A 60,948-nucleotide genomic window follows, 5' to 3' on the forward strand; every position below is an offset into this window, starting at 1 on the left:
GGTGAGGGAGACGGTGGATTGTTTTGTATTTTATTGCATACCGCCAAAGACTTTCAAAACTACACTGTTATTATGCTGTAATGCATCAGTTTATACATTGACAGTAGTTTGGTTGATTGAGTGGATATCTAGGATGGAAAAAGTAGTAAAAAGTGAGTAACCTTTATTCCCCTTAGCTCCCGATTCAAACCCGAGTCCGCTGGAAGAACAGAATAGCACATCAGAGAGGTCAGTTCTGTTTGCTTGTGTTGTTTTATTTGTCATCAGTTTACACATATTCAAAAATGTGATTCTTCTGTAAATCAGGCCTCAAGTGAAAAGTTCATCCAAAAAGAGGAGAGTTTTGGACGACGACGATGACGAAGACAAGGAAAATGGTGAACTTTTATGTTAATACTGACTGTTGCATGAGCTTAACTTATTGAAACACCAGAAGAAGTTCCTGCTGTATGTGTTTACTTCAGGCCTTTCCAAACCTTTGTAGTTGAGCTCTGTTTAACGTCATTTTTCTTCACAGAGGACGACAGCTCGACACCGATGACAGTGGACGCCGGTGCAGAAGTGGACTCGGACGGAGGGGAGCTGTCTGCTCCGCTCAAACGCAGGAGGAAGATGGTGATAGACGATGACGATGATGAATAGACCCCTCTTGAAGGAAAAAGCAAACAAACATGTGGATCAGGTAACAGCTGCAGGCGACAGAGGCCAAACCCCAAGATAAACTCACTGTCTTTCGTTTTAAGACTAAAACCCTCCCGAAACTCAGACAAAAGACTTTTCAATGTTGTTCCAAGTTTAGATTCATTTAGTCTAGAAAAACGTGGTCCCCGAAATGTTCTCCACTTAAGTCTTCTCTGTTTTTTGTTTTGTTTATGAATGCAGTCTTGTGGTGTTTTGTGTAAAAATGGCCGTTTGGAATAATGTACATGCCCTTTTTGAATTTTACTGTAAAAAAACATTTGTATAAATAAAACTGTCAATTTTACCTTCCCTTTTGAACACTAGAGGGCACCCAAGAGACCTAAAGCTGAACTGTAACTTTCACATGTTTTCCTTCCTCTTCCTTTTAATCCAAGAAGCACTGGGTTGAAATGCCTGTAAAGGTCAGTCCTAAGTGGATATGTTCTGAGTTCTTGTTCCGATGCTCTATTTTATTGATTCTCAGTTTGGTCCAAGGTTTTTTTTTTTCTGAAAGCCTGTTAATTTCTCACACTTAGCCCTTTTCCACCAAGCCGGTGCTGGTGCTGGTTCTGGGCCAGTTCCAGTTTCAGAACCGGTTCTTTCGTTTTCCACTGAAAAAACACTGGCTCTTGGTTCCAAAATCTGGTGCCGGTTGGGAACCAATTAAAAGCTGGACCAAGAAACGAGCACCAGTGATGTCAGCAGCTGGGGGCGTGGCTCTCTCCTCCAACAAACAATCAATATTAGTTAGTTTGTGCTTAGAACTTCCTGGAGAAGCCAAAACAGTCTCTGTGGAGGAAACCAACTGTTGTTTTGTTTTATGCTCTTCAGCTAAAACAAGAGGGAACAGTTAGAAAGAAGAAATCAAAATGTTAACGGCTGCTGTGACAGGAACATAGACTTATTTGTCTGTATTTTATAACCAGAAGTGGCTGTAGTAAGATGTTAATATCCATTTTTGATGTTGACTTCCCAAAGCGTAGGCACAGCTCTCATTTTGGTGGAAAACCAAGTCAGTTTGGAACCAACCCGGCACCAGAACCAGCCCAGAATCAACACCTTGGTGGAAAAGCCCAAACTGAGGCGATGGGGCAGAATATAATCATAATAAATAAAATGGTACTGTGACAGGTCAGTGCTTCTCACCCAAATGTTTTCATTGACTCAAGCATTGAATAAGCCTATCAAGCGGAAATCGTGATCAAACATCTCGACGTCAGACATTTGAACAGACTCGAGTAGTGATTTCTTACTCTCTGTATAAATATAGGAAGAAGAGTGCCCTGGGAAAGGCTTGACCCGCTGAAAATGCTTCCCCTGAACTAAACAAATCCCTTATGTTCCAAATCCCAATGCTAGTATCATCAATACACAGGCTTTATAATTATACACACAAAGGTCTTCTGTCACTTGGTCTGCTTTTGCGATACACTCTACTGAAGGACAAAATGAATGAATGAATTACACTGCTAGAAAAAAAACAACAAATGAGCACTTCCCTCTGACTCCAGTGCCATTCACACAGAAGTTTCCTTTTCAGTCCTTAAAGTCACTCCAAACATCTTGCCATTTGCCAAAAATTGACGCTGATCATAGATTCAATTGACGCCGATATCTTATTTAGAGGAGACATGTGACATAAAAAAATGAAGCTCTACTTTTTTCAACAGAACGAGGCTAATTTGCTCGAGCAAGTCTGTTCCGTTGCCATTTACTGAAACAAAATGAACACAAACACGTCCATCTTTCCACATGTGCCCCGTGTTTATCAGCGGCGTTTTTTTTTGCGGTGGGCCCTTGTGCTGTTGCTGGGAGCTGAGGCGGGGGTTGGGTACAGCTTCACTCACATCTGGACCACGTTAGAAACTTCCTGTGACTGCATCTGCGCTGCCCCCCGTCCTGCCGAAAGCCAAAGGAAAAGACCCCGCTGTCCGAGGACTCTGCCGCTGAAATGTGCGGGACGTGTGCGGGGTACAGACTGAAGGGCGGGTCCCGGCTACAAAAACAAGACCATCGAGGATAAAGCACAGCAGCGATGGTCAATGTTTTCATATCAAGTGCCACTGGGACTGATCCATAATCCGTCTCTTTCTGGACTTAAACAGGGCTACAACGGTGCTCTAAAGCAGGACTAACCTAGTAAGAGCGGGCGCCGTTATAAGGGCTGAGAGTAAGGTCAAGTATAAAGTATTTCTGGTACCAAAAAACAAAAATAGTCATGCAAAGACAAAAGATGTAGTTAGCATATGGCCTCTCCCAGTACATTCCTATAGCTCCAAACAGGGTGAAGCTAGAAACTACTACGCTCTTCCACGGGCACACAAAGACCAGACAGGTACGTATCAACTCGTCTAAGCTCAGGTAAGAACATATCTCAGTATGTACAAACGGTGGCCTGTTCCTTTAAAGGAATAGGCCACCGTTTTTACATACTGAGATATGTTTTTACCTTAGCTTTGACGAGTTCTTTAGGACCTGTCTGATCTTCACCCGTGCCTTCAGTCACGTAAACACAGCGCAGACGGCGTTAGCATTTAGCCTCTCCCCCTCTCCACTCTTGCTCCAAAACTGGTCAAGATAGAAGCTACCAAGCTCTTCCACGTTTTCCCTATTTAAATATGGTTACGTGAAGTGTTACACTACAAAGTATAATTACACAAAATTAAACAATGTGGATTTTCTAAGCGGATTACAGGGGGGACTATATTGTAAGGCGTAATAATACTAAGAGTAATTTGGCATCCGCGCAGTGAAGTGAAGATTACTGCGCGGATTTCGAACTACTCCTGGTATTATTACGCACGTATAATAAGCCAGGATGAATGTGTTCGAGAATACGCGTGTGGGACTACGGATGAAAATTGGCCCATGGCTTCAATCCGATGTGGCGTGTTCATTAACATGCTCTGTCCCTACCAAATAAACCAATTAAATACAGTATTATTGTTGAAAAATTAAGACTAAACCTAAACGAGGTTAAACTTAACTGTCCAAGGAACAAGTCTGGTTTTGCCCAAGAGGGAGAAGCTCCATGAAACCGTTAAATATGGTTACGGTTAAATCACCAATGTGAGTGGATAACCAAGGCCGTGGGAACCCAGGGTGCTGAGGGCGCTTGCAGCACCCCCTGGTGGATAGTTTGTGAACTGCAGGCAATATCAACCCCTTAACTCCCACCTGAACCCCCAGTCCAAAAGCTTCTGGAAAAAAGGTGTGAAAATAGCAACAAAACTGAGACGAAAACAAGGCTGGAAATGTGAAAAAAGTGAGAAAACATTCATGAAAAAGTGGCAAAAATGTTACAAAAATGTCGCAAGAAATGGATGAAAAATTGACAAAAATGTGACAAAAAAATGACTAAAATGTGACAAAAAAAGACAAAAAATTGATATAAACGAAAACAATCTGACGAAAAATGGAGAAAAAATGGACGAAAAAGTGATAAGAATTTGACAAAAAAAAATGCGAATAATTTGACGAAAAAGTGACAAAAAAGTCACGAAAATTTGACAAAAATGAGACGACTGCCCAACAAAAAAAGTGATGAAAAAAAATCTGATGTGAGGAAAAAGATCAATTCAGTTTTGTAGGTCTTTCAAATGAGGCGTTACACTGGCCTACAGGATTTGGGTAAAGCTGAACTGGAGAAAATGCTCTCGGTTCAGGAGGGAGTTAAGAGGTTAATAAATAGGATTTATGCACAGAAAAAGTATTTGGGGGGTAAATTTTGTCCCTCAGCGCCCCCTAACTAAAACATCTTCCCACGGCTCTGTGGATAACACTTTCTTCTCTGCAAGAATGGATGTGTGGATGGGTCTCCCCAGAAAACAAACAAACCGCGCAATCGGTTAATCCTCCAGGCAGGTGTTTCTGGCCATTTGCCCAACTCGAGCTCTAGAGAAGGGGCCCAGGGCGTTGCACAGGGCGCACCCTGAACTGTAGAAAATGATTTGCTTGTCCTATGACATAAAATACCGCACTTGTTCAAACCCCTCGAATATTTTTATTAAATTTACTAATAATATTCTATTTCCGGAGCTCCCAACCATGCATGTGAACGCTCTACCAAGTGCTCTCTCTGTAGTAGAACACAAAAAAAGCCAACACCAAAACAAAGAAGATGAGCACAGGACTAAATAAAGACTGAACAAGGGCATATTGAGACAAGAAGCCCAACTAGCTTTTACACTAGGACTAAAACTAAAGTGAGAACATTGCCCAGGGGTGATTATTATGAATCATGGCCAAGTCTTGCCCAAGAAACCAGGTCTAAAACTCATGTGTGTTCATTTTGTAAACTTGTAGCTAAACGTTTCACTGTCAGTACTCAAATGCGTGCGTTTGTGGCATTCTTCACACCTCATTAAAAGGTTTGCATGTACAGTATGTCTTTAATTTGACTGCATTACGTTACATGTGAGTCATAGCGCTATAATCAAAGCATAGAAAGCACCTAGGGGCAGGACCAGACGACATAGGCCCAACAGATGCTCCCCAGTGTTGTGCAATCACGACCGAAAATTGAAACCATACTTTTGGGAACTTTGTTTAGCAGCTTTGTTTCTCAGGATCAAGTCTTGTTTTGTTCATGTGGAAAGCAACAAGGAGAGGGCTTTTAGATGCAACAAAGAAGCTCGGCCGGAGTCTTGACATGTTCTAGACTTATGGATAAAGCAGTTTCCATGGATGTGAACACTGGAAAAAAAGCTGCTATTCAAATCTACTTACTGTATGTGTGAATTCTTGCAAGATCAAGACCATAACTTGCTCGACTAAAATAATCATTCACATCATCCTCAGCCCAAATGTCGTGCGATTTGCAGTGTACCTCACCTCAAGCCCATAGTAACGAGTGGATATACACAAACACTAATGCATGAGGTCACGTCCTGTTTCCTGTGAGGAAGTGGTTCTGGTTTGACAATCACAGCAAACAGGCAGAAGGGCGCTAAAATGATATCTAAAAATTGCTCCTTTTTGGTTTAGTTTGAGCCAGAGCTTCTTTACTCCTGGTTTTGTTGAGCCCATTATCAAATTGGTTTCATCCTAAATCCCAGTTGAGACCCTGCTCAGTCCTGAATGCGTTTTTTAAAATCACAACCCACGTGTAATGGCCGTATAAGTTCCTCCTGGAAAAAGAAAACGTAATAATGGGCTCTGTGCACTGAACGTCGCATCGCAACATGAGGCTGACTTCCGAGGGTAACGGCTCGTCTGTGTTTCATTCCTTTGGAGGGCTAGCCATGTCTTGATTAAATATATATTTATAGAAACAGGCCACCATTTTTGCATACTGAGATATGTTCTTACCTTAGCTTAGACGAGTTGATGCGTACCTGTCTGGTCTTTACACGTGCGCTCAGTCACGCAAAAACACCCAAGATGTTGTTAGCATTTAGCCTCTCCTCTCCTCATGGACCCAAACGGGGGTGAAGTGAGAAGCGACCAAGCTCTACCAAGTTTCCCCTATTTAAAGGAATAGGCCACCGTTTTTACATACTGAGATATGTTCTTACCTTAGCTTTGACGAGTTCTTTAGGACCTGTCTGGTCTTCACCCGTGCCTTCAATCACGTAAACACAGCGCAGACGGCGTTAGCATTTAGCCTCTCCCCCTCTCCTCTATAGCTCCAAAACTGGTCAAGATATAAACTACCAAGCTCTTCCTAGTAGTAGTAGTTTGAAATCCGCGCTGTAATCTTCACTTTGCTGTGCGGATGCCAAATTACTCCTGGTATTATTACGCCTTACAATATAGTTCCCCCTTTTATCCGCTTAGAAAATCCACATTGTTCAATTTTGTGTAATTATACTTTGTAGTGGAACACTTCACGTAACCATATTTAAATAGGGAAAACGTGGAAGAGCTTGGTAGCTTCTATCTTGACATGTTTTGGAGCTATAGAGGAGAGCAGGAGAGGCTAAATGCTAACGCCGTCTGCGCTGTGTTTACGTGACTGAAGGCACGGGTGAAGATCAGACAGGTCCTAAAGAACTCGTCAAAGCTAAGGTAAGAACATATCTCAGTATGTAAAAACGGTGGCCTATTCCTTTAAATACGTAATAATACCTTAGGAGCACTTTGACTTTGCTGCGCGGATGTCGAAGTGCTCCTAAGGTATTACTACGCCTCACAATATAGTGCCCCTATTTATCCGCTTAGAAAATAGACATGTTTAATTTTATGGAAAAGCTCACGTAACCGTATTTAAATGAGAACTTCCCTCATAGGGTAGAGGAGGGGAGGCTAAATGCTAGCAACGTGTTCGGTGTTTTTGCTTGACTGAGCGCACGCGTAAAGACCAGACAGGTACGCATCAACTCGTCTAGGCTAAGGTAAGAACATATCTCAGTATGGAAAAACGGTGGCCTGTTCCTTTAATGAAGGGGACAATTAGCCGGGACCGACTTTTTTTGTTTTGTTTTTTATGCTATTGTGCCGTAGCTTGGTCCTAATTCATCCACTCGTGTCACGTGATTAAATCTTCACGTTTTTGACTTGACTAGTGCTAGAAAACTTCAGGTTTCATGACACAAATTAGGCTTAGGGCCAGGTCAACCTTACTAGGGTTAGAGTAATTTATCTTTCCCGACAAACCAGCTAGCACTAACCGTAGCGTCTGTTTCCATGTTGTCGGGAATTTAAGCGATTGTTACCACGTGATATGAATTGACCAATTAGGAGCACATAGAATACATAGAAGGGGGCGTGGCCTCACCAAGGGGGAAAATAGAATCTTTTGGAAACACACTTTTTCACTCTTTTTAGTCATTTTCTGGTGGAATATGAACTTATTTATCACATACAAATAAAGTCAAGTGTAACTCGGGTCCATATGGATATTTTCTCACAGCAGTTTGTTCTGTAGAAGTGAAGAAATGGCAGTTGTAGCAAGCGCTAGCTAACGTTAGCATTAGCCCGATGCTAAAATGTAGTATCATGTTAGCATTTTCATTTTTTTTTATGTATTTATGGGCTGTTGAACCACTTTGCTCCTCTCCATGTCTTTGTATCTTTATTTAGTAGAAAACTATGTTCATAATTCAGCATTTGATAAAGTAGTTTTTGAATAATTAGAGAAAGTTTAGATTGTTTCAAAATTGTTTTCCCCCTTAACTGTTTTCAAACATGACCATATATGGGCGATTCCGGAGATGCCGTCTGTATCTATTGCAAAAAACGGGTTCTGCCTGATTATCCACTGCCTATATGTGAAATGTAAATAGTACGTAGCAGAAAACGAGCAGCAGTTGGATAATTACATACATGTTAAAAACCTTACTCTGTATTTATTACTGTAGCTAAGTGTTTGAGCATTTAACATTTAAAAATCCTGTACAATTACTTTTCCACATATGTTTCTGCTTTGACAAGATACTGAAGGACAAAACAAATATCCCTCCAGGCACCTTTAACCTGGTTTGGAGCGACAGTAGCAGGTGGAGGCACAGACAGCTTTGTTTACCCAAATTAGGTGTGTAATCCTGCATACTAGACTTCTTTTGATAGTCGAAGAGCTCTGTGTTTACCAAACAGTGGGTCAGGGCCTACGGGTGAGGGAATCAAGTGTTTAATATGGGTCATCAACATACAGTACATACAGTAGGTCATCATGTCTGATTTGGCTGCAATTCACATTTGACTAACGATAGTTTCACTCAATATGTTTGGGAGCCCCTGCAATAGGTGATGTGAAGGAAATTAGATGATACACTCATCTGTGAATCATACAATACATCTGCTGTGCGATGTGACAAATGCAGTTTCTATTTGGAGCAATCGGATTTGTAATGATGATGTGAAAGAGCAGCTTGTTCTCCCCGAGTTCATGCTTATCTAATCTTAAGAATTTGTTCTTCTGAGATTATAATGCCATAGATTAGTACAGTGGTTCTCAACCTTTTGGAGCTGCGACCCCCATTATAACAATTAAAGGGGTTCGTGACCCCCCGCCCGGGTCACACCGTGAGAAATCGGAACATTTGCCTACATAATTCTTAACCTCTTAACTCCCGCCTGAACCGAGAGGATCTTTTTCCTCACGTCATCAGATTTTTTTTCCATCATTTTTTTATTCCTAATTCAACTAATTTTTGTAACATTTGTGTCATTTTTTTGGTCAAATTTTTATCACATTTTTGTCACATTTTGTCACATTTCTGTTCTTTTTTCGTCAATTTTTTATCAAATTTTTGTCCTTTTTTGTCACATTTTTGTAATTTTTGCGTCAATTTTTTGTCAATTTCTTGTGACATTTTTGTGACATTTTTGCCACTTTTTCATGAATTTTTCGTCACTATTTGTCAATGTTTTCACACCTTTTTTCCAGAAGCTTTTGGACTGGGGTAAAGCCAAAACTGGAGAAAATGTGCTCGGTTCAGGTGGGAGTTAAGGGGTTAAAAAAACAAATGGCTAAAATAAAATTCATCAAATTACGAACATATAATGGCACTCTGGTAAAATAGCACACACATGCAACAATAACATATTATAATATACGCTAAAAGAAAGTAAAAAAAGTATGTATATTTTATCTACATGATCTGGCGACCCCCAAAATTTGTCTCGCGACCCCCTTGGGGGTCCCGACCCCGAGGTTGAGAACCACTGGATTAGTACATGACAAGTGAATTAAAATAAAATCGCTTTTTGTTGTACATTAAATCTACAGGGCCCTCAAGAAATATTTTATTTTATTTATTTATGGTTTATTTGGTAGGGACAGTGCAAGTTAATGAACAAGCCACACCGGATTGTAGCCTTAGGCTAATTTTCATCTGTCGTCCCCCATGCGCACTCTCAAACACACTCTCATACATCCTGGCCTATTGTACATGTTTTTAGTGGTAGGGGAAACCGGAGTACCCGGAGGAAACCTACGCAGACACGGGGAGAACATGCAAACTCCACACAGAAAGGCCCCGTCCTTGGTGGGAATCGAACCTGGACCTTCTAGCTGTGAAGCACAAGCACTAACCGCTGTGCTACCCCTGGTAAATGTGGAAAAAGAAATCTATGAAATAAGAAATATCAGAAAGTCTCCATAAGTACTATCAGTTGACAACTTCATCTCCGACATTTATTTGGAAGAGTCACTAGAAAAAAAAATCCCCTGCTCTCAAGACCCGGAAATGTCCAGGCTTACATGAGAAAATCTGAAATTTCCTTGAAGCATTTTTTGTTTTGCTGTTGATCAGATATTTTTGGCAACAAACACCTGAAGTGGGTTTGACACAAAGACAAATATTTTCTTAACATTCTCGTATTTACAAAGTGCAAAGTGTATTTACTTCAGTTCTTGAGTTGCGCCGTTTTGAAAAAAAAAAGCACATCCTCCACCTCTGACGAGACTTCTGTTAGCTTTTACACTCTCTGGGACTTCATTTTCTTTTGTAACGCCTCTCGTCTCTACCCCGGAGCGGCCTATTGTCATTAAAATAGTAACGTCTCTCACAGCCTGTTGCAGCTTGTGTTGTCACCAGTTGCTGCCCTCTGACCCCTCTGATCAGTTGTGGCCATAAATTTGCAGAAAACGAAAAGTCAGCAATTTTGCAGCTCAATGTTTAGGCATGAGGTTTGAATTGGGTCAAGCAAGTGCTAATTTTACAGCAGCTCCAGTTATTGGTTTAGGAAGCATGGTGGTACAGGTGGTACAGGTGCAGGATTCCTGGGACTGGTGGGACCTTTCTGTATCCATTGTGTTTATACTTCTGCAGGAGATTGTTTTTTTGATGGTCTAATGAAATCAGGGGCGGACTGGGACTTAAAAACGGCCCTGGACTCTGACCAGTGTGGCCCAAATTAGCGTAAATGCACACAGCACAAATACATATTGACATTACCCAAATCTAAAAGCTCCCGAACTGGAGAGCAACAGTGTAACGCCTCATTTGAAAGCTAAGACCTATAAGAGTGATTGCAACTTTTTGTCATGATTTTGTTGTTTTTTTCATTCCTTTTGTGGCTTTGTCACTGTGTTCACTTTTTTGTGGCTTTTTTGTTGCTTTTTTCATTGCTTTGTTGCTGTGTTTTTGTCTCTTTTTTGTTGTTGTTTTCGTCATGTTTTTGTTTGTTTTTGTCACGTTTATGCCACGTTTTTGTCACATTTTTGCTATATTTTTGTCCCGTGTTCATCCTCGTTTTCGTTTTTCTGTTTTGGCGCTTTTCCTTTGAGCTTTTAGATTTGGGCAAAGCTCGGTTAAGGCGTAAAATTAGAGATTAAGGAAAAAAATGAGAGGCCAAACCAGTGGCCCTAGAGCCAGTGGCCCTTCTGTGCTCTTCCAGATTGGACATATGGCCAGTCCGCCCCTGAATGAAATTATGCTCCCATGTAAACAAACCTAACTAGGGTATCAACAAATACCTCAAACAAGCCAAATGATGTCAGGATTCCCATCATACCTCGAAGGCACTCCGAGGGGGGTGTGACCCTCACCTTGAAGACCCCTGCTGTTGGTTATATGGACCTAAATTCAAACTGGAAGACTAATTTCAGCGTCACCTACCTCAAGCCAATTATCACGTCTGCGAGGGTCACACCTCCACCTCAGCCATCGCCCTTGGTCCCGCGTTCAAGCCTCTAGCGTTCATGGTTCGTCCGTTACCCAGCTGTGCTGCGACCCGCCTCCAAACCCTTCACTGCCTCTTCTGTGGACGGCTTTTCCCTGATACATCCTTCACCAGTCTCCCGTACCAGGTGACCAGGCTCCGGGGGAAGACATCCCTAATGCCAACCTACCCAAGTACCCGTCCATACTAACTTAACTAGCCAAATATGTCAAATCATTCTCATCGCTGCTTGTCTGTTTGAGTCTATCCAGGTTGAAATGGAGTTTCTCTAGGTTTCCTCAAAGTGCTCCAGTTTCTGCGAATAGATATTGACCAAGTAAAACGACTGAATGAGAAACAAAAAAGCAGAAAGACGTACCAAGACATGCACAATTGGTGTCTTGCTGGGATGATGAATAAAATCAGATTAGGCTATAGTTTATGATTTATGTATCACTAACTTGGCACTTAGAGAATCCACTTGGCAACAAACTGCTGACTATGATTATGCAAATTTTAATATTTCATAATTAGCTGCAGGCTACTGAGAGAAACGGAAAGATAAGATAAGATAATACATCCCATATTTGTCAGTATGACGGTTAAACGGACAAATAAATGTTTTTGTTTGATTTGATTTGATCTGTCTATAGATACAGACGGCATCTCGTCATAGAAGGGGGAATGTGACGTCATATCACTAAGCATTATGGGATTAGCAGCAATTGTAAATTAATGGAGAGTTAAAATACTGGAGTTATTGTCCACATTAAAACACTTGGACACCACAGTGAGTTATATGTATTTACCAGCAGTAACTCAGCAGCTAACGTAGCTGTTCCACGGCTTTTTTCTCCACTTTTTATACTGTTTTTAGCTAATGTTAGTCAATGGAAATCTCCATGGTAACTGTGGACTTTCCCGAACTCTATAGAATCTTTTGGGAAACACAATTTTTTCACTCTTTTCTGACATTTTCTGGTGGAATTTGAACTTATTTATCACACATGAATAAAGTCAAGTGTAAATCGGGCCCATATGGATATTTTCTCACAGCAGATTGTTCAGTAGAAGTGAAAAAACGGCAGTTCTAGCTAGCGCTAGCTAACCGTTAGCATTAGCCCGATGCTAACATGTAGCATTATGTTATGTTAGCATTCTCCGTTATTTATGTATTTATGGGCTGTTGAGCCACTTTGCTCCTCTCCATGACTTTGTATCATTATTTAGTAGAAAACTATATTCATAATTCAATGTTTGTTAAAGTAGTTTTTGAGTAATTAGAGAAAGTTTACATTTTTTCAAAATTGTTTTCCCCCTTAACTGTTTTCAAACATGACCATATATGGGCAATAGAGTTCGGGAATGTGATGTCATATCGCTAAGCATTATGGGATTAGCAGCAATTGTAAACAAATGGAGATTTTAAAAGTTAACATACTGGAGTTATTGTCCACATTAAAACACTTGGACACCACAGTGAGTTATATGTATTTACCAGCAGTAACTCTGCAGCTAACGGAGCTGTTCCGCTGCTTTTTTCTCCACTTTTTATACTGTTTTTAGCTAATGTTAGTCTATGGAAATGTATGCTAACAGCTGCAAAGATGGCGGATCTCCATGGTAACTGTGGACTTTCCCGAACTCTATAGAATCTTTTGGGAAACACAATTTTTTCACTCTTTTTTGACATTTTCTGGTGGAATATGAACTTATTTATCACACATGAATAAAGTCAAGTGTAAATCGGGCCCATATGGATATTTTCTCACAGCAGATTGTTTTGTAGAAGTGAAAAAACGGCAGTTCTAGCTAGCATTAGCCCGATGCTAACATGTAGCATTATGTTATGTTAGCATTCTCCGTTATTTATATATTTATGGGCTGTTGAGCCACTTTGCTCCTCTCCATGTCTTTGTATCTTTACTTAGTAGAAAACTATATTCATAATTCAATGTTTGTTAAAGTAGTTTTTGAATAATTAGAGAAAGTTTACATTTTTTCAAAATTGTTTTCCCCCTTAACTGTTTTCAAACATGACCATGTATGGGCAATAGAGTTCGGGAATGTGATGTCATATCGCTAAGCATTATGGGATTAGCAGCAATTGTAAACAAATGGAGATTTTAAAAGTTAAAATACTGGAGTTATTGTTCACATTAAAAAACTTGAACTTATTTATCACACATGAATAAAGTTAAGTGTAAATCGGGCCCACATGGATATTTTCTCACAGCAGATTGTTTTGTAGAAGTGAAAAAAAACGGCAGTTCTAGCTAGCGCTGGCTAACCGTTAGCATTAGCCCGATGCTAACATGTAGCGTTATGTTAGCTTTCTCCGTTATTTATGTAGTTTATGGGCTGTTGAGCCACTTTGCTCCTCCCCATGTCTTTGTATCTTTACTTAGTAGAAAACTATATTCATAATTCAGTGTTTGTTGAAGTCGTTTTTGAATAATTAGAGAAAGTTTACATTTTTTCAAAATTGTTTTCCCCCCCTTGACTGTTTCCAGAGATGCCGTCTGTATCTATGGGGCAACGTTTTTTTTACACCAACATCTCATCACTCTCAAAACTAAAAAAAAAGTTATTTTATTGGTATATGTTTATATTTTCTTAATTTAAGTGGACAGATTTTTACAAATGAGTGACTCAGTTTTCCTCGGCTAGTTTGAAGGCAGCTTTTTGCAGGGTGAGCTCGCCCCTGTTTGGATCAGCCTGTGTCTCCTCCTCCTCCTCCTCCTCGCTCGGACCAACGGCTCACCCCTGATGGAGATTAGCCCGGGACAGCCTCACGAAGGGGGAACTCTCTCCTCTTTTGTTATTTTGACCGCGTTTTAACGAACTACCCGAGCTGCGGAGAGAGAGAGAGGGAGGGCCTGTGTCAGCGTAGATGTTCCCCCGAGGAGGTGGGACTGTGTCGGGCTTCAGCAGCGTGGCGTCAGCGGGGGTACTCCACCACCACCACCACCACCACCGCCTCCAGAAAGTCAGTCGGTGCGTGACTCTTCCCTCTGCGTGTCTTCTCCTCACTCACCCAATCGCATGACTCAGGAAGATAAAAGATGTTGTAATTTTACTCCACCGTTTCAAAAAAGCGCCGGGGGCCAACGCTGCGGAAGGAGAACCGGTTTTCCTTGGTCCCCTTTGGCCGCTTTTGTGCGTCTGCGGGTCCGGGTGTTTTTTCCTGCTTGACACGGCGGCGGCGGAGGAGGAGGAGAAGTCGAGAAAAACTACATCTCAAGTTTTGAAGAAGGGCAAATCGGTAAGTTTTAAACCACGTAAAGCTAAGAAAACACGCGTAGCTTGAAGTCGATCAAGTCTAGTACAACTTTTCCTACGTCAAAACGGCGTATTTGGCGTCGTTTACTTTGCTTTGATGACATTGTGCGCGACTAACAATAGCCTCCCGACTCGTCTGATCCATATTTCTCTGATCGGGGCTGGGACATGGAAATAGGACACGTGGCTTCTGGGGCTTTTCTCACTTCAAAACGCGTTTCTTTGCGTCAGGAGAGTCAATGATCTGGGATAATTGAGACATTATTGGAGATCGCTCAACCAACCGCTTGCGCGTAAAAAAGGATGGGGCCAAAGAAGGTTTGGGGAGTTAACAGGCTCACCGGGAATCTGGGCTTTACTTGTCAGGCTGAATAAGGTTATTGCTGTAGTCTTGATGCGTTTTGGGATTCAGTTTTTACCATAAAGACTTCAGGAGTTGGTGTTGTCACCTCATTTCCCCATGAGTGTTTGTTGACAGTTTAGTAACCCCTTAACTCTCACCTGAACCGAGCACATTTTCTCCAGTTTGGCTTTACCCCGTGTCCAAAAGCTTCTGGAAAAAAGCTGTGAAAATGGAGACAGAACTGAGACGAAAATAATGATGGAAATGTGATAAAAAAGTGAGAAAACATTGACAAAAAAGTGATGAAAAATGGATGAAAAAGTGGCAAAAATGTCACAAGAAATGGACAAAAAAAATACAAAAATGTGACAAAAATGTGATAAAAAATTGACGAAAAATTTGACAAAATTTGACAAAAAAATTACAAAAATTTGACAAAAAAAAGAAAAAGACAAATGTGAGAAAAAATGACAAAAAAGTGACGAAAAATTGATGAAAAAGTGGCAAAAATGTCACAAGAAATGGACAAAAAATTGACGAAAAAATGACAAACAATTGACAAAAATTTGACAAAAAAATTTACAAAAAAAGACAAAAATGTGAGAAAAAATGACAAAAAAGTTACACAAATGAAAAAAATAATAATACAAAAATATGACAAAAAAGACAAAAAAATGATTAAAAAATGGACAAAAAATGACAAAAAATTGACAAAAAAATTGACAAAAATTTGACAATGAAATAAATAAAAAAATGTGAGGAAAAAATGACCAAAAAGTTACACAAATGAGTTGAACACCCAACAAAAAAATATTGGAAAAAAATCTGATAACGTGAGGAAAAAGATCGGTTCAGGCGGGAGTTAAGAGGTTAAATTAGCTTTAATGCAATTTGGGATTCAACAAATGATGCGATTCTCCCAACATGATAACATCTGATATGTGAACGTGACTCTTTCTCGACATGTTGGAATGTACAATGGATTCCTGGTAAGTTCTCAAGTTGTAATGGGAATGTGTCAGGCTGGCGTCTCATTGGTAGAAGCCTGTTGCAGCTGTCTGTCAATGGGATAGATAGGTTTTGATTTTGATTCATTATTCGTGGGTTAGTCCTGATTCAGTCAAACTTCACGCCTGAATGATGCAGTCCTGGTTTAGTCCTGATGTTGTGCTGACTTCATTGTTTTGTCATAGTATAGTCTTGGTGTAGACTTGGCTCAGTCTTGGGTTAGTCATGATGTAGTGCCTGGTTTGTCCCGATTATTCCCGTTTTACTTTTGATTTATCCCACTCGTCATTGGTCTTAAAAGTCTGATCAGGTCTTCTTTCCACACAGACGGTACATTCCATTACATTTGTGTCATCATTGTGTCTAAACATGTTTTAACCTCTTGACTCCCACCTGAACGGATCCCATTTTCTCCAGTTTGGCTTTACCCTAATCAAAAAGCTTCTTGGGGAAAAAAAGCACCAAAATAGCCACAAGAAATGAGAAGAAAACAAGGATGTAAACACAACCAAAAAGTGACAAAAATTCAACCAAAAAGTGACAAAAATTCAACAAAAATGTGACAAAAATTCAACAAAAATGTGACAAAAATTCAACAAAAATGTGACAAAAATTCAACAAAAAGTGACAAAAAATTCAACCAAAAAGTGACAAAAATTCAACAAAAAATCTACCAAAAAGTGACAAAAATTCAACCACAAAGTGACAAAAATTCAACAAAAATTCAACAAAAAAATGACAAAAACTCAACCAAAGTGACAAAAATCCAACAAAAAAGTGACAAAAAAATCAACCAAAAAGTGACAAAAATTCATCAAAAAATCAACCAAGAAGTGACAAAAATTCAACAAAAAAATGACAAAAACTCAACCACAAAGTGACAAAAATTCAACAAAAATGTGACAAAAATCCAACAAAAAAGTGACAAAAATTCAACAAAAAATGTGACAAAAATTCAACAAAAAAGTGACAAAAATCCAACAAAAAAAGTGACAAAAACTCAACAAAAAAATTACAAAAACCCAACAAAAGTGACCAAAATAAACAAAAAAAGGTGACACAACAAAGCAACAACGCGAGGAAAAAGATCAGTTTTGTGGGTCTTAGCTTTCAAATGAGATGCTACACAGGCCTATATAACAGCCAAAGAGGACAGAATGCATTTGGTTTAGGCGGGTTGTAAGAGGTTAAACAACACTAAATCTATAACAAAACAAGGAACTAAATCAAGAAAGTATGATTTTTTTCGGCTGTTTACATGTGTAAGCCTCAGTCCGATGAGAGCGCTCAGTTATTATGGATATATATCGATAACAAATATTTGGTGGCATACACAGTGTTGTCCACAGCCCATGACAACAGCACACTGACTTTCTTGTCCAAAGCCTTTGTGACCAATGCGCTCGTTCTCCGCTGCTGAATGTCTCATGCAAACGGTTCATTTGCGAGTCAAATTGCCTGTGAATGTGCTGTGGTTGTCCTGGCTGGGAGTGCCTCTCAGTTTTTGTGGGTACGGAGCCGAGATGACACCCTGCCCTGGTCCCAAGCGAAGCCTGTAGTTAGCTTTTACTCGCTCTGGCTCCTTCTCTCTCTCTCTCTCTCTCTCCGTCCCCCTCTCCCTCCCCCCTCCTACACACACTGTCCCATCTTACTTGACCTACTCTCAGTCAGTTTGAACACCAGATGGTTCACCCCCTTTTCAAAATGCACAGAGGAAGCCCTACCCTGCTTTTGGGAAAGGGAGAGAGGAGGGCTTGAGGAGGAGGCAGCGATGAAAGATATACTTCACATGTTGCTTTTTTTCCCCCCGCTCCGCTCCTTTCAATTAGCACAAAGGACAGTTGTGTGGTCCATTATTAGACTGTAACCCGGTTTAAAGCTGCACTCACTTCAAAAAAGCTCCCTCACCTTTGCACCCAGTTACACGGAGTTCCTGAAAAAGTGCTTTCAAAGGCAGCTGAATCAGGGAAACTCGAGCAGTGTTCATTTTGACAACATATTTTAATTTAGTTTTAGTCTTTTGACGAAAATGTAATTCGATTTTAGTCGAGATTTAGTCCAAAAAACATCTTCAGTTTTAGTCTAGTTTTAGCCGACTAAAATTGCGCCAAATGTAGTCGACTTTGCATTTATAATATTCATTATAATCATATTTAATCTTGTTCCTCTGCTTCATGGAGCTGCTCCACATGAACAAAGCTCAGAGCTGATCCTTTAGCAGTGACTTTAAACGATATGAGGCTCTTTCAGACTGTCAATAGATACAGGCGGCATCTCGTCATAGCAGGGGGCGTGGCTTCGCCGAGGGGGAAAATAGAATCTTTAGAGAAACACAATTTTTCACTTTTTAGCCATTTTCTGGTGGAATATCAACTTATTTATCACATAAATAAAGTCAAGTGTAAATCGGGCCCATATGGATATTTTGTGGGAACAGATTGTTCAGAAGAAGTGAAAAAACGGCAGTTCTAGCAAGCGCTAGCTAACCGTTAGCATTAGCCCGATGCTAACATGTAGCATCAAGTTAGCATTCTCCGTTATTCATGTATTTATGGGCTGTTGAACCACTTTGCTCCTCCCCATGTCTTTGTATTTTTATTTAGTAGAAAACTATATTCATAATTCAGCATTTGTTAAAGTAGTTTTTGAATAATCAGAGAAAATTTTATTTTTTTCAAAATTGTTTTCCCCCTTAACTGTTTTAAAAAATGACCATATATGGGCGATTCCAGGGATGCCGTCTGTATCTATAGAAGTTTGGATGATTTTAGTCTCTCCCTTTCATTTTTATTTAGTCTTATTTTAGTCGACTAAAATATCTGGACATTTTAGTCATAGTTTTAGTCTCATGAAAAACTTTTAATTTAGTTTTAGTCCAATTTTAGTCGTAAAGAATATCACTGTGACTAAAATTAAGACTAAATATTTTAGTCGATGAAATTAACACTGGTCTCGAGTTTTTTGTACCAGCAATTTTAAATCAAAATATAATCAAAAGCACTAATTTGTCTCCCCGTTTTTTACCCACATTCAGCTGGAACAGACCTGTCTTTAAAGTCTTCAGAGAACGTCAACTAAAAAGAAAAGCCAAAAACTTGAGCTGTAAATGTAGTATTTGGGTGTATTGTTTTGGTTATTGTAGCATCCACCTTCATCTCCTAAAGCAGAGATCTCTTCAATTGACTGTTCACTTTTTAAAAAAAGAACAAAGATTTCTCCTGTTCCGAGGATAAGGCTAATGCAAAGCTGGATTCTTTATTACACAAAGCTACTGTAACTAATCGTAATCAGATTGAACTTGTGACTTGGCCTTTGGCTGTTAGAAAAATGTATTGTGATTTAAGTTGTTTGCTGCATTGCCAATCGTGATTTTCAAGCATTTTGTTCACATTTTAGCATCGGCGTAACATTATCCTTGATTTAATATTGACGTAGACAGTTGATATAACTACGTGACACCCTCCTGATTATTTTATGTTGTATTGATTTGTCTGATGTCTTATAATAGGGCTGCAACTAACGATTATTTTGGTAATCGATCAATCGACCGATTCTTTTTACGATTAATCGCTTGGCTGTGAAAGGTGCATGGAAATTGTATTTTTTTTTTCTATTTTTTTATCACGTAAAGCTAAAGTGGCGCCGCTTGAGGACACGTGGATGGAGTAAACTTAAAGTAAACGTTTGTAGGAGGCTCTTTGTGCTAATTCTGCTTTGATTGGACGAGACAAAGACAGATATTTATGAAATTTACGATGTACAAAACACTGCAGACCCTAACTTTAAAAAACAAAGTAGGTTTTCATCCAAAATACATAATTGTCACGTCTTTTTTGCTCAATTTTAGTCTGTGTTTACTAGAAAACGATTAGTTGTTGATTAATCGATTAGTTGTTTCAGCCCTAACTTATAATAATATGTTAATATATGGAACAGACAGTTTTTGAGTGAAGAATATACAAGATAATACAAGGTTTAATTTTTTTGTTATTGCATGCTGATTATGGGGCCATAAAGGACACAGAAGTGCTTGTGGATCTGGTTATGATTTACAAAGTTTATCTAATACACAGTATTATGTATAAGTCCAAAAGAGCAAACTTTACTCTTCAGGATCCCTCAAACCTGTGTGAATGAAGTGAAGTATTACCCCATGTATATTTTGGATGAAAGCACAAAAAAGTCCATCCATCCATCCATTTTCTTCCACTTGTCCGTTTCCGGGTCATGGGGGCAGCTGTTGGAGTTGCCCAAATCACATTGCACCAGCCCCTATGGCTCCTCCTGCAGGTGGTGGGTCCACGGAAGGACGGCCTCATGGTTCTAACCGGGCCTGTTGGTCTCTCATAAGGGGCTTCTGAACCGCTCTTTGTTTGACCCGTCACCTATAGGACCTGTTTGCTATGGGAGACCCTACCAGGGGCACGAAGCCCCCGACAACAGAGCCCCCAGGATCATGCGGGTGCTCAAACCCCTCCACCACGTTAAGGTGGCGGTTCCAGGAGGGGCACAAAAAAAATTATGCATAAAGTACGTCCCCTGTCATTATCAAAATGCAAAAGCTGCATTATTTTTAGATAATTTCTGAAATAAGCGTAGTTCTTGTGTTGGCAGCAGTTCTATTCTATACTTATTTAAAATCTGTGGGCACCCAGGCGAATTTGCCCTAATAACAAAATAATTCAATAGATGGAATCTGTAAATCACGAGAGGCGTCACTCCCTTTCTTCTAACATGCGAGCGCAGGTCAGTCCTGTCCGTTGCAGTACTGTAGGTGCGGCAGTGCAGCTGATGATGTGGGTTGGAAGATATGGCAAAAGAAAGCACACTTAGAGACACCTCAGCTCAAACAAATGCTCAAACAAAACACAGACAAATCTCCCATTGTTTCATCTGAACTCCAAAACTAGCTGCTTTTCCTGCCAAAGAAATGCCTGACGATTTAAAAGGCCCATCACCATTATTGAGATTGACCAAAGTAGAGATTGCAATTCCGATTATATTTTTGATTTATTGCCCAACCTCTTAACTCCCACCTGAACGGATCCCATTTTCTCCAGTTTGGCTTTACGCTAATCAAAAAGCTTCTTGGGGAAAAAAGCACCAAAATAGCCACAAGAAATGAGAAGAAAATAAGGATGTAAACGCAACAAAAAAAGTGACAAAAATGTGACAAAAACTCAACCAAAAAGTGACAAAAATTCAACCAAAAAGTAACAAAAATTCAACAAAAATGTGACAAAAACTCAACAAAAATGTGACAAAAAAATCAACAAAAAAGTGACAAAAACTCAACAAAAAAGTGACAAAAATTCAACCAAAAAGTGACAAAAATTCAACCAAAAAGTGACAAAAATTCAACCAAAAAGTGACAAAAATTCAACAAAAATGTGACAAAAATTCAACAAAAATGTGACAAAAATTCAACAAAAATGTGACAAAAACTCAACAAAAAATGTGACAAAAACTCAACAAAAATGTGACAAAAATTCAACCAAAAAGTGACAAAAATTCAACAAAAATGTGACAAAAACTCAACAAAAAATGTGACAAAAATTCAACAAAAATGTGACAAAAATTCAACCAAAAAGTGACAAAAATTCAACAAAAATGTGACAAAAACTCAACCAAAAAGTGACAAAAACTCAACCAAAAATGTGAAAAATATCAACAAAAATGTGACAAAAACTCAACCAAAAAGTGACAAAAATTCAACAAAAAAGTGACAAAAATTCAACCAAAAAGTGACAAAAATTCAACAAAAATGTGACAAAAACTCAACCAAAAAGTGACAAAAATTCAACAAAAAAGTGACAAAAATTCAACCAAAAAGTGACAAAAATTCAACAAAAATGTGACAAAAACTCAACCAAAAAGTGACAAAAACTCAACCAAAAATGTGAAAAATATCAACAAAAATGTGACAAAAACTCAACCAAAAAGTGACAAAAATTCAACAAAAATGTGACAAAAATTCAACAAAAATGTGACAAAAACTCAACCAAAAATGTGACAAAAATTCAACAAAAATGTGACAAAAATTCAACAAAAATGTGACAAAAATCCAACAAAAAAATTACAAAAACTCAACAAAAGTGACCAAAATGTAAAAAAAAAACACAAAAAAGGTGACACAACACAGTAACAACGCCAGGAAAAAGATCAGTTTTGTAGCAATACCAAAATAAAATCATTCGACCCTACAATTACACAGGAGTTGCCCAGTGGCCCTCATAGATTTGACCGGCCGCAGATAACTTTAGATATTGTTTCCTCCCCCAAAGGATATAAATGACGCCATGCATTTAGAACGTCCACCAATTTTCCTTAAACAAACGATCACATCCACCCCTGAAAGTACAAAGCCGTTGTAAGGAAACTGTGGAGAAAGTCTGAATGAGCTCCAGACCAGTGATATGCTGCGCTCCGGTTTTATGAGGACGGCGCTGAATTTGAAGTTTTCGGGTAATTACGGCTGTGGCTCGGCTCTCCCCTTTGAACGCCGGGAGTCCGTCCCTCCAAAGACAACAGGGCCGTGGGCTGCAGAGTGCAACCCATAATTAAAGGGGGGCTCCTCCGTCTAAGGGGCCACACTGGAGCTCTCCGCAGCGGGGCACTTAACGGGTTTAAAATTGAATTCAGGAGACCATTATGAGTTTGTTTATCTAATTAAAAGTTTATTTTAGAAGGAGGGAAGTGGTTTGATCACCCTTTGTGTTCGTAATGGGATTCAGCTGCGGGAGAACAAGGGCTTCATGCAGCTTTCAGGAATTTAATGGCGCTCCAACTGATTGGTCTATAACACTTGACAACTTGGAATTAATAGCTGGCAGCAAATGACTCCGTTTTAGGTGTTTTCTTTTTATCACACGCAAATAAAGTCCAGTAAAAATCGGGTCAGCAGAGCGGTTTGTCCACGAGAAGTGAAGAAACGGCACTCGTTTGTTAGCCGTTAGCAGCGTTATGGTTAGCGTTCTCCGTTATTTATGTATTTATGAACCGCTTTGATCCTCTACATGTCTCTGTATCTTTATTTGGTAGGAAATGTATCCATAATTCAGCATTTGTTAAAGACAGTAGTGGTGGAGTAATAGGCAAAAGAGTTGTTCTTTTTCCTCCTCGTTTTCCCGCTCGACTGTGGGCATCCATAGATAGATACAGACGGCATCTCGTCATAGAAGGGGGCGTGGCTTCGCCGAGGGGGAAAATAGAATCTGTAGAGAAACAAAAATGTTCACTCTTTTTAGCCATTTTCTGGTGGAATATCAACTTATTTATCACATACAAATAAAGTCAAGTGTAAATCGGGCCCATATGGATATTTTGTTCAGTAGAAATGAAAAAACGGCAGTTGTAGCTAGCGCTAGCTAGCCGTTAGCATTAGCTTGATGCTAACATGTAGCATCATGTTATCATTCTCTGTTATTCATGTATTTATGGGCTGTTGAACCACTTTGCTCCTCCCCATGTCTTTGTATCTTTATTTAGAAGAAAACTATATTCATAATTCAGCGTTTGTTACAGTAGTTTTTGAATAATAAGCGAAAGTTTAGATTTTTTTTCTCTAATTATTCAAAAACTCCTTTAACAAATGCTGAATTATGAGTATAGCTTTCTTCTAAATAAAGATACAAAGACATGGGGAGGAGCAAAGTGGTTCAACAGCCCATAAATACATTAAAAAAAAAACAGAATGCTAACATGATGCTACATGTTAGCATCGTGCTAATGCTAACGCTAGCTATAGCCTGCTATGACTGTCGTTTTTTTCACTTCTACTGAACAATCTGCTGTGAGAAAATATCCATATGGGCCCGATTTACACATGACTTTATTTGTATGTGATAAAAAGTTCATATTCCACCAGAAAATGGCTAAAAAGAGTGAAAACTGGTGTTTCCCTGAAGATTGTATTTTCCCCCTGAGGCCACGCCCCCTTCTATGACGAGATGCCGCCTGTATCTATAGCCCCTACATCACTGGACATGTTCCGAATGGTCATTTCAGCACTCAAATGATCGGTGCCACTCCACCCTAGCCACTTTAGTTGTTTTACTTGTTTTCTATAACTGTTTCTGAACTGTCCTGTATTTAGATCACTCCTGAAGGCGGTCGTTTTACTTCTACACTATTCTAAATCCACAAGCAGCGACACCTTGCAGCAACAAATGTCCGAAAAGTTTTGAAAGTCTGAGTATTGAATAATAATTAACTTGAAAAAGACCTTTACCTACAAGTTCTAATATTTTCTAATGTAAAACTGAAAAAAACATCCTAATTTACCGTAACAGATGTGCACTATTTTGCGAGGTTGATATAGTTGCACCAAATGCTGGTAAACCCAGTGTGAGAAACCGTTTAAGCTCCCAAAGTTTACTCAGCGTAACACAAAACCTGGGAACGAGGACACATGAGAGCAGCCCATTGTCCCAGGGCACCACATAAACTGATACCAGTCAATTTGAACCATCTCTGCGCATGCTGCATATAGCACTTAAACACCGGTTATGTGAGAAGAGACGAGGCTTTGGAAGAAAGGACACAGTCGTGGTATTTTTGGTTCCCAACGTTTCGCCGTGGGAGGTATTGTTTTACTGTAGGCTGGAATTGGCAGAGAGTTTGGTCATGTGACAAAAAATGGTGTCTGTAGTGGTCGGTATCTGTCGGTCAGTGGCAGGGGCGGACTGGCCATATGTCCATTCTGGAAGAGCACAGAAGGGCCACTGGCTCTAGGGCCACTGGTTTGGCCTCTCAATTTTCTCCTTAATCTCTAATTTTACACCTTAACCGAGCTTTGCCCAAATCTAAAAGCTCAAAAGAAAAGCGCCAAAACAGAAAAACGAAAACGAGGATGAACACGGGACAAAAATGTGCCGTAAAAGCAACAAAAAATGTGACAAAAAAACGTGGCATAAACGTGACAAAAACCAACAAAAACATGACGAAAAACAACAGCCAAAAAGATACAAAAACACAGCAACAAAGCAATGAAAAAAAGCAACAAAAAAGCCACAAAAAGTGATAAAACACAGTGACAAAGCCACAAAAGTAATGAAAAAACAACAAAATCATGACAAAAAGTTGCAATCACTCTTGTAGGTCTTAGCTTTCAAATGAGGCGTTACACTGTTGCTCTCCAGTTCAGGAGCTTTTAGATTTGGGTAATGTCAATATGTATTTGTGCTGTGTGCATTTACGCTAATGTGGGCCACACTGGTCAGAGTGCAGGGCCGTTTTGAAGTCCCAGTCCGCCCCTGGTCAGTGGTGCTTAAAAACCTCGATCAAAACCGGTTTGGTCCAGGTTAATTGCGGCTTTCTGGAGTTTCCGGGCCGGCAGAGGTCAGTGATCCAAGGAAGGGTGGTGGAGGTGACCCGGTGAGAGGTGAAGCAGGTGGGGAGTGGGGCCTGCCTCTGTGTGGTCTCCTCACTGTCATTGACTTAAAGAGGGGCTATTATGCTTTTTTCAGTCACATAGCACCAGTCTATAGCACACTACAATGAGCATTGATTGGTTACTAGGCTGGTGACGAAAGCTCGGAGGCGTCTCCAGGAGGTGGGGGCGTTCCTAGGAGGACTCAGGCAAACCTATCCCATCAGAGTTTTTACAGATTACTCAAAAATACGTGAATGTGCCAAGGCAACACTTCAGGCATGTTTTTAATGAGGGAATGACAGAATAACATGATGTAAAGCTTGAAAAAGTCGATTTTGCAGAATACCCCCCCTTTAAGTTAACACTGGCTCTGATAGGAAGGTGTCTGAATATTTAAGACTAGCCAGTGACCGCAGGCTGTAGGTGTTGTGGTTCGTCATATTTAGGGCTGGGTACTTTTCAGTTGCTTTCTGTAGGCCTATAAAATAACACCTCTTTTGCAATTCTAGTTCTTAAATTAGACTGATACCATTGATTGTTAGATACAAATAGTATTGTACAGTTTTCTTATTACAGAGGTATGTTGTTTTCACTGCTTCCGGGGCCAAATCGAGCCCTCGAGCATTTTTTTCCGGCTCTCAAGATGATTTTTTGTATGTACACCCAAAAGTGGTCTAAAACATCTGTGAAAGTACTCCAAAAATACTCCATTCCCAGAGCCCTTGTTTAAGTGTAAAGCTGCAGCACTACACACAATAAGTTCGCCTCCCCCTCTCCGGCAATTTGGTCAGTGTGTCCTACTCTTCTTCCCCCTCTTTCATTCAAAATACAGTTTTGTTTTAGCCAAATGGGGGGAAAAAACTCAAACAAAGAGAGGTTTCTTGTTTAGCAGTGCCCTCCCTTAGTCACGTTTCATCTCGGACTGAATACTGACCTCATAAACACATCATTTAGTCCTTTCAGCTCGACTCTCTGTCCAGTGACTCGCCTTGTCCCACTGCAGCCAAATGATCTCCATTCAATAAAGCTTCTATTTGATTTGACGTCTGCAGCCTTGTGGAGTGCAGTCGAATGAATGTAGTCCTTCATTGCAGAGCCGTGACAAGCCATTACTCTTCATCCAAACACATTACGAACATCATCCGCTGCCAAATGTCTTTGTTTGGACAAGACAGGGTTTTGAATCTCACTTTGTACTTTTGGATTTTATGTTATGATGTCGTAATATAGCGAAGCCTCTATTGCTTCGTCAGTTTGCTTTGAGAATAATGAGACTGAGACAATTTTAATTAATAGTTCACGGTCTAATGAATTACACATGACCTTCTCCAACTTGTAAAGTCATTATGTCGAGCTTAATTTCAGCTAGTGATAAGAAACATTTTACTTTTATGGAATAATTGCAAGTTAATTTCAACGGAGTTCCAAAGGTTGAGGCTCTGCCCTGGTGCCGTTATTAACATTCTATGGAGAATATGAATGAGATTTTTACCTCCTGCCCTGTGCGGAGCCTCGACTGTTGCATTTCATATACAGACGACGACACATACTGGGGGAATCTTTTCATAGAAATACATTTTTTTTCACTCTTTTTGTTGTTTTCTGGCATACCAGAAGCATATTTATCAAATAAAGTGGAGTCAGAATTGGGGCCTTGTGAATGTTTTGTCTCTTTCATTAGATATACAAGCAGATTGTCCAGCATCAGCATAATGACTAGCATACTGTGTTTATTATGGTAATGTATTTATGGGCTGTTGAACACTTTGTCCGTGTCTGTGTATCTTTATTTGGTAAATAATACATCTATATTATGGCATTTGCTTAAGTAGTGGTGGTGTAGATGTAGATGAAAAAGGAGTGCTACCTACAGTGAATCAGTATGCTGCTAAAATCAGTATGTCGGTAATGAGTATCATAGTAATAGTCATGAAGTCCATTTGACAGTCACTAATGACATGCTGCCTGTTGCCTCAGACTTCTCCCTGCTACTGAGGGAATGCCGCTGTTTACCACAAACCCTAATGGGCCGTTAGGAAGGGCCCCTCCTAAGGCCACGCTGTGAGATGGAGCCTCTCCTCCGCTCTGCTGCAAAATCATCTGTACAATGCAATACAGTACCGGCGTGCCCACGGGGCCTAGGCCCTCACACACTCTTATACTGATGTGTGAATGATGCCGAGGCGGCCTTTGTCTCCCCCTGCCCTGAGTCTCCCTGTGGAGACGTGCAGAAGGCAGGTCAACTAGCATTAAAGGAATAGGCCACCGTTTCTACATACTGAGATATGTTCTTACCTTAGCTTTGACGAGTTCTTTAGGACCTGTCTGATCTTCCCCCGTGCCTTCAGTCACGTAAACACAGCACAGACGGTGTTAGCATTTAGCCTCTCCCTCTCTCCACTATAGCTCCAAAACAGGTGAAGATAGAAGCTACCAAGCTCTTTTCCCTATTTAAATATGGTTACGTGAAGTGTTACACTACAAAGTATAAATACACACAATTAAACAATGTGGATTTTCTAAGCGGATAAAAGGGGGGACTATATTGTAAGGCGTAATAATACCAGGAGTAGTTCAAAATCTGCGCAGTAATCTTCACTTTACTGTGCGGATGCCAAACTACTCCTGGTATTATTACGCCTTACAATATAGTTCCCCCTTTTATCCGCTTAGAAAATCCACATTGTTTAATTTTGTGTAATTATACTTTGTAGTGGAACACTTCACGTAACCATATTTAAATAGGGAAAACGTGGAAGAGCTTGGTAGCTTCTATCTCGACCAGTTTTGGAGCTATAGTGGAGAGAGGGAGAGGCTAAATGCTAACGCCGTCTGCGCTGTGTTTACGTGACTGAAGGCACGGGTGAAGACCAGACAGGTCCTAAAGAACTCGTCAAAGCTAAGGTAAGAACATATCTCATTATGTAAAAACGGTGGCCTATTCCTTTAAGCTTTATATTTCACTATTAAACTGACCATACAGGACTAGCACTGTGTCCTCCAATGAAGTCCTTTCCATGTTTCAAATGATAATCCCCAGCCAGGTGATGCGCTTGCTTCATGGGATCATATTATGGACGAGCTCCTGTTCTGGATAACACAATTATCCAGGCTCGGCCCATTCCAAACAGAGAACAGTTTAGAATAAATGGCAAAGATAGGGAAGACAAAGATATCCGCAATAAAACACATTTCTGAGCTTACACCAAGGTGTCATTTCAAACCCTAGTATTACTGGCTGCTGTTGTGTAATAATCGATTGAAAGCGACTTTGTCCAATGAGACACGTTAATGTCACGTTAGGTGTTCTGGTTGGCTGAAGGGTTCGCTGTTGTTTTATCTGGAGGAGAGTCGGCAGAAGTGGAACTGAAGCTAAATGTGATTGGATGACATTATTACGTTATAAGATATAGAGAAAATCATATTAGGATCTATAACGAAATACATTTGGGTTGTTATAAAGTAGTTTTGGCCGGCAGAGGAGTCTTTGTAGGCCTTGACACCAACGCCAACACTGGTAAAATGTGTAACAAATGTAAGCTCTTGCAATGTTTGTGCTAAAACATTAGGTTGACATGGGAATAGCTACACTTCCATTGCCCTTATGTACAGTATGGTTGTGTGGCTATTGTATTTAGAGTGTGTCGTCATGGTTACTGCCCTCAAATTAATGCGATGACCATCACTGAACACTTCGTCTTCGTTGCCGTTAATAGCTGTTGTTATGAGTCTGTTTCTGTGCTGACTTACGCATAACTGAGATATGCCGGTATACATTGACGCGGGTCATGTGACTGCTCACAAGGCCCCCTCTTTGTTCCTCTCCATAAGTAGCTCTGTCAGACTGAAAGGGCTCTTTTGTTTAGACCAAGGACTGGCCTGAAAAGAACAGATTATGAGGTTTCAGATATTAAGTCACTGTGGCCTGGTGCCCTCCTACTACTGCCGCTCAGATGCTCTCAGATGGTAGATTTCCAGTCAGAGAAATACGATTATTATTTTGGTGCAAAAGAAACGCCTTGAACTTTCACCTTTCAAAAATATAGGGCAGCACTCCAAAGTATATAATGACATTGAACTTGGTTTTTGTGCCTGAATGGAGCTCAACAATCCTGCCCTCTCGCTGGGATCAGGCAGTGAAAATCCTCTTCATTTTTGTCATAAGGATTTCAAACAAATCACATTGCTAGCCATGCTACCACATAGCGTACTGTAATTAGTTATGTTGATCGTGATCCATGACAACTAGATTTGCATTTTGTTACTTTGTGACTTTCTGGCAAAGACCCATTGACCTAGATATCATTATTAAGTTTGGAAGTGTCTGAAGATGATTGCCTACTATGCCATATAGCCTGCGGCTGCTTTACTGTTGTTTTTTCCTCATTAGCTTTAGCAGAGTCTGGTCTGTCTGGTCTGCCCTGGTCCAAAGTGCTGACACACACACACACACACACACACACGCACACACACACACAGACACACACAGACACACACACAGCAGTAAATGAGGAAGCGCAGTCTCGGCTTTTAGAGGTTAAAGAGTTATGAAGTCTGCCGTCTTTTTTTTTTCCAGAGCTGGAGTGAACCATAAGTGATTTGATAAAGGCCTTGGTCACAATTGAATGATGTGGAAACAGGATCAGACGGTGAGGCACGCTCAGCGGTCGCCATGTGCTCCGACAGTAATGATCCGAGATGAGAGGCTGTATTTAGGTTTTTTCTTATACTTACTTATACTTATACTTGAAAGTCAAAGTCCTTGCAGTGTGTTGCGCAGCTTGATTCTGCCAAGGCTCTGCTTCCACTCTTAAGACTAAATGAAGGCAACAAAAGGGCAACGCTAATGTGATTAATGAAGGTTTTCGTGCCTGCAGGGCTCGCTCAGTCACCCAATTTTAAGACACAGATTGTCATTAATGTTCAGGAAATCCACAATTTCAAGACAAAATGTGACGTCTATTTTCTTCCCCGAGAATCGTTGTGCCAAAAGTCAAGTTTCAAGTTTAATGGTTTTGTATAGCCCAATATCACAGGGCTGCGCCAAACATTAAGGCAATAAAACAGAGCAATAAATATGACAATTAAAAGTTCAGGTGAATCCAGGCAAATATAATGTCCAATAGGAGGTAGGGACGAGCGGCGTGGGCGTCCCCCGTCCTTAGACTCTCCAGCACGGCAAGGAAAAACTCAAAAACCCGGCAGGAGAAAAGAGAAACCTTGGGGAGAACCACAGAAGGAGAGATCCACTCCCATGGACGGACAGGCTATAGAGACCCAGGGCCGAAGGATCCCTCAGCAGACGGGCCAAGATCACAGACCGTCCAGTCCTCAGATTCCAGAATGCAGGGTTCCTCCGTTCACCCAGGCTACAGACTACAGACTACAGATAAATTAAATATTGTATCATGATATGACAAAGTCTGCAGTCAGAAGAAGTCAAAAGTTTTTCACCAATTAATCATAGTAGATATACAAAATACATACACATATAAACACACGTTCTTTTCCAATTTACAATATATAATAGGTAAATATTAAACATGTTATGAGGTACTGTGTACATAATGCTTGTCTTAACTTGCCCACTCTGATATCAGTGAACAAAGATGAGCCGCTTTCAAATTTCGAAATTAGTTTGAACAAATTTGCATAACACTGCGTCAGTGTTACATGCACTAATCTGATCGAGTGCCATCAGTTTCTCTTTAAAGAGGAGCCAAACCTGTTTCCTTGTCATTTAGCCATCAAAGCACGTTACCTGAAGATGCCTTTCACCTACTCACACTCACATTCATAAAACAAAACCATTTAGTCACATAATTTAACTTAAAACAGTGTGTGTGTGTCTCGACGTATGACGTATTAAAAAGTGAAAAGGTAAAAAAACAAACAACGACGCTAAATGGCAGTGAAGACTAACATGACCACAGCCAGTCTGGTGATGGCAAAGAGAGTCTCGTGGAGCTGATGGAACATTCTGTGTAAATAATTGAAAATAAATAACTAAATAACGTGGCCTTTGTGCTGAGCATGTGTTTTATTACATAAGCGCCTCAGTCACGATTGGCATCACGCTGCAGAAAAACCCAGCGGCACAATGTGACAGTTATTACAACTCAAACCACAAGCCAAACAGATTAGTTCACATTAGTCGCCCCTAGTTTGAAGCACTTAGCGACACTTACACGCAGCTATTGCATTGGCCACAACTACAGAAGGTACCATTTCAAAAGTCCCCATTATACTAAAAGCTTAATCATTTATGATGTTTTGTTTGGCTCTTTATCAACATCTTTAAACTCTCTGATCATGAGGTAGCTGCCTCCGTCCTCCAGTTTGAAGCACTTGGCTGCGTCCGAAACGAGCAGATTGGTAAGAGCTCTTACGCCAAACCAGATGTGCGTCAGCGTCTGCCATGACAAGAAGCTTCCGAATTGGTCTGTCAGTTTGGAAGTAGTTAGGAAAAGGATTCTTGATGCTAACTATCATGGCCACTTTAGCATAGGGACCTCTGATGCTAACTATCATGGCCACTTTAGCATAGGGACCTCTGATGCTAACTATCATGGCCACTTTAGCATAGGGACCTCTGATGCTAACTATCATGGCCACTTTAGCATAGGGACCTCTGATGCTAACTATCATAGCCACTTTAGCATAGGGACCTCTGATTATAACTATCATGGCCACTTTAGCATAGGGACCTCTGATGCTAACTGTCATAGCCACTTTAGCATAGGGACCTCTGATGCTAACTATCATAGCCACTTTAGCATAGGGACCTCTGATGCTAACTGTCATGGCCACTTTAGCATAGGGACCTCTGATGCTAACTATCATGGCCACTTTAGCATAGGGACCTCTGATGCTAACTATCATAGCCACTTTAGCTTAGGGACCTCTGATGCTAACTATCATAGCCACTTTAGCTTAGGGACCTCTGATGCTAACTATCATAGCCACTTAAGCATAGGGACCTCTGATGCTAACTATCATGGCCACTTTAGCATAGGGACCTCTGATGCTAACTATCATGGCCACTTTAGCATAGGGACCTCTGATGCTAACTATCATAGCCACTTTAGCATAGAGACCTCTGATTATAACTATCATAGCCACTTTAGCATAGAGACCTCTGATGCTAACTAACCGGTGCCATCCCACAAGTCACTGCGCCAAACCCCCCCACCCCCCTCGCCCCCTCCCTGGAGTGATTCATGCGCAACCACTGTTGATTGACAGGAGCACATTTAATAATAAAAATAATCATTAAAAATTAAGATTCTGCTCAAGCCAAACTTTATAAAAGTGACAAAATCCATGTTGTCGTCACCACAGCTCAGTCACATGTCAGTGTTAAAGAGGAAACTCAGTAAACCGATCAAATGCTTTTGTTTTCATTTAGTAGAAACTTAAGCCACATGGATCATTTGCTACTGTAGCTTTATGAAACAGCTGTTGAAATAAAATAACACTAAAGGATTTTTTTTTGTCCTTAAATGTCTTTGTTTGGACACTATGTCGTTGTTGGACACTGTACAGTAGGGGGCGACATGCACTTTTGTTTGGCCTGCTCTCCACCAATAACTTTAAAGAAGAAGAAAAACAGCTGTTGGTGATGTCACTTCCCTTTCCCCTGTTTAAGGACGGACGGATTGTTCAAAATGCTGCTGAAGCTCTAGTTCCCTAACTGCATAGAGATCTAACAGTCGACCCCATGAAAGGTTAAGGAGTTAGTTGCTAGAGTTAGTGCTTAGAGGATATAATTTGATGGTTTCAGCCGCAGCCTCTGTCTTGGAGCGACACGCTGCTAGCTCCACTATACTGAAGAGTCATGGGTTGTTGTTTACTATATTGGAGTTTTTGGGGATGTGTGAAAATGTGTTGGCTTTGGTAGGACGAGTGTCTCCTCTTCACAGACACGAGGTCATTTCCTCCCGGACGCCGACACCGACTTCCCTCTTGAAGCTACAGGAAGAGGAAGTGGGGTGTTGGTTTCCATCTCTCTCTGTCCAAAGAGAGACATGGCTGATAATTAATTTTCTAAATGTTGCAACATGATAAATTGGGTAAGGCAGCTCTTTGAAACGTTTGAAATGACACTCTCAAAACGCAAAAACAAACCCATTATCCTCCATCCTCTCTCTCCGAAAAAGGGTTGCTTTTCAGATCCCTGTTGTCCAGATGTTGTGGATGCTCAGCTGTGCGACCTCCGCTGCAGCTGCCCGACTGGCACATTTGTACATTCCTGAAAGCACCGCGCCAAACCACAGCCCTGTCAGTTCAGTTTCAGCTGCCCATAGCCGTCACCTCCAGCAGCCTGGGGACCACACAGGGGGTGGGGTTGAGGTACGTGGGGAACTCAGGCACATGCAGACCCTGCCCTGGTCCACAGCTGCTGAGGACTCCCCCCCCCAACCCCCCCCTCTGTATTTGTTCACTATTTTAGACACATATAGTGGAAGAGGATAAACTGATAGTGCACTTTTCTTCCGGTGTCATGCCAATTATTAAGTAAAATGCTAAGTTCCTGTGGCTTGGTTGTTTACAGGGGCGGACTGGCCATATGTCCGTTCTGGAAGAGCACAGAAGGGCCACTGGCTCGAGGGCCACCGGTCCCGCCTCAACCGAGCTTTACCCAAATCTAAAAGCATCAAAATAGCGAGAAAAAGAGGATGAAAACATGAGAAAAACACGGGCAAAAAAACACAACAAAAAATGATAATAATTAAAAAAACAACAAAAACAACAAAAATGTGGCGACGTGACGAAAAGTTTCCATCACTTTTGTAGGTCTTAGCTTTCAAATGAGGTGTTCCTCTCCAGTCGAGAAGCTTTTAGATTTGGGTAAAGCCCAGTATAAAAAAACATGAATCTAAAAGAAATTCCGTGGAGTGTGGTGTACCACAAGGTTCAATTTTGGGACCGTTATTATTTATTATTTTTATGAATGATTTTGCTTCTGTTTCTACGACCACCTTTCCCGTTCTTTTTGCGGATGATACCAATCAAAAAAATAATAATAAAAAGCCGAACTGGGAAAAATGCACTTGTTAATGTTAAGGTAAAGTAAGAGGTTAAAATATGTATTTGTGGAAGTGTCACAATTACGCTAATTTGGGCCAGGCTGGTCAGAGCCCAGGGCTGTTTTTCGGTCCCAGTCCGCCCCTGGTTGTTTATGCTGTTGTTAAGGGCCAAAGGTCAGACATTAAACATATTTTAGTAAAGTCCAAGCGGCTTAAGTTTGATCAAAACACCACTTTGGATTCTTTGTGTTTTTGCTATCTCATTGTCTGCTAAAAATATCCAAACTCGGTGGGTTATAGTTTGCTGAAAGAGTGTGCTTTGAGAAATGTGTTTCTCACTAGGTCGACTGGTTTTGAGTTGTAACTGCAATCTGCTTCCAATAAAAGTTTGTTTTCTTTTTCTTTAGTGAAAATTGCATTTTCAGCCTGTAAACTAAACGGCCTTAGTCAAGACATTTTTGTAACTGTAATTGTTAGGCCAAGTAATCGGACCACAAGGATTTTGTTGACTTTAACCTAACACATCAGAAATCATAATTTAGCTGTGATTTCCTTGTGACGTGTGTCATTTCAAACACCTGTGCACGGTTGAACTTCTCTTTAATATACCCAGATGTTTTGTCTCTCTATTGTCGAATGAATGCTATAGTACTTGTTGAGGGAGGTGGGACATTTAGTATCCCCCACAGACCAAGTAGTAAGTCTTTACTCTGCGTGTCGTCAGGGCCTCTCCCCATCGCTCTCCTGAAGGCCCATACTTGGCTCTTCTTTCAAACCACGTTCCAATCCGGGACGTTTCCTCGGAGTTCCCTGCCGTCCCGATGCCATCTTTCTTTTTTTATTGTTTCTGTTTTCCCCCCGTGCCACGACAGGTCACAGCATGGGCCTCTCTTGTCATTGTCCTGGGTTCATAATGGCTCTATTTTCCCACAGCAGAGTGAGGGAGAGAAAGAGAGAAAGAGATTCGAGCGGTGTGGTTCTCAAATGTTTCAGACAAAGTGCCGTCAAAGACTAGAACTTCTGTGGAGTTTGAGCACAAGTTGAGAACCACTGGACCAATGGTTAGATGAAAAGGCCTGTCGTGACTGCTTACTCAAACAAAGACGATTGAATAAAGTGTTAGGTTTATTATAGATCAAGCTCATAATAATAATCATACAGACTGACTGAACTTTGTACAGTCTAAGCACCTGTGGTGACGTGTGATCAGCTGCTGGTAAAAGCATAAAGACAGGATCCTGCTGGAGCTCCTCTCTGAGGCCGAACAGAAACTTTCCACAGACCTCATGTTTTCCAGGTGAAGTCACTCTGTGGAAAAGGTGGAGCAGACGAAGCACGTTTTGGTTCATCTCCATCAGTGAAGAGTCAGACGGGGACAGAGCTGGTCAGCACGTGTCCATAATCACCCGTGGACTGTTTAAATGTTTCATTGTTTTTACTTTGTAAATGCTGTCAAACAAACCTACCAAAGAATGTTAAAGCAAACTTGACTAGGAGTAGTTTAGTATTTCACTACATTCGGGCAGTTTTGAGTAATGCTCGGGTAATCCTGTTTAATTAAGCGGTTTCTTCTTCTATGGTGTCAGCTGCATAGACATAATAAATAATAGACTCCTCCCCGTTTGCCATAACGACCACGTTCGAAAGGCAATCCATGGCGGATTTACAGACTCCTCCTACTACCCAGCTCTGACAGAGCATGTTCCTAAAAAAGGGCATAAGGGCGGGATCTTCACTGTAGACTCGGCCCCGCGGGGCGCATAGTTCGGTCGATGCTAATGGCCTGTCAGTCAAAGTCCTTGTTGTACGTCATCATTTAATTTGTGTATTGTCTGTGTTCACAGTTGTTCTGAGATACTGAGAGTAGAATGGTGTATTGTTTAATTTCTTTGTGTTATGTAATTCTGCATATTTAATCAGTCTTCTGCTCTCAAAACGTGAGCCCTTCAGACTGACACCAGCTTGTACTAGTGTTAATTTCGTCGACTAAAATATTTAGTCTTAATTTTAGTCAAAGTGATATTCTTTACGACTAAAATTGGACTAAAACTAAATTAAAAGTTTCTCATGAGACTAAAACTATGACTAAAATGTCCAGATATTTTAGTCGACTAAAATAAGACTAAATAAATAATGAAAAGGAGAGACTAAAATCATCCAAACGTCTGAAAGAGCCTCAGATCGTTTAAATTCTCTGCTAAAGGATCAGCTCTGAGCTTTGTTCATGTGGAGCAGCTCCATGAAGCAGAGGAACCAGATTAAACATGATTATAATGAATATTATCAATGCAAAGTTGACTAAATTTGCCGCAATTTTAGTCGACTAAAACTACACTAAAATTGAAGATGTTTTTTGGACTAAATCTCGACTAAAATCGAATTACATTTTCGTCAAAAGACTAAGACTAAAACTACATGAAAATATGTTGTCAAAATTAACACTGGCTTGTACTAGCCGCTGAAGCTCTTCCGTGTTTTAGTCCACTTTTTATCAAACTACAATAAGTACATCAGCTAACGGGTCCAAACACAGTAGTGTAAAAAGCCTGAAAATGCACTGAGAGTCCGTGGTTGAAATCACAAATGTAACTCCATCTGAGGCTGTGATGAGGTCATGACGGAGACCGGCCAACGGACCCACCCATGGGCCCAGGACCAAAGCCGCGCTGGTGGAAGGCTTTAGATATGAGGGGAATAATATCTACTACGATGACTAAGCAGGTAGCGGGGCCAAGGCCAAGTACACGGTTACTCTTTGGGTTTCAGGTGACGCCATAAACATCCTATAGTGTTCTGGAGGTGTCCGTCTGTGCACTAGACTGACATGGAGCGTCACCTTGTGTTTTATTTATTCTCCTGAAGGGACAAGGTGTTTGAAACTGATGAATAATAAATACAAACGTCAGCTTCACACCCAGACACGGCCCATATGGATCACTGTAGGAACATAATACCCCCCGTCCTCCCGGTGTCTCGTGCTGAGGGGGCGACAGCTGCTCGGAGCCCTGCGCTGAGAACATGGAGCACAGACATATGGGGGGGAACTTTGGGGTTAATCCTGGGCTTTCAGCGATGGAGGGGAGCTTTTTCACTTTTCAAAGTTCCCCTGAGGAAACCTGGAATCAGTGTCAGGCCTGCCTTTGAGTAATATTGTAAAAAATCATTCAAAAAGTCAGATTTTTGTGCAGCTAAACAGCATTTCCCCATCTGTTTTTCTTGCAGTCGCCAGTCGTTCACATGGACCTGTGATACCGTCCCCGTGGTCCCTTACCCTCTTCCTCCTGCCCCAACACCACCCCACGGCCCCCCCCCCTCTCTGCTCCAACCCCCCCGTCCTGTCCCGGGGGCAGGATGGCGGACCCCGGCGGCTCCGGCTCAGAGGGGCTGGGGGCACAGACGGTGGACTGCAGCCTGGAGATCGAGAGGAAATACGACGTCATCCCGGCTGTCATCTGCTCCATGTGCTGCCTGTTCGGGATCATCTACTGCTTCTTCGGTGAGGTCCCGCGGGTGCTGCTCCAAACCAACGCAGGCCTCGACACTGCGACCCGCTCAGGAGGACTTAACGAGATTCGCGGAAAGGCAGCGGAAGATCTAAATCCTAGAGATGTCAGGATCGGCGTTATTATTCAGGGTTATGTTCGTGTGTTAGGAAAAAAATATCCTTCCCTTTTGTGGTGCATCATAATTATTCCAAATGCTAGACTTTGATTGGTCCCAGCCGCGCGCAGGCCTGGACTGTGTGACGTATTGAGGATGATGTGACTCACAGATGAAGTAGAGGCGATGTAAACATTAACGTACAGAGTGCAGTTAAGATGCAGCAGGGAGAGTGAAAACATCTGGAGCGTTCAGGAGTGTGAGCTCACCTCGCACTGGTCAAACACAGGCCAGTCCGTTCCTCACTCTGCTCTGTGTATTTTCTTTTTCTAGCGACGTGCCGGATTGTTCTGGCATCTCGGCCTAATGACATATTTCATGAATTAGACTTTAGACGAGTATAACCGGTTTATTTGCTTCTGATGTTGGGTTGCCAGTAGCGCGCCAACAACATGACGCAATTGCAGTTGTTTTGGAAGCGCTCAGTTGTCTAAAATATTTAGTCTTAATTTTAGTCAAAGTGTTATTTTTGACGACTAAAATTGGACAAAAAATAAATTAAAAGTTTTTCATGAGACTAAAACTGTGACTAAAATGTCCAGATATTTTAGTCGACTAAAATAAGACTAAATAAAAATGAAAGGGAGAGACTAAAATCATCCAAACTTCTATTGACCGTCTGAAAGAGCCTCAGATCATGTAAATTCACTGCCAAAAGATCAGCTCTGAGCTTTGTTCATGTGGGGCAGCTCCATGAAGCAGAGGAACAAGATTAAATATGATTATAATGAATATTATCAATGCAAAGTCGACTAAATTCGTCTTAAATTCAGTTGACTAAATTTACTTGCAATTTTAGTCTAAAACTAGTCTAAAATCGAATTACATTTTCGTCAAAAGACTAAATCTAAATTAAAATATGTTGTCAAAATTAACACTGGTCCAGATGTTTTTTATTTGCCACATGACCATGTTGTAAGAAGCTTCAAGAAGTTAGAACCTTACAGAACTGCCAAGAAAGGTTTTCTCCAGTTTGGCTTTTCCCCAAATCTAAAAGCTTCTTCAAATAAGTGACGAAATAGTAACAAAATGAGACGAAATAAAGGATGAAAGTGCAACAAAAGAGCCACAAAACATAAACAAAAAAGCAATAGAAGATTGACAGAAAAGTGATGAGAAAGTGACGACATTGGTGAAAAAAGATCGGTTTAGATGAGTTTTGTGGGGCTGCTAGGGTTAGCTTTCAAATGTTACACTGACCTATAGGCTGTGACCTTTTATATTTGGGTTAAACTGAACAATACAGTTACGATGAGTTAGCTTAGCTTTCAAATGAGGCGTTAGACTGGCCTATTGGCTGCCAACTCCAGTCGAGAATCTTTTCGATTTTGGGTAAAGCTGCACTGGAGAAAATGCGCTCGGTTAAAGGAATAGGCCACCGTTTTTACATACCGAGATATGTTCTTACCTTAGCTTTGACGAGTTCTTTAGGACCTGTCTGGTCTTCCCCCGTGCCTTCAGTCACGTAAACACAGCGCAGACGGCGTTAGCATTTAGCCTCTCCCTCTCTCCTCTATAACTCCAAAACAGGTCAAGATAGAAGCTACCAAGCTCTTCCACGCTCTTCCACGCAGTAAAGTGAAGATTACTGTGCGGATGCCAAACTACTCCTGGTATTATTACGCCTTACAATATAGTTCCCCCTTTTATCCGCTTAGAAAATCCACATTGTTTAATTTTGTGTAATTATACTTTGTAGTGGAACACTTCACGTAACCATATTTAAATAGGGAAAACGTGGAAGAGCTCGGTAGCTTCTATCTTGACCTGTTTTGGAGCTATAGTGGAGAGAGGGAGAGGCTAAATGCTAACGCCGTCTGCGCTGTGTTTACGTGACTGAAGGCACGGGTGAAGATCAGACAGGTCCTAAAGAACTCGTCAAAGCTAAGGTAAGAACATATCTCAGTATGTAGAAACGGTGGCCTATTCCTTTAAAGCGAGGGTTCCTCTTATTGTCCCTTTTCTTCCTCTATCCCGTGGTACCTCCCTTTAAGCAACAGTAGCTCTCTAATGTTTTTATTTCAGTGAAAACAGGAGTCCGATGTTGGGAGACCCCTGTTTTTTTGGTCACCTTCCTCACTCTCCTCTCTCTCTGTGTCCCAGGTTACCGGTGTTTCAAAGCCGTCATGTTCCTGTCGGGCCTCATCTTCGGCTCCGTCATCATCTTCCTGCTGTGCCACAAGGAGCACGTCCTGGACACCCAGCTGAGCGTGGAGGCGAGCGCGGGCATCGGCCTGGGCATCGGCCTGCTCTGCGGCCTGGTCACCATGATGGTCCGCAGCGTGGGGCTCTTCATGACGGGCCTCCTGCTCGGGCTGCTCCTCGCCCTGGCCGCCCTGCTGGTCACCGAGCAGTTCTACACCCCCACCACCGTCTGGGTCCCGCTGGGGGCGCTGTTGGGCGGCGGGATGCTGTGCGCTGTGCTCACGCTGCAGTGGCAGAGGGCGTTCACCATGCTGTCCACGGCGGTGTTCGGGGCGGCCATCATGACGATCTGCGCGGACTATTTCGTGGAGATGCTGGTTCTGGGGGAGTACATTTACGAGTGTCTGCGGCTCTCGCCCCGCACGCCCCTGTGCTGGTACAGCTGGGTGATCCTCGGCATGTGGCCCGCGCTCAGCCTCATCGGGGTCCTGGTGCAGTGGAAGCTCACGGACGACAGCTTCTCCCACACTGAAGGTGAGGGTCAGGAAGCACAATGTGGAGCTCGCCAAACACTGCAGTGATATTATTTGTAGTTCCAATGTTGTTCTTTTATCAAAAACATGGACCTGGAGCTGTGTTTTAACTCACTTCACACAGCTTTGAGTAATCTTTGAATCTTCCCCAGAGAATGTTCTCATAGACCGCCCCAACTATTCAGCTTCCTCAGGTCTCGATCTCTGGCTAAAATGAATCCTAAGCAGGGGCGGACTGGCCATATGTCCATTCTGGAAGAGCACAGAAGGGCCACTGGCTCTAGGGCCACCGGTCTGGCCTCTGACTTTACCTTACCCTTACCCCCGGGCGTAACCGAGCTTTACCCAAATCTAAAAGCTTAACCTCTTAACTCCCGCCTGAACCGAGAGGATCTTTTTCCTCACGTCATCAGATTTTTTTTCCATAATTTTTGTAACTCATTTTATTTGGGTCATTTTTTTTGCCATTTTTTTGTCTAATTGTTGTCATTTTTTTGGTCAATTTTTTATCAAATTGTTGTCACATTTTTGTATTTTTTTGTTATTTTTTTGTTATTTTTTTTGTCACTTTTTTGTCATTTCTTTTGACATTTTTGTGACACTTTTGCCACTTTTTCATCAATTTTTCATCAGTTTTTTGTCAAACTTTTCTCACTTTTTTGTCACATTTCCATCATTGTTTTCGTCTCAGTTTTGTCGCTATTTTCACACCTTTTTTCCAGAAGCTTTTGGATTGGGGTAAAGCCAAACTGGAGAAAATGTGCTCGGTCCAGGTGGGAGTGAAGGGGTTAAAAGAAAAGCATCCAAAAACAAAAAATGTGCTGGAAAAGCAACAAAATGTGACGAAAATGTGACAACAAAGCAATGAAAAAAGCGATGAAAAAACAATAGCATGAAAAAAAAACCTGAAAAACAAGAGACGAAAACACAACAAAAATGCAGCGACAACGTGACTAAAAGCTACCATCACTTTTCTAGATTTTTGCTTTCAAACGAGACAGTGTTGCTCTCCAGTCAAGAAGCTTTTACTGGAGAAAATGCTCTCGGTTAAGGCGGGGGGTCAGAGGTTAACATATGTATTTGTGGAAGTGTCACATTTACGCTAATTTGGGCCAGGCTGACCAGAGTCCAGGGCTGTTTTTCGGTCCCAGTCCTTTCATCGCAAAGCAAAAGCAAATCATCAAATGTGCTGTTTTTTTAGTTGTGTTTTAAAATGAAGGATTAATTGTCTCCCCAGTGGTGCTGAGCCGTAGACAGAAGCGAGTGCAGCTGATGAGGATTCGAGAGAAGGACGCCAAGAAGCAGCAGGCGGCGGGACAGGAGGGCACGTACCGGCGCAAAAACACTCCGGTCAAACGCTACGCTGGAGACCTGCTCGCACCGGTCAGTCCGAACCCCTGGATGCACGGATTATAAGGGGCAAAAACATTCCTGAGCCTATAGAGTTGTCATTGATTACACACATACAACACAGGTCACGTTCTAAACAAAATGATAATCTCCGATCCACTTCTGTCCTCAGAGTTACCTGCAGAGTCTCCGGGACAGACAGATGGGCACCGGCACCTCCCTGAGCAGCATGGGCACCGCCAACCACACCATGATCGACCTGGACTTCGACACAGGCTCCACTGCCCCGCTCACCGCCACCACCCCCGTGGTCAGGGTGTAAACCTCATACTGCACTGCACGAACAGGCTGGGATTCCTGTTCGCGTGCGGCCTCCTGAGACTGACTCCAAGGCCACGTCCCGTTTGTGTTCACTCGATTACTCGGTTGATCCCGCCGACTGAAGGGAGGAGGCCAGGTTAATTGTAACTCGGCGTCTGTGATTCAATAACTATTTTAATATTAACAATTGTTCTCAATCTTTTCACGCCAAGTACTGCCCCATGTTGTCTGATTTCTGAAGTACCAAAAGGACTAAAGTGGCTGTGTTATATTAAAGGAATAGGCCACCGTTTCTACATACTGAGATATGTTCTTACCTTAGCTTTGACGAGTTCTTTAGTTCTGTCTGATCTTCACCCGTGCCTTCAGTCACGTAAACACAGCGCAGACGGCGTTAGCATTTAGCCTCTCCCTCTCTCCACTATAGCTCCAAAACTGGTCAAGATAGAAGCTACCAAGCTCTTCCACGTTTTCCCTATTTAAATATGGTTACGTGAAGTGTTCCACTACAAAGTATAATTACACCAGATTTTCTAAGCGGATAAAAGGGGGAACTATATTGTAAGGCGTAATAATACCAGGAGTTGTTCGAAATCCGCGCAGTAATCTTCACTTTACTGTGCGGATGCCAAATTACTCCTGGTATTATTACGCCTTACAATATAGTTCCCCCTTTTATCCGCTTAGAAAATCCACATTGTTTAATTTTGTGTAATTAATCTTTGTAGTGGAACACTTCACGTAACCATATTTAAATAGGGAAAACGTGGAAGAGCTCGGTAGCTTCTATCTTGACCAGTTTTGGAGCTATAGTGGAGAGAGGGAGAGGCTAAATGCTAAGTATGTAAAAACGGTGGCCTATTCCTTTTAAAATGAAAAGACTAAAACTGGAGATGAGAAGCCCATGTCACACTAGGGGCACAGTTTGAGAAGCACACACGACTGTGCCATACGTTTTATCAAATGGCAAAAGAAAGTGTACTTTCTTTGATGTCTGTGAAAGATACTACTCTCAATCCAGCTGGCCTGAGTTTGCATATCTTTTCCCATAATCTTATTCAGATTTAAAGTAAAAATGTGAAGATTGTTATTAGTTGCACCCCTTTAAAGACTCTTTACTCTCAGCTCTCCCTTCTCAGTGAGCAGTGAGCTGTGGTATCAAGAACCTGAACAGAAACGGGACACAGCCATGGACCATATTCTCCATCGACTTGAAATAGTGGAGTAGGAACTAAGAAGTTTGTTTTCTTTGGAATGAAAGAACTGCAGATTCACAGGACGACGCTGTTTGGATTTTCTCTTTGTTTTTTGTTTGTTTTTTAAACCACTGAAGATATTTCATTGAAAAATGCATAACCTACAAGACAGGACATACTGCCCTCTTGTGGTCGGGGTCTCATCTCTACAACGCACAACCGGTTTTGGCCAAGAACATTTTCCCTGATTCATTTTTGTCAAGTCTGGAACTGCCTCCGGCCCTTTTGGTTTTGAATTGGGGAAAACTGGAGGAAAAAAATGGACCCTGCTTTTGTCAACTCGCTGGGAGATTTTTTTTTTTTAAAACCACTATTTCCATTTTTGGGATATTCCACGGATAAAGCTAAAACATGCTGCTTTGTTGCATTTTTCTTCTATACAACAGCCCCTGTCACTATTGAGTTAGACAGTCTGAGTTTAAATTAGCATTAGCTTCTCTAGTTGCTTCAGCTTTCAGATAACAAGGTCCTTCATTTCTCTATATGTATTCTTTCAATACATAAAACTTTGAGCCTGAGTTCTTGTTTTTCTCTTTGTTAAATTGACATTAGTTTGTCTGAAATTGTACTGTACTGAAAATATGCTTGTTTTCTTTGGCGTTTTGTTGGTTGAACTGAGTGCGCTCTCATCAGATGCACGTGTGGACAGAGCCGTGGGAAGATGTTTTAGTTAGGGGGCGCTGAGGGACGAAATTTACCCCCAAAATACTTTTTCTGTGCATAAATCCTATTTGTTAACCTCTTAACTCCCGCCTGAACCGAAAGCGTTTTCTCCAGTTCAGCTTTACCCAAATCCTGTAGGCCAGTGTGACGCCTCATTTGAAAGACCTACAAAACTAAATTGATCTTTTTCCTCACATCAGATTTTTTTTTCATCACTTTTTTTGTTGGGCAGTCGTCTCATTTTTGACAAATTTTCGTGACTTTTTTGTCTCTTTTTCGTCAAATTATTCGCTTTTTTTTTTGTCAAATTCTTATCACTTTTTTGTCAATTTTTCGTCAAATTTTTCTCACTTTTTTGTCAAATTTTTGTCAATTTTTGTCATTTTTTTGTAAATCTTTTGTCACTTTTTCATCAAATTATTCACTTTTTTTTGTCAAATTCTTATCACTTTTTCGTCAATTTTTTTGTCAATTTTTCGTCAAATTTTTCTCACTTTTTTGTCAATTTTTTGTCATTTTTTGTAAATTTTTTGTCACTTTTTCATCAAATTATTCACATTTTTTTGTCAAATTCTTATCACTTTTTTGTCAATTTTTCGTCAAATTTTTCTCACTTTTTTGTCAAATTTTTGTCCATTTTTGTCATTTTTTGTAAATTTTTTGTCACTTTTTCATCAAATTATTCACATTTTTTTTGGTCAAATTCTTATCACTTTTTCGTCCATTTTTCTCCATTTTTCATCAAATTTTTCTCCATTTTTTGTCAATTTTTGTAATTTTTTTGTCACTTTTTCGTCAATGTTTTCTCACTTTTTTTCACATTTTCATCCTTGTTTTCGTCTCGGTTTTGTCGCTATTTTCACGCCTTTTTTCCAGAAGCTTTTGGACTGGGGGTAAAGCTGGAGAAAATGTGCTCGGTTCAGGTGGGAGTTAAGGGTTTAATATTGCCTGCAGTTCACAAACTATCCACCAGGGGGGGTGCTGCAGTGCCCTCAGCACCCTGGGTTCCCACGGCCTTGCGTGTGGATTTTTTCGTAGAAAGTTCATCCTTAAACAAAAGTGAAGATCATCATCTAGTTAACAACTTGCCGCACAATGTTGTATAGCTGATTCGCAGAAGCGTGTGTGAGTTTAAATGACATTCTTTTAATTTAAGTTCTGTAATTACAGACACAAGGTAGTGATTGAAGAGAAAGCGACGCATGCTTCTTGTTTATGTTCGTTCAATGTTTAATTTCTGTCTGATGTTTTTAATTTACAGCGGCAACGCACTTGCTGCCCAATTTTGTACATATTGTGGATAGAAATTTCTAAAAATAAAAGTGTTTGATACAAAATGGACAGTTTCTAAGTGTATAGCGGCACATTCATTTAGATGTTGTCTCTCAAGTTACCCAAAGCCTTGTAAAGCATTCAGTCTGGACTAAGCTGTAAAGCAGGGGTGTCCAAAGTGCGGCCCGGGGGCCAAATGCGGCCCTCAGACCAATTTATGGTGGCCCTCGGTAGGGCTGCTCGATTATTGAAAAAATAATAATCACGATTATTTTTGTCATAATTTAAATCACGATTATCCAAACGATTATTTGTTGCCTTTAAAAAAAAGTCTATCTTTATTTTATTTATTTATCAATCAAAACACTACACTACACTTTATGTTTTCTGGACAGTCATAAAAGTACACATGATTTCAAGTACGCCTTGATTAAAGACAGGTCTCTGTTTCACACCTGCCCCCTGCTGGCCAGCCCTCACACCTGCGCAAGTAAACTGAGCAGCGCGGCCTGATGACATCATCACACAGCGCCGTTTGTTTTTATGTCAGACAAAAGCATGAGCCACGGCACGTGAAAAGCGAAGGGAAAATAATCCCAGCGGCCTGAAGTCGGGTTGGAAAAAAAAAATGTCTAAAGAAAAAAGGAAAAATAAAAAAATAATAATTGTTTGCGATTATGCTAATTTTGTAATCGTTTACTGTTGTAATCAAAATCGTAATCGAATTTCGATTAATTGCACAGCCCTAGCCCTCGGCCTCTTGCTGTACCGGTTCACATCACCAGAGATGGACCTTTTTATTTGAAATGTAATAATTCTATACAATTCTAACCTAACGACTAACATTTCGTTGTGAGACAGAGCTGGCATGAAGGTTTTAAGCTTAAAGAGAGGCATGGGGCACAATTTAAACCTCTGCTAGTCGAAGGTTTTGCGGCACCAACTACTGATCTACGGCCCTTCACCCCGTGTACGCTTCAATATGCAGCCCCCCATGAAAAAAGTTGGGACACCCCTGCTGTAAAGCCACCGCTGCCCTTGGGCTTACCACTAGAAATGTGACTGCCAATCTGCACCTCACTGATATATTTATGTCATAATCACACGTACACATTCAGACAATGGTGGATAGTAGTAGTAGTAGTAGGTCCACTGTTTCTTCACTAAACTGCTGACAATCTGTTGTTTCTTAGTTGTTTCCATTTCACAAAGGTAGCCTGGGATAGAGTTGTTGAATTATCTTTGCTTTTCTATAAATAAAAGCAAGTAATACACGGATTAAAATTCATCCTAAAAAATGAATGCCATTCAAAAAAAAAACCTTCCTTTGCAGCATTACTCACCACGTTAATCCCACATAACAGTGAAGTCATGGGCGGGACTTCCCTTTCGTTCCTATGGTAACATCAGTGTCAACAAACACAGTCTGGCTTATGTCATAGCATTGGACACTATCGGTTTAGCTTCAGTGTCAAGCCTTACCATTAGTGCAGATTGAATAGACTCGTGATTCTCCAGAAAACAGTCAGCAGTTGAAATGCTGGTGATACTCTGGATGTTTATGATGACAGGTTTGACTCCCTATTTCACCGCCATAACCCTCACAGTGCAATCATTCTGTCTATAAGGGCTGTCCTTCTCACTATATGTCACTTCTGTGTTGTTTTTACTTTTCGTCATAAAACTGATTGTCTCATCAGCTGCACTAATTGGAAACCATACAAACCTGTCAAATTCACTTAAAGGAATAGGCCACTGTTTTTACATAGTGAGACATGTTCTTACCTTAGCTTTGACGAGTTTTTTAGGACCTGTCTGTGAAGATTACTGCGCGGATTTCAAACTACTCCTGGTGTTATTACGCCTTACAATATAGTCCCCCCTTTTATCCGCCTAGAAAATCCACATTGTTTAATTTTGTGTAATTATACTTTGTAGTGGAACACTTCACGTAACCATATTTAAATAGGGGAAAACGTGGAAGAGCTTGGTAGCTTCTATCTTGACTGACTTGGTAGCTTCTATCTTGACTTCTATCTGCGCTGTGTTTACGTGACTGAAGGCACGGGTGAAGATCAGACAGGTCCTAAAGAACTCGTCAAAGCTAAGGTAAGAACATATCTCAGTATGTAAAAACGGTGGCCTGTTCCTTTAAAGCTTTTAGTCTGGCAAGAGCTGGTTTTGAAACGTGCTTTTGGAAAAAAAACACACACACACAAACACACACCAGTTTTGATGGATTTGGTGCCTTTGCGGGATAGTGCACTCACACCAGCCTCAATGGTAAACAAACAGCTGGTGGTTTGAGTGCTTTTACCATTGTGGAAAACCATTATCGGCTGCATTCTGGGTGAAACTTATATTTAATCAACTTCTCCTTTAAAAAAAAAAAAAGAGGAAAAGTCTGAGTGAAGGCAACACATGATCAAGGACACATATCACAGAGGAACAGCGGGTTTCCTTATTTTCTTACAGATAAGCTCACAAATAAACACACATTTGAGTTACAGCCCCACTTTAACCCCTTAACTCCCACCTGAACCGAGCACATTTTCTCCAGCTTTACCCCGGTCCAAAAGCTTCTGGAAAAAAGGGGTGAAAATAGCAACAAAACTGAGACGAAAACGAGGATGAAGATGTGAAAAAAGTGAGAAGAAATTGACGAAAAAGTGACAAAAAATGTATAAAAAAATGACAAAAAATTTGACAAAAAAGTGAGAAAAATTTGACGAAAAAGTGACAAAAAATGTATAAAAAAGTGACAAAAAATGGACAAAAAAGTGATTAGAATTTGACAAAAAAATGCGAATGATTTGACAAAAATGAGACGACTGCCCAACAAAAAAAGTGATGAAAAAAAATCTGATGATGTGAGGAAAAAGATCAATTTAATTTTGTAGGTCTTTCAAATGAGGTGGTAACTCCCACCTGAACCGAGCACATTTTCTCCAGTTTGGCTTTACCCCAATCCAAAAGCTTCTGGAAAAAAAGGTGTGAAAATAGCAACAAAACTGAGACGAAAACGAGGATGAAGATGTGAAAAAAGTGAGGAAAAATTGACGAAAAATTGAGAAAAAATGTATTAAAAAATGACCAAAAATTTGACAAAAAGTGAGAAAAATTTGACGAAAAATTGAGAAAAAATGGACGAAAAAGTGACAAAAAATGTACAAAAAAGGTATAAAAAAGAGACAAAAATTTGACAAAAAGTGAGAAAAATTTGACGAAAAATTGAGAAAAAATGGACAAAAAAGTGACAAAAATTTGCCTAAAAAGTGACAAAAATTTGACGAAAAATTGAGAAAAATTTGACGAAAAATGGAGAAAAAATTGACGAAAAATTGAGAAAAAATGGATGAAAAAGCGACAAAAAATGTACAAAAAAATGTATAAAAAAATGACAAAAAAATGGACAAAAAAGTGAGAAAAATTTGACGAAAAATTGAGAAAAAATTGACAAAAAAGTGACAAAAAAGTGACAAAAAATGGTCAAAAAAGTGATTAGAATTTGACAAAAAAATGCGAATAATTTGACGAAAAAGTCACGAAAATTTGACAAAAATGAGACGACTGCCCAACAAAAAAAGTGATGAAAAAAAATCTGATGATGTGAGGAAAAAGATCAATTTAGTTTAGTTTAGGTCTTTGCTTTCAAATGAGGTGTTGCCTACAGGATTTGGGTAAAGCTGAACTGGAGAAAATGCTCTCAGTTCAGGCGGGAGTTAAGAGGTTAAAGCTTGGCTCCAGTGAAGTTAAGTGCTTTTTTCCCCTCTCCCACAGCAGGCACACCTTTTCTAATTCCTCAAAATGCAAACGACACATTTGCACATCAAAGCGGCGTAAACAGCGGTATAACGGGTGCAGCTCATCATACGCCCCCCACGTGCCCGGGCAAGTGTTTTATTGTCATAACACTGTGGCTGTGATGAAAGCCTAGCATCTCATCCACCTCTCCCGTTTGCTCAGCGGGTATCCTCGGTCCACGCGCAGCATGTCGTTCACTCGCCAGTAGGAGTCGCCCTTGAAGAAGAAGATCTTGCCGTTGGTCCAGGTGAAGGCGGCGTCTGGGCTGGACGGGACCCCGCTGAGCAGCATCGACAGGAGCTTGGGGTAGCGGGTCATGTCGTTGTACTTGAGCTCGTCCCACTGCCAGTGATTGGAGCCCTGGCACAGTGAAGGGTCGTGGGTGAAGGAAACAGAAGAACTTTTAGACAGTCTTTATTGAGGGAGAACATGCAAAGTGAAAGGCCCCGTTTGAGGCAGGATTCTAGCTTTGTTCGTTCTTGCTTTGATACGAGAGTGCCAACCACTACCCAAAAATAGTAATAGGATTTTAACCTCTTAAGCGTCTTGACTGGAGAGTTTACAGCCCATAGGGGAGGGTATCACCTCATTTGAAAGCTAAGACCTACAAAACTGATCGTAGCGTTTTTATTGCGTTGTCGCCACAGTTTTGTCATGTTTTTGAAGCGTTTTTTTTCATTGTTTTTGTCACTTTTTGTCGTCCCTTTGGTGGCTTTTTTGTGGATCTTTTGTTGCTTTGTCATCACTTTGTGTGCGTGTTTTTTTTGTTGCTTGTTTGTGTTTTTAGATTTTAGATTTGGGAAAAGCCAAACGGAGAGAATGTGCTCGCTTCAGGTGGGTGTGAAGAGATTACGTTTGGAAATACACGCCTTCCACATACTACACAGTATGCAGTACACATTGCTATGTCTATGTGTGTCTGTGCAGTGTTTCATTGCTGCATGATGCTCACTTCCTGTTTGTGTTTATTCCAATGGCAAGTTAGCTCTTGTTGAAATAAGGACATCAGTGTTAATTTTGACAACATATTTTATTTTAGTTTTAGTCTTTTGGCTAAAATGTAATTTAATTTTAGTCAAGATTTAGTCAAAAAAAACGTTTCAATTTTAGTCTAGTTTTAGTCGACTAAAATTGCAAGTCAATTTAGTCGACTAAAATTAAGACTAATTGAGTCGACTTTGCATTGATAATATTCATTCTAATCATATTTAATCAAGGTCCTCGACTTCATGGAGCTGCTCCACATGAACAAAGCTCAGAGCTGATCCTTTGGCAGTGAATTTACATGATCTGAGGCTCTTTCAGACGGTCAAGAGAAGTTTGGATGATTTTAGTCTCTCCTTTTCATTTTTATTTAGTCTTATTTTAGTCGACTAAAATATCTGGACATTTTAGTTATAGTTTTAGTCTCATGAAAAACTTTTAAAGCAGTACTAAGTAACTCTTGCCCCTAGAGGCCATAAGCGCAACTGCAGGTGTAGTAGCAAGTTACGATTTTTTAACTTATTAATTGTCTTGGGGAGTAAATACGACGCTGTCAGGAAAGGTGAAGGGAGAGAGGGTTACTGTGCATCCAATTATACAATGGAAATATTTTTTTTCACTCAAACTTGGCTGTAAATACTGTTTAAAGTGACGTTAGCCCACAGTTAGCTTTGCCCGTTAGCATGTTAGCTTCTTCTTTGTGATTCCATTAGTGTGTATTGCTTTCTCCGCACCGGTGGCAGCAAAGTTGCAAACATGGTTTTCTGTCCAGAGACACCAGGGGGAGATGAAAGACCCTCCAATCATCCCATAAACACTTGTATTACCCCCACAGGGACTACGGGAAGGATTTATTAAGGTAAATAAGTTACTTAGTACTGCTTTAATTTAGTTTTAGTCCAATTTTAGTCGTCAATAAAATCACTTTGACTAAAATTAAGACTAAATAATTTAGTCGACGAAATGAACACTGAAGGACACACTGTATAACAGTCTGTGGCAGAACATATGCAGCTGCTGGACTTTTCACAGGATTTAAATACTTAACTGGGAGAGACTTCTGTGTTTATAACTGTCGCCATTTGACGTTCATTTGACATTGACAAATGCTAAACTAGCACCACTATCTGAAATAAATATGAAGCACCCTCAGCTTAAAATGCTGACAGGAAGTAGACTTTACCTGACACTGACCAATAGGAAGCCAGCCAAAAACATTCCCTAGATGGAGCCTATAGCTATTACCACACTACTCTAACATTTCATGGTCTTATGCCCTGATACTTCATACTTCTTGAGTACTAGGTAATAATACATATTGTGTACCTTGATAAATACGAGTTTCTTGTTCTTCTCGAGGTAAAAGGCGGCGTCGATGTTCGCTGGGATCTTCTTCACTGGTTTGGGGTAGCCATAATCCAACAGGAAGTTTGTGTATCTCCAGACTTTATTCCCTGCAACATGAGGACAAGTTATTTTGGGGGTCGCCAGATCATGTAGATAAAATATACATACTTCTTTTACTTTCTTTTAGCGTATATTATAATATTTTATTGTCGCATGTGTGTGCTATTGTACCAGAGTGCCATTATATGTTCGTAATTTGATGAATTTGATTATAGCCATTTTCTAACCCCTTAACTCCCACCTGAACCGAGCACATTTTCTCCAGTTTGGCTTTACCCCAAAGCTTCTGGAAAAAAGCTGTGAAAACATTGACAAAAAAGTGACGAAAAAAAGTGATGAAAAAGTGGCAAAAATGTCACAAAAATGTCACAAGAAATTGACCAAAGATGGACGAAAAAAATGACAAAAATGTGACAAAAAAAGGACAAAAATTTGATTAAAAAAATGACGAAAAAATGACAAAAATTTGATAAAAATGTGACAAAAATTGACAAAAAATTGATACAAAATTGACAAAAAAAATGACAAAAATGTGACAAAAATGTGACAAAAAAGGACAAAAATTTAATACAAAATTGACGAAAAAATGACAAAAATATGACAAAATGTGACAAAAAAGGACAAAAATTTGATAAAAAATTGACGAAGAAATTACAAAAAAATGACAAAAATGTGACAAAAAAGTGACAAAAAAGGACAAAAATTTGATAAAAAATTGACAAAAAAATGACAAAAATGTGACAAAAATTTGATAAAAATTGACGAAAAAATGACAAAAATGTGATAAAAATGTGACAAAAAAAAATTGATAAAAATTTGACCCAAAAAAATAACACAAAAGTTACAAAAATGAGTTGAATACCCAATAAAAAAATGAAGGAAAAAAAATCTGATGATGTGAGGAAAAAGATCCTCTCGGTTCAGGCGGGAGTTAAGACGTTAAGAATTATGTAGGCAAATGTTCCGATTTCTCACGAACCCCTTTAACCTGTTATAATGGGGGTCGCGGCTCCAAAAGGTTGAGAACCACTGCTCTTGACACATTTTACCTTTAAAGAAGTACGTCTTGTTGGTCCGTTGCGAGTGCACGGCAGCGTTGAGGTTTCCGGGCACCTCCTTCCACAATCGGTCAATCCGAATGGGAACGTTGTGTCCGAAGTCTGAGATGGTCCAGACGAACTCTCTGCTGAAGGCGAAGGTCTTTCGCCACGGCCCTGAGGCAAACAAAAGGAACGGAGGTGAGGAAATGGTCGATCTTTGAGAAAATAAAAATCCAAGCTCGTTTGGCTTCTGTTGCCACGCTGTGACATCATCTGCATATCCTCTACATTAACATAGGAACTTACCGAGCATAATGGCATCCAGTCTGGCGGTGCAGGGGTCTGGGACACGTCCGGAGCTCGGAGTGGGGATGGAGTTCTCGGGAGGAGTGGGGCTGGCCAGCGGACTTGAGATGCGCTTACCTGGAACAAAAGTGGTGGTAAAGCCATACTGCGCACCAACTGCACCCAGTCGAAGAAATGAAAAGCAGGCGGTGGTTTTATGAAGCATGTTTTTAAATGAACCTCCTTAACTCCCACCTGAACCGAGCACTTTTTCTCCAGCTTTAACCCAGTCCAAAAGCTTCTGGGGAAAAAGGTGTGAAAATAGCAACAAAAGTGAGACGAAAACAAGGATGAAAATGTGAAAAAAAAAGTGAGAAAAAACTGACGAAAAAGTGACAAAAAATTTGACAAAAAAGTGACAAAAAAACAAAAAAATGGACGGAAAAGTGACAAAAAAGTCACGAAAATTTGACAAAAATGAGATGACTGCCCAACAAAAAAAGTGATGAAAAAAATCTGATAATGTGAGGAAAAAGATCAATTTAGTGCAAAAAAAGTGCAAAAAAAAAAAAGACGAAAAATGTACAAAAAATTGACGAAAAAATTACAAAAAAATGATGAAAAAATGATGAAAAAGTGGCAAAAATGTCACAAAAAATTGACAAAAAAAGGACAAAATATTTTACAAATAATGACAAAAAATGACAAAAAAAGATGAAAAAATGACGAAAAATGTACAAAAAATTGACGAAAAAATGATGAAAAAAAAGGCGAAAAATGTACAAAAAAATGATGAAAAAGTGGCAAAAATGTCACAAAAACTGACGAAAACTGACGAAAAAGTGTAAAAAAATGGACAAAAAATTGACGAAAAAATTATGAAAAAGTGGCAAAAATGTCACAAAAAATTGTCCAAAAAAAAAAGACAAAAAATTGTCCAAAAAAATGACAAATAATGACAAAAAAAATGACAAAAAATAACAAATAAAAGATGAAAAATTGACAAAAAAATGATGAACATGTGAAAAAATTTACTATTTGACAAAAAAATTACAAAAAAGTTACAAACATTAGTTGAAACCCCCCCCCCCCCCCCCCCCAAAATGATGGATCTTAGCTTTCAAATCCTGGCCTACAGGATTTGGGTAAAGCTGAACTGGAGAAAATGCTCTCGGTTCAGGCGGGAGTTACGAGGTTAAAGAAGGTAAAGAATAACTAAAACAACACGCTTACTTCAAGGGAGAAGTACGCCATGTTTAAGACTGACAGTTCACAAAGATAACCACCAAACGTTTTCCAAAATCCTACCGTAGAGCGCCTGGATTCCCCGCGTGTCGTCGGAGTGCAGTCTGAAGTTGAACCTGTACCCGGAGTACACGGGAGCCATGAGGGCGCTCCTGTACTGAGAGTGACCCAGTCCCAGGGCGTGGCCGATCTCATGCGCCGCCACGATGCGCAGATTCGTACCGAAATACGAGCCCTCGGTCCACAGCTCGTCCTCATCGAAGTGCACGACACCGGACTCTGGGGCTTCAGCGTGGGCCAAGACGTGCCCTGCAGGAGAGAGAGCTGACAAATTATCTTTATTGAGGATGTTTAGGAGTTTATAAGCAGGGGCATGTCTAAAGAGGTGGCCAGGAGATCTTGTGGACCAGGGCAGGTTTTTTACCAAGGAGAAGAGATGGTTTGTAAAACGATGACGGATTGCAGAGGTGGGAGACTCGAGTCACATGACTTGACTCCAGTCGCAATTTTCAGGACTTGAGACTTACTTGACCAAAGCGGCAAAAAGACTTGACTTGACTTGGGACTTGCTGTTTGTGACTCGAGACTTAACTTGGACTTGAGGCCAGTGACTCTCAATGACTTGCTGTGACTTTATAGTTATTATTTATTTGAGTGAAACTGTCGAAAGATCGGGATTCATTGCGTAAAAACGGCGCATCTATGTTTACATTATGGTAATTAGCCACATGCGTGTTCGGTTTCCCGACTAATCAATACAGGTAAAGGCAGGAGGAAATACGACATCGAAATACGTGCATTAAAAGTTTTCTAAACAGAGTGAAGAGGTGGAGATTTACGGACGGGAAAACGATGGACTGGACCTACAGTGCAGACAGACGGCCTCGAGAACGACGATGAGTAAGAGCTGATTAATCAACAGAAATATTGGGGCTTTTCGATGTTTTAAGGCGTTCACACAAAGTTTACAGCATTTAGTGGTTATTTTACGCATCCGCACAGAGCCCAGTGACAGCGGGACTGAAGGCTGCGCAGAATCTACTTTGAGCAGGGGCGAATCCGAGTATACAGGGGCTGGGGCAGTACAGGGGAACCACTGACAGAAAAACTAAAAAACTAAAAACATTATTTTATATTTATCTTTCAGACTGCAGGGAAAAGCAGCTCATATTTAAAATACTATATTTCATATTTGTTAAGTCGACCCCCGGACCCCCTTCCTTAAAATGCTGTCCCAGCTATTTTGTACATAAACTGTTCATTTATAATACATATATTTTGACTGTTGTGGCATTTAAATATTAATTAGACTTTAAATCCAAATCCATGAGTTTTCAAAAGTTTGATTTTAGCCTAAATTTTCAAAATTACAGTATCTTGAAAAAGCACTTATTATTTTCAAGATTAAACACATGAAAAGTAAACACGCTGGCGTTTGTGACTTGAGGTGACTTGCCGGCTAAAGCAAGACTTGACTTGACTTGACTTGACCCCATGACCGATTGACTTGGACTTTCTTGAGACTTGGACCTTCACGACTTGGACTTGACTCGAGACTTGCATTTAGTGACTAACTCCCACCTCTGACAGATTGAATCTTTTTCTACAAGGAAACAGATTATCTTATGGTCGCTAATGCCATGTTTCTGACCTCGTCCGTCGAAGGGCACGGGGCAGGTTCCCCCTTTCGTGTGGAAGGATATCCTGATGTCTGCTGATCCAAAGTCAACCTCCCGGAAGCTCAGAGGTGCCACATCGCTCCAATACTTGAACGCAGCACGGAGAGCAGACCTCACCTCTGCCTGGGTCATGTCCGGAGTCCAGCTCATTATACGGTACGTGAGGGTGCGCTTCCTCCAACGTCCTGCGAGAAAAAAAGGAGGGATGATACAGCAAAGCTACAGGTATGCTTTACTGTCACCATAGAGAAATGTGCTCTCTGGATTGGACCCGTTGTCCTATATGAGTGCAGTGCTGTGGACAGGGAACCTTTTCCAGATTATCACTTCCTCTTCATTTGTACACACATTTAAACCCTTTTAACTCCCACCTGAACAGAGCACATTTTCTCCGGTTTGGTTTTACCCCAGTCCAAAAGCTTCTGGAAAAAAGGTGTGAAAATAGCAACAAAACTGAGACGAAAACAATGATGGAAATGTGACAAAAAAGTGAGAAAACATTGGCAAAAAAGTGACGAAAAATTGATGAAAAAGTGGCAAAAATGTCACAAGAAATGGACAAAAAATTGACAAAAAAATGACCAAATTGTGACCAAAAAATGACAAAAATTTGACCAAAAAATGACAAAAATGTGATAAAAAATGGACGAAAAAATGACAAAAAAAATGAAAAAAATGTGACAAAAAAGTGACAAAACATTGAGAAAAAAATGACGAAAAATTGATGAAAAAGTGGCAAAAATGTCACAAGAAATTGACAAAAAATGGACCAAAAAATGACCAAATTGTGACCAAAAAAAAAAAAAATTGACGAAAAAATGACGAAAAAATGACAAAAATGTGACAAAACATTGAGAAAAAAATGACGAAAAATGGATGTAAAAGTGGAAATAATGTCACAAAAATGTCACAAAAATGTCACAAAAATGACAAAAATTTGATAAAAAATTACAAAACATTGACGAAAAAATTGACAAAAAAATGACAAAATGGACAAAATTTGACCCAAAAAATACAAAAATGTGATAAAACATTGACGAAAAAATGACAAAAAATGACAAAAATGTGACAAAAAAGTGACAAAACATTGAGAAAAAAATGACGAAAAATTGATGAAAAAGTGGCAAAAATGTTACAAAAATGTCACAAAAAATGACAAAAATTTGCTAAAAAATGACAAAAAATTTATGGAAAAAATTGACGAAAAAAAAAAAAAGTGACAAAAAATGACAAAAAAACGGGACAAAATTTGATCCAAAAAATACAAAAAATTGACAAAAAATGACAAAAAAATGACAAAAATGTGATAAAAAATGACGATTTTTTTTTTTTTTTACAAAATTTGACCAAAAAAATACAAAAATTGACAAAAAAATGACAAAAAAATGACAAAAAAATGACAAAAATGTGAAACAAATTCACGAAAAAGTTACAAAAATGAGTTGAACACCCAACAAAAAAATGATGGAAAAAAAAAATCTGACGTGCGGAAAAAGATCCTCTCGGTGCAGGCGGGAGTTAAGAGGTTAAGACACAACACAATCTGTAAAGCGTCTCACCCATGACCCTGTACTTGTGCTGTTTCTTGTTGAACGGGTCCTCGATGCCACAGCGCGGACTCCTCATCACCTCCAGAGTCTGTTCATCCAGCTCTCCTGAAGGGGGCAGCTCGTTTGCCCTCTGAAACACCCTGAATCAGCACAGATTTGTTATACACTGGATGTCTCTTCATAATAATGCACAACAAAGGGATTTACTTAAGGGCTTCAATAATGTCTTCCAGGTTGTCGGGGTCCTGCGAATCCTCCATGTAGCCAAACTTATTCAAATAAGCCTTGAGGGGGAAAAGATAATAATTTATGTATCTTGTTGTTTTGTTTTGCAAAAGGAATAACTTTGGATTTGGTTGACTATAACATACTGGACTCTACAGAGGGTATGCAGATGATGTGTCAGCCTCGTAACAGAAGCTAGATGAGTGTCAAAATTGTGTTTTGTAGCTTTGAACATTGAGGGTTCTGTTTATAATGAAAATGATATAAGTGCATGCCCTTTACATTATTAGCGGGTCACACCTTAATTCTTCATTCTGGGTCCCATCTCATCATGATGAACTGAAGATGGGTCCTCCTGAAGAAACATGATGAGAACCATTGCCTCTAGAGCAGGGGTCCTCAAACTACGGCCCGCGGGCCAAAAAAAAGTCTCTAGCCCATTCCTGTGCGGAGTTAGGATATTTTAACTAAATAACCAGTTTACTCATTCCAGCCACTAGGGGGCAATTTGAATAAATAAAAAATAATTCCAACAGAGGGCACTTACATAAGAGATCAGAATATAAACACATTATAGCCATGTGGTAAATGAAGCTCACCACCACAGAGTGTGGAGAGAATGAATAATAACTACAGTACTTTGAGAAACTTGTGACACAGGCTTGTAAAGCACAATACAAGTGTAAGCAGTTATTACTTTGGTCACATTACATAGTGATGTTTTATTTGAAAATAAAAATAAATTGAAACTAAAACAAAGTGTGAAGACTTGATTACTATTTTTGCAAACCACTACAGTGAAACAAATATGTGCCTGAATCAAGTGTTGATCTTGTGGATGTAGTCGTGGGGACGACTGTGCAGGCGAGTAATCTCCACTTCACAATGAGGCATTTTGCTCTGGGTCATACAAAAACGAAAACAATGATGGAAATGTGACAAAAAATAGAAAAAATGGACGAAAAAGTTACAAAAATGGACAAAAAATTGGCAAGAAAGTGAGAAAAAATTGCTGAAAAATAGAGAAAAAATGGATGAAAATTTGGACAAAAAAGTGATGAAAAAAATCTGCTGATGTGAGGAAAAAGATGAATTTAGTTTTATAGGTCTTAGCTTTCAAATGAGGTGTTACACTGGCCTACTGGATTTGGGTAAAGCTGAACCGGAGAAAATGCTCTCGGTTCAGGCGGGAGTTAAGAGGTTAAGTCAGGTCTAATCCAGAATTCCAGACCAACAAAAGGTCTAACATAGGGTCTATTGTTGGGTGTAAACAAAATCATCTCCATTTAGGAAACACACAAGACCCTGAGTCACTACAGTACACACAGCAAAACTACACCTACCTTTGCTTCTTCTAACTCCGTCCACTGAACCACAGCAGAGAAAGTCCCGGTGACTCTGAGCCACAGCATTAGTCCCAAAAGTCCTTTACAATCCATGTTTTAGTGTTTCAACCCTGCTCCCTTTCCCCCCTCTCTCTCTCTCTCTGGTCCCATGCAGAATCCCCTCTCTCCAGACTGTTTGTTCATCCTCAGGCGGGCCAGTTTTAACTCCAGCCCCAAAACCGTGACTCAGAGATGACCCATGTGTGAAGAATGAGCTTGCAACAGAAACGGAGGCACAGGACAAGAGGCTGCACCATACAGCTGTTCGGACGGGAAACGTTTACGAGAGCTAGTGATTATCGAGAAGTACTGTGCGTAGTAGTTCTAGTAGTAGATGTGCTGTATACACTACTATTAGCAGTTACAGTAGCAGAATTCAGAGTAGTTGTTCTAACCTAAAGTACTCTGACATGAGTGAAATCTATAAGAACTAGTAAATATATCAATAAGTAAGCAGAAACCGACTGAAGTATTAGTGCTGGTTCTACTTTCCAGATATGACTGTCATTACTACTGTCAAAACGGGGAAGACAATCAAAACTCCTAATACTACTACTACAGCTCTTCCTCTGGCACCAATGACAAATTTGACAGCAACTTCTACTTGACTGCTTTATGCATGAACCGAGCACATTTTCTCCAGTCCGGCATTACCCAAATCTAAAACCTTTTTGAAAAAAGCGTAACGATAGCGACAATGACGACGATGACAACGCAACAAAAAAAGTCACAAAAAACCAATGAACAACGGACAGAAAACACAACAAAAAAAGACAAAAACGCTTTGAAAATGTGACAAAAATGCAGTGACAAAACAGTTACAATCAATTTGGCAGGTCTTAGCGTTCAAATGGGGCGTCACAACGGCCATATACCACATTTTGCAATGATAAAAAATAAATAAGGCTAAAGTGCTTTATGCCATTAAACAACAACTGTACAACATTTGACACTATACTACTACTACGACGACAGTGGCGCAGATGGTAGAGCGGGTCGTCTCGTGATCGGAAGGTCGGGGGGTTCGAATCCCACCTCCTGAAAGTGCACACTGTCGTTGTGTCCTTGGGCAAGACACTTCACCCACATTGCCCCCAGTGTCTGCGTACAGTGGTGTATGAATGAGAGTATGAGTGGGTGAGTGGATCCTTGCTGTAAAGCGCTTTGAGTGCCTAATGTAGGTGGAAAAGCGCTGTATAAGTTGAGACCATTTACCATTTACCATACTACTACTACTACTGAAAAAGAGACAAACTCTTGTTCTGCTATTGTACATTTACAGAGTCAAGAGTCCTTAAAGGGGGGGTATTATGCAAAATGGACTTTTTCATGTTATTATGTCATTCCCTCATCAAAAACATGCCTGAAGTGTTGCCTTGGCACATTCACGTATCTTTGAGTAATCTGTAAAAACTCTGATGGCGGCCATTTTAGGGATAGGTTTGCCTGAGTCCTCCTAGGAACGCCCCCACCTCCTGGAGACGCCTCCGAGCTTTCGTCACCAGCCGAGTAACCAAGCACTGCTCCTCAGCAGAACCCCCTCCCCACTGATGCCACAGACAGCGTGTGGAGGGGGTGTGTCGGAAAGGCTCAGAGGTTCTTAAAGAGACAGAGGCCTATTTCAAGACATTCACTACAGCCATTTTGAGAGAGACATTTTATACAAGTCAGTTATTCTAATTTACTGCATTTACAGACCAACAGAAGGTTTGGTCATCATTGTAGTGTGATATAGACTGGTGCTATGTGACTGAAAAAAGCATAATACCCCCTCTTTAAAACAGATGTTACCCATAATCCTTTGCTCTGGGACACATGTTGAGAACAGCTGTTTACCCTCTACTGGGGTCCATCCTTTCCCCTCTGAGTGGAAGGAGACG

The 60,948-nt window shown here is 40.5% G+C and overlaps 3 protein-coding genes across 3 annotated transcripts in view; 2 read left to right on the forward strand and 1 right to left on the reverse strand.

Moving 5' to 3' along the window:
• timeless (timeless circadian clock) overlaps window positions 1–717 on the forward strand; it is a 19,190-nt gene extending 18,473 nt beyond the window's left edge. The window contains exons 26-29 of the mRNA XM_079582356.1: window position 1; window positions 177–228; window positions 307–377; window positions 518–717. The exon at window position 1 is cut by the window's left edge and continues 234 nt beyond it. Of these exons, the coding sequence (XP_079438482.1) occupies window position 1; window positions 177–228; window positions 307–377; window positions 518–642 (249 nt within the window). The 3' untranslated portion in view covers window positions 643–717. The remainder of the gene's footprint in view (window positions 2–176; window positions 229–306; window positions 378–517) is intronic.
• Window positions 718–37,573: 36,856 nt separating this feature from the next.
• LOC306982399 (transmembrane protein 198-like) lies at window positions 37,574–42,323 on the forward strand. The gene is made up of 4 exons (XM_079582335.1): window positions 37,574–37,760; window positions 40,028–40,603; window positions 41,840–41,985; window positions 42,125–42,323. The coding sequence occupies exons 1-4, from the start codon at window positions 37,616–37,618 to the stop codon at window positions 42,272–42,274; spliced, it is 1,017 nt and encodes a 338-aa protein (XP_079438461.1). The 5' UTR covers window positions 37,574–37,615; the 3' UTR covers window positions 42,275–42,323.
• A 6,989-nt stretch (window positions 42,324–49,312) lies between these two features.
• mmp19 (matrix metallopeptidase 19) lies at window positions 49,313–59,188 on the reverse strand. Its single transcript, XM_079582292.1, has 9 exons — window positions 59,027–59,188; window positions 57,666–57,742; window positions 57,468–57,598; window positions 55,881–56,093; window positions 54,293–54,538; window positions 53,006–53,122; window positions 52,709–52,873; window positions 51,579–51,706; window positions 49,313–49,628 (listed from the first exon to the last, which is right to left on the reverse strand). The coding sequence occupies exons 1-9, from the start codon at window positions 59,120–59,122 to the stop codon at window positions 49,398–49,400; spliced, it is 1,404 nt and encodes a 467-aa protein (XP_079438418.1). The 5' UTR covers window positions 59,123–59,188; the 3' UTR covers window positions 49,313–49,397.
• Between the last annotated feature and the right edge of the window lie 1,760 nt (window positions 59,189–60,948).

This window comes from Gobius niger (assembly GCF_951799975.1).
Source record: "Gobius niger genome assembly, chromosome: 24".
Classification (NCBI taxonomy): Eukaryota; Metazoa; Chordata; class Actinopteri; order Gobiiformes; family Gobiidae; genus Gobius; species Gobius niger.

What these genes read in the sequence shown, in the direction of transcription:
- LOC306982399 (XM_079582335.1), top strand. Translation starts at nt 37,616, where the DNA reads ATGGCGGACCCCGGCGGCTCCGGCTCAGAGGGGCTGGGGGCACAGACG. An exon ending in GATCATCTACTGCTTCTTCG is followed by an intron (nt 37,761 to 40,027) that starts GTGAGGTCCCGC and finishes TCTGTGTCCCAG; the next exon opens with GTTACCGGTGTTTCAAAGCC. An exon ending in CTGGAGACCTGCTCGCACCG is followed by an intron (nt 41,986 to 42,124) that starts GTCAGTCCGAAC and finishes TTCTGTCCTCAG; the next exon opens with AGTTACCTGCAGAGTCTCCG.
- mmp19 (XM_079582292.1), bottom strand. Translation starts at nt 59,122, where the DNA reads ATGGATTGTAAAGGACTTTTGGGACTAATGCTGTGGCTCAGAGTCACC. An exon ending in GACATTATTGAAGCCCTTAA is followed by an intron (nt 57,599 to 57,665) that starts GTAAATCCCTTT and finishes GTGCTGATTCAG; the next exon opens with GGTGTTTCAGAGGGCAAACG. An exon ending in GGGAATCCAGGCGCTCTACG is followed by an intron (nt 53,123 to 54,292) that starts GTAGGATTTTGG and finishes CTTTTGTTCCAG; the next exon opens with GTAAGCGCATCTCAAGTCCG.